Source organism: Cynocephalus volans, chromosome 15, assembly GCF_027409185.1.
Source record: "Cynocephalus volans isolate mCynVol1 chromosome 15, mCynVol1.pri, whole genome shotgun sequence".
Classification (NCBI taxonomy): Eukaryota; Metazoa; Chordata; class Mammalia; order Dermoptera; family Cynocephalidae; genus Cynocephalus; species Cynocephalus volans.
The window spans coordinates 37919288-37976136 of NC_084474.1; the positions used below are offsets into that span (position 1 = coordinate 37919288).

The 56849-nt window shown below is 40.1% G+C and overlaps 1 protein-coding gene across 2 annotated transcripts; it reads left to right on the plus strand.

Moving 5' to 3' along the window:
- The first annotated feature begins 224 nt into the window (after positions 1-224).
- CHMP4C (charged multivesicular body protein 4C) lies at positions 225-25022 on the plus strand. Of its 2 annotated transcripts, none has more exons than XM_063079887.1 (5): positions 225-567; positions 18386-18563; positions 20731-20845; positions 23763-23939; positions 24097-25022. In XM_063079887.1, the coding sequence occupies exons 1-5, from the start codon at positions 378-380 to the stop codon at positions 24142-24144; spliced, it is 708 nt and encodes a 235-aa protein (XP_062935957.1). In that variant the 5' UTR covers positions 225-377; the 3' UTR covers positions 24145-25022. The 2 variants fall into 2 exon arrangements, with proteins under 2 accessions (XP_062935957.1, XP_062935958.1); XM_063079888.1 differs by having other exon boundaries at positions 23763-23913.
- The last annotated feature ends 31827 nt before the right edge of the window (positions 25023-56849 follow it).

A 56849-nucleotide genomic window follows, 5' to 3' on the forward strand; every position in this document is an offset into this window, starting at 1 on the left:
CTTTTCCCTGAGCCATTCACAAACTCGTTCTTCATTCATCTCTGCGTGGTTGCCCCGCGAGGATAGAGCAGAAACTTTGTTGCAGTCTTCTCCGGTCTTTTCAACTTTGCTCTCCCTGCCTCCCAGAGGGCCGGGTGGCGCCAGCCGGCCACAACCGACTCCGGTGCCCTCCCCGCCCGGTAGCCGCGCGAGGGGCGGGGCCGAGCAGGCGGCCAGGAAATGCCCAGGAGTGTGTGTCACCTGCTCCCGAGGACTTGTTGATTCCCAGGAGCGCCGCCTTTTCGATCTGGGCCCCCGAGAAGACAATCTCCCCCAGGCGTGGCCCCGGGGAACTCCTGAGACACCCCCGGGATCTCTCGCCCTCCAACTCCACAGCCATGAGCAAGTTGGGCAAGTTCTTTAAAGGGGGAGGCTCTTCTAAGAGCCGAGCTGCTCCCAGCCCGCAGGAGGCCCTGGCTCGACTTCGGGAGACTGAGGAGATGCTTGGCAAGAAACAAGAGTACCTGGAAAATCGAATCCAGAGAGAACTCGCCCTGGCCAAGAAGCACGGCACGCAGAACAAGCGAGGTAGGCTAGGGGTCTGGCCCTCAGGTGTGAGCTCTCAGCCTCCTACCTCCAACCCTTCCCTTGGGGACAATTGGGCCCTCAGCACCGCGGTCCCCCAGGCGGCCAGTTTTGCTCCTACAGCTTTTCTAGGAACTGATACTGACCCCCGGGGCCAGATGGGAAAATGTAAGGGGCAGCCCAAAATCTCAGCAATCAAAATGAACAGTATTTTTATGCAATATTTAAAGGATTAAAAATCAATGCGAAAAATCTGTGATAAATAAAATGTCAAAATTTTAAATAAAGACAGGGTCAGTATTACTGATACTTTTCTTTTGCCTCTGGCTCTTATATTGTTCTGTATGGCACTTCTTTCTACTTTCTGTAGTGTGATATTTTGTTCATCATGGATTTTTTTGGTATTAATTTTGAGTTTTAAACATATTGCATCAAAATATTATTTATCTTGATTACTGAGTTTTCTGACACCCAGTTAAATTTTGCTCCTGGCTTATCTGTCCCTAGTCTCCAGCCCTGCTGACTGCAATACCAAACATGTACTTTTCTGTTGTATGTTTGTATACCGAATCACACATCTTATCTTGCATGTATATCTCCAGTAAAGCCTATCCTATAGTATGTTCGGGTTTATCTTGCTTCTCAGCTGTTGAAACCATTAGTTGGCTTTAGTGCAGTTGAGATCTTAAAAAAGAAAAAAGGAAAAGAAAAAAGGTCAGGAAATTAAATATTAAATTTTCTATCACTGGCTTTTGGCACACACAAGGGACTTTGAATCAGTAATAACTCTTGGTGCTGCTGCCGCACCTTGAACCCTGTTCTTTGCAAAAGTTAATTGGTTTCTTCAGTATACAGCTCTCTCTATAGGAATAAATCTAAATATGAGAGCACCCGTGGCATAAAAACCCAGTGAGAAGTTGAAGCAATTTGTTCTTGTAACACCAGGTCAATGGCAGACCCAGAAATAGAAGTGGCAATACAGGACTCTGCTCACCACCAAAACCCAAACATTTGCATCTTCAAGTCAAAGCTTCTTTAATCATTATGAAACCCTGGGAAGATTTAGCTCGCTTAAATGATGCTGCCATTGTTTAATGCAGGAAGAGTGATATTTCATGGAGCTGACCTTGAAATCTCTGCCTCTTCCCATGAGTGTGCCTGATACATTTATGACCACTTATTACCAACAATAAAAAGCTCCAGTTTCATTTTTCTCTGCTACTGCATATAACTTTTGCCCACATAATAGCCTGTTTTAGAGCAAAATACGGCTTCTATTTTTACTTTTTGTCTGAAAATATTTTGGGCAGTTATTAAATGGCACTTTCTAAAGAGAGACCATATCATTAGGGTTTGCTGAAAAGTCACTGGCTGTTCTGTTTCTCAGCCCTTCCTCTTGAGTTTGATATGCACTCTGACATTTGCTTAGTGTCTGTCAAGATTCCCCCCCCCCCCCCACCCTTTGTCATCCTTTTGGATCTGTAGATAGCTTTGTCTACTGTGGTTGGTTAGTAAATATTAGTTTAAAAAATCTGAAAAATTGAACATCTGCTTCTAAGAAGTGGTAATAATGTAGATTTTGTTTCAGAGACAAAACTCTGAAATAATATGGGTGTTATTGAATTTTTTCAGAAATATTCTCCAATTGGCAATGCACTGAAGTATATTACAACCTTACTTCATAAACACAAAATAATTAAAGACAATGCTAATTAAGAGCACCAATCTAACTTCCTTAAATCAGGGAAGTTACATGTGCAAGTATCTAGTACAAATAACCAATTGGTGTTAGAAAAGCCATTAATTCTTCGCCATTTATCTTTGGGAGCTTCACTGATGTTAGCTCAGGCCTGGTTGTATGGTAGTCCTGGGAATCAACAGAGGTTGTTTAGCATGAGGTCATCTGTAATCTAAACTATGGAAAATATTCAATCACAGGAACATGCATTGACAACATTGTTAATATTAGCATCCTCTAAATAAGCCAGAAAATTTCATATACACATACGCTCTTCTCTTAACCATTGAGAAACATTTTCATACACATAGTAAAATAAAGCCCAATACACTCAGTACTAAATGGTCCCTGTGCTATACAATGCCATTGCTAGAATAGCTTTAATTTACATTATAATTAGAGTGACATAATGTATGTGCAGTTTAAATTTTACTTTTAGAGATGGTTGGTTAGCTAACCTAATGTGCTGTCAAGGATACTAGCTGAATGGTCAGTTAGCATTATATCAGAACGGGCCACACTCCTGGCCACTACAAGTTCTTCAATGATCTATTTCTCTACAATAGAAGCTTTAACAGCATTATGAATGTCGAAATGGGTTTTATTGGTAAAATGAGTAACTTTTAAGTTAGCAAAATAAGTGTTAGAAATATGATCTCATTGTTGAAATTATAGATATTCTAACTATGTGGACTGGCTATAGTACTTTAGAGACACTTCCTTGCCCTCCATGTATGAATAGGTGATAAGAATTTACTAGGTGTATATCTAACTTAACACTAGGATGCTACCTAACGCTTGATCCCAAGACAGTGCAGTGTCCAGTCATTGGCTCAGGTAGATTTCTGAAGAGTGCACTTCCCAAGGGCACAGCACCTTGCCAGGGAATGTCACTGTCTGCCTCAGTGAGCCTTACATACAACGTGTATTGGAGCATCTCAAAATACCTAGAGTTGGGACTTCACTGAACTCATGGAATAGGTTGACGAACTGTTTTTGCCTGCTTGTCAGTGTTTGTTTCATGACGTAGATGCAGAATTTAGTCCAAAACTTGCTTTCATAGCAAGGTAATGCAGGGGTAGCTAATTCTCTTTCCTTCAAGCGTATTTGGGAGTTACCATCATCACCTACCAAAAAAGAACCTGAGAACACACGACCAGATTGGTTTTGCAATGGCTATGATATTGGAGGCCCTGTTGATCCAAAAGAATTACAGTTGGAGCAAGGTTTCTAATTTGGTTAAAAACTTTAGGAGACCACAGATTTTTTTCTAATGCATTTTTATTCAGATTACTATGATATAACTCCTGCTTTATAGGTAGGATTCTGCTTTGTGACAAAGCAAACTTTTTATTCACCACTTAATATTTTTTTTCTTCTTCTAAGCACTGTATATTAAAGTTACCTGGATGCCTGAGACTACCCTCACCCCCATAGATAATGACATAATCGGCTGAAGTAGGACTCAGGCATCATTTTTTTTTTTAAAGTGCTCACAGCTGATTCTGCCCTGTTGCCAGAGTTAAGGACCGGGAATCTAAATCAGTAGTAATGCCAATGAAGTAGAAAAACAAAGTCTCTCAGTCTCTCAGTGCTTCCTGACTTTTTGCCCATCATGGCAGCCACGGGCACTGAATATTTGTAGCACACTGAAAAGTCCCCTTGCTGCACTGGTTTGGCACCACAGCTTAGGGGTCACTGTTCTAACTTCCTTTATGAGGTCTTTTTTATAACATCACAAATAGATAGTCATAGGGATTTTGCTTAAGTAAAATATCCCAATTGAACTCTTACACACTTGATAGAAAATAATTTGGTGTTGTAGTTAAGAGCCTGGCTTTAAAGCAGACAGCCCTGGGTTTGATTGCCAGCCCTGCCACTTGGCAGCTCTGTGACCTTGGACCTGTTACTTGGCTTAATTCTTAATTTCTTCATCTTCGTAATGGTAGTGATAGCATAGATCCGTAGAGTTGTGAGGATATATGACATCATTGTTTAAAGCACTTAGTGCAGTAATCTACAAATATTAGCCCTTAATATATAATGACTGAATTTTTTTAAAGCTGAAATTGGCCCACTTTTTGGCCCAAATTTTGTCTTGTGGAATAACATCAGATAAATTGATTCCATCTGTCCCATGAAACCCTTTCACATATTTGAGGGCAGCAATCACTTCTCCAGGTCTCCCGTTCCTTGATCTCACCTTTTTCACTCGCTCAGCGACGTCTTACCATGCTGAAGTTTTCTCACCAGGGCCAGGTTTGGGATGAGGTGAACGAGATGCCTAGGACATTCTGTGTGACCCTCAGAGTGGGTGCCCCCTTACATTTTGCACCCTATGGGCCTCTTTCTCCTCTGACCTTAATCCTGGCTCTGTTGCTTACCTTGTCCTGGGCTAAGCAGCAGTTCCAAATATGTAATTAGGTGCAAAGGGGTGATCCAGTCTGGGGTTATTCAGTTGGATTCAGGCTGTTGGGCATCTGGCTGATAGAGATAAAAGGTTGAGACAGAGAGAAAGCAAATTTGGCCCACACTCCTATTCAGTATCATTACACATGATTCCAATGAAAATCTGGTGCTGAGGCCATTTGACCTCTTTGTCAGGTGTCTGGTGAAATGAATCTCCAAGGTAGAGAGTCCTCTACTTGAATAAGCTGCTGTTTCACTTTGAAGTCTGGGCTGTGTATTGGCAAAGATGAATTTCCTTTTAGATTCATCTAGAAGACACAGACTTGGTCTTCCCTGGGTTGGGGTCAGGGGGTGGTGTTTACAATTCCACTCTTAGCTCGGTGGTAGGAAACTCCTAGGACTCTTGATTTTGCTTTTCGTTATAGTTGTCATAGACCTGAATTATGCAGCACTCAGACATTGGGGACCAGAAGGACTTCTGTGTGAAAAGAAGCACACCAGACTCAGCTAAATGAATGCCAAACTAGTGAGGCAAAAGCGTGACTCAGGTAAAATGAGACAGCCACAGACTGGTGGAAGTTCCCTGGGAGATATAACTTTTCTGGTGACCTCCTTTCTTAAGGGAGTTTCTCAAAATGCGGTCCTCAGATACTTGCATCAGAATTCCGTCTGGATGCTTATTTAAATGTACACTCACAAGTACTACCTAAAGATTCTAAGTTAGTAGACTGAGTGTAGCATCTAGAAATCCACTTTGAACAAGTAACTCAGTGACTCTGTTCCTCGCTATACTTGGAGAACCTAAGATGTATTCTTCTACGAGCTATTAAGCTGGGAGGGACTCACCTGTTCCTATTGTATTTCTCCTCCTCCATCGTCACTCACATACCTGGATGAGTAACATCTATCCACCTGCCCCTCTGTTTACTTCTAAAGAAACATCTGAGGAGCTTCTGACAGGTCCTCAGCTGCCTGAATTAGGTATCTTTAGGGAACTTCACGTGGTTCATATGATACTACCCTGTGTAACATACTGGTTATGAAGGGTCTCAGACCTATCCAGTATTCAAATTACAACCAGGCATCATAATATAATGTTTGTCTGCCTTTAATTATCTGATTATTTTGTACCATACTCAGTGTTCTAGGCCATGGGGAAAAAACTGAGTTTTATCTTCGGAGCATTAACAACCAATACGTAGGCGAAGACTTATTCTCCAATCAATTGCTCCTCTGACTGCTAGAAAAGATAGATCGATGGTAATGTGATATTCTCCTCAACCTCCACCCCCAATCTCCCTCCTTCATCTCAGAAGCTCCACCTGGGCTTTCGCCCACAGTGGGAGAACCTAAAACATCTGCACTAGCCCTGAGAGCCCTTTTCTCGTAAGCTGTTGTTTTAAAATTTCTCTCTTTCCCACCACTTCCCCCTCCCCTCTGAGCCCTGACAAGGATCCTACATAGACTTACACAGCCTCAGTCACATACTTAGGTACTGACCAGCACAGACTGCCCAGGGTTTGTTGTCTCCTTTATTTTGTTAATGCAGCTGCAGTTTGTATACGCTTTCTCAGATGCCATATCACTTGCTTTTTCTCCACTGAATTTGGAAAAAGTTAAAACTCCTAGCTAGATATACCACCCTTATTTAAATCAATATATTTAGTATTTTACATTTATTTCTATTAAGTATTCTTATTTTCAGTCTAGAATCATCAAGATTTTTTAATTCCAATTTTATTGTCTTATATATGAGCTATTTCTTTTAGTTGAATCAGCCACAAAATTGATCAGCAGCCTTTTTGGTTGTTGTAGAAGTCTCTGTTAAAATATTGAATAAGACAGAACCAAGGACAGCGCCTTAAGGCATGCCACTAGATACTTTGATTCCAGGATGCTCTCTGCATGATAGCAGCAATATTTCACCTACGATTCAGCGAAAGCATGATTACCAATTTGACAGATCAACACCCAATGAGTTCAGTTATTCACCTAGCTACCAATACACTTGAAGCCTACACTTCTAGCCTATGCCATCTTATTTCTCCAACTTTTTCTCTTTTTTCCTCCAATAATGTACCAATATACCTTGGGAATCTTATCAGCCTATATTCACACAACTGGGGGTCACAAATGCTGGTTTATGAGCTTATAGTGTGTTAGCTTCATCAGATTCACTGGCGAGCTTTTAAAAATGCCATACCAAGAGATTCTGTTTCAAGAGATCTGGGATAAGGTTCAGGATTGTGGCACTCCAAGCTTTTTGGATGATTTTGAGGTGTGTAATGTTAGAAAGCCAGTGGGTGGCTATGGTTTTTCCTTGAGTCAGCGTCCAGTACCCCAAAGAAAGGAAGTTGGTGAAATTAGTTTGGTATTTTTCATCTTCGTGAATTCATATTGGCTTCCAGTCATCATCATCATCTTTTCCAACTCTTCAGAAACTGGAATGAAGAGTATTTGTTCTAAAATCATTCTTTTCAAGTATGTGTGGCACAAATTTTGACAGTTTGCTGATGTGTTGTGGCTACTTCTAGAAGAGCAACCGGCACTGTTTCTTATGTAAATTACATCTAGTTTCGTTTATTCTTCATGAATTTGGAGCAGTATTATAAATATTAAAACATTCATTATTATTCTTCATTTAAATTCCACAAGGTTGGAAGGAATCACATTTTGGGAAATATATACATTAAACAAACAATACAATTTTCCTTGATTTATACTATTTTGCAGTTTAACAAATCAGCCAAAATAAGGTAGAATAAGGTAGAAAGTTTATTACTAACACCATGGTTAGTCCAAACAAAATTAAAGGATTTATACACTTTCAAGAAACTATGGCAGGAGAGTACTATGAGCTTACCCACAGATATACTTAGTTTTGTTCTATGTTTCTCAGTATTTAAGACTACTTACTTTAGATGATTTTCAAGATAACAGAAAAGAAAAATGTATGATACTCTAACCAATGGGATATAAGACAAGGGATCTAATCATACTCAGGTTTTTAAAGTTTCTAATGCTTTGGGGGTCAAGTTTGGAATGGTTACAAATGATCTATTTTGGTATTCATTTTCTGTAATATGCTTAAGTACATGTGAATCTATTAGTACTTTTATGAGACAAAATTATCACAGATACTCAATATATACAGAAAATATTGAGTATTTATTTTTTAAAATCACATTCTCAATCTCTTGCCTTAGTAAACTAGTTTAGTATTTTTTATGCATATCTGTAATTCTAGTTTCTCCTACTTTTTCTATCACTTGATAGATATTCCAACAAACACACAATTGGCTTAAAAATTCACAGGAGAAGAAAACAAAACAGAAAGAGTCTGGATTAAATATTAAGCATATAGTAATTCATTTCCTGAATAATCAACTTTCCTGTACCAGAGATTTTGATTCCTCACCTGGAACAATCGGTACTAACAGAAATAGCACCAATTTCTTGTTAGAAATATTTAGGACCCTGTCCAAAGCATATAAATTCATGCTTTAAAGCAGTAAGAACTCCTAAGCCCAGACCAATGGCTCTTTCACACACTGCGAAGCCCTTTTCCCAGGTATTTCTAACTTGTAGGTATTTCCAGTGAGAGGATGCGGGAGAGCTAAATCTCCTGCTACCATCCCTCCATGCAACTTCCATCATCTCTTCCTCTGCCTAGCAATCTGGTGACTTAAAATACCAGCACTGTAATCACTACCCGCAAAACAAAACAAACTCCGGAAAGCAAGCAAACGAGAATGGTGTTTTAAAAATTACAGGAAAGTAGAACATTCTCTGCAAAAAGTTGGGAATCCTTGTGTTAGAAGTTAAATTCTTGATTTAGAAATTAAAATTTAATGTCAACCATCTAGCTTAAATGAAATAATGTTTACATGTTGATATTTCGTTTAAGAAGAAATTTAAAGCAATAAAATTATGCAATCAAATATTTGACAAGTACTCTGTCCATTTTATTCTCTACTTAAATATGAATTCCTAGTGACCTTTTGGCTCTTTCACATATTATTATATGCTACATAGTCATAATGTGTGTGTCTTATTTGCTGTAGCAGTAACATTGTTCAACAGGACTTGCTCAGTGAGCAGAGCTATTTACATTACCATTTCTTTCCATATATTTAATGCATACAAAGTGAAAGTAAATAGAATCTTGTGGAGTTTGAACAATGATATTATTGAAACTCAAAACTTCTACTGTGTTAACTGCAACAAAAATTTATGATTATGTTAAACTGATTTGTTCATATTTCACATCATATACAAGAGCCCATGCTTTATCATTTTGTAAGCAGTTTGAAAACTTTTATTTATAAAAACTATCTTGATTTGTTGGGTGTTACTTGTATTTTAAAAACTAAAGAATACTACAGTTCATTATCAATTTCAAGGTAAGCGTATTCCTAAATAATTTCAAATGCTAATAGTCACCTTGAGGAGCTATATATTTTTCAAGATTTGTTGCCCATAGTGTCTCCAGGAATAGTCTTAGACTCATAGATAGTGAGAACTGAAAGGGGCTGTAGGAATATAGTTTGTTGGTTCTTAAACTTCAGGTGGTGGAGAACCTGCAAGCCACAGGCACAGTACTAAGAAATGTTGCTGCATCATATGAACAAAGAATACTTTTTACAAATGGAAAAACAGAACCACATTAAATATATGTGTGTGTGTGTATATATATATATATATATACACACACACACATATAATGTTTATATATAACATATATATGTATAAGGAATTACATTTACAGGTACATGTCTACCCTATAAAATTAAGAATAAGTAGCTATTTTCGAGTTTTTCTGTTAATATTTGCTTGTTTCATATAATTACTGTTTTTCCTATATCCTAGGCAATAACAGGCCTGCAGAGGTCATTAATTTGTGAGGTTATGAATCATATAAGGGTACTTCAGAAAGCCTGTGGAAAAGTAGAACTAAAAGATAATACAAATCTTTCCAATCTTTTTGAAGACCCCTGATACTAGTAGCAAGTAAAAAACTCATTTATTCAATTAGCTATGTATCCTGGCTGGTGTCAAACATTAATTGGGTTTTTACAAAGAATATTAAGTAGATTTTAATTAATGTGTTGGTATGTTGGCCCAATAACAGGTTAATTCCACTTGCCTGGCAATTGACCTCTGAAAGAATTAATTATTACAAGATGAGAATTTCAGTGGGTATTTAAAATAAGTCTCTTAAGCGAGCATTTCTTCCTTTTTTGCCAGTGCCAGGCTGATCGTGAACTTTCTCTCTCAGATTTACCTCCTTTCATATTCTCTTGAATGATATCCTGGCAGTAAGAACTGCCTCATCTTCAAAAGCAACTTTGAGCTCTTTAGAATGAGGAAAGGAGCATCAACTCTCTTGGAAAATAACTTTAATTTCCTTTGTGCATTTGCTTCTCTCTGGAGACAGGAGAGGGCACTGATCAGCCTGTCTGTCTCCTCTTTCATGCTTTATGGTATTAATCAATCATTTTAAAACACAAAACTCAGTTCAAAGTTACTGGCTTGCTTATAGCAATATCCCACTGCCAAACGCCCTTTCCTCAGAATATCTCTTATTTGCTTTCTCCAATATCATTTCCTTTCACTGTTTTCTTAGGCATCTGCTTTGCCATTGTGTAATCCCATATATTATTGTTGTGTTCGTGTCTTCTTTTAACTTGCTATTTATTTACCCCCTTATGACTTTTAATGTTGGTGAGACCTCTGAAAATACGGAGGTTGCATATATGATCTAGCTGGTATGGCAGGCTGGTGTGGTTTGCTCTGTTTTTGAAGTTTATAGTTCCTAGTTTCTAATACATCTCAGACAGAAACTTCACACTGTTATGAGGTTTGCAGTAGGGGAGATTGTTGGGGGATGGAGGGAATCCTCTGTGTAATAGCTTTCATCCTTCATGTTCCTTTCGATCAGTATGTTGAGTATATGTGTAGACAGTCACCGGGCTCCATCAGCATTGCCTTCTCTGTGAAGCCTTCCCTTCCCTTCCAGAGAAAGCAAGCAAGCTTATATATTCCTCTTTGTGTCCACTGTACCTTGTTCATGGATCTTAGTATCCTCTGTCTCTTCCACTATTTGAGGTAAAGAATGTAAGTTACACATTAGTGTCCCTAGGCACAGTGCCCATAATATAGTAGGTACTTAATAAATGCTTGTTGAATGATGATTAAGTGATTGAGTGCCCATTTCATGTTTTGCATCACTAAGATTGTAGCCTTATTTCTTTGTCCCTCCAGTCCTAACACAGTGCTGGCCATGTGTATGTCCTCATTAAGTGATTGAAATGAATGAATAAAGGATTTTTTTTTAAAGTGAGAAAGTCCAGGGAAATTTATAATGGGATACCCCTGGTCAAATGAGTGTTAAAATTTTCTAGTATTTCCCCAGCTGTTTGCAATCTAATCTTTGACTTTGACCAGACGTATTTTGTTTTTATGCCATTTGTGAAATGCTTATGATGATGCTTATTCAGATTATGCTTTTTGAGAACTAAAACAATGTGCAGTAAGTAGAAGGTATTGCTTAATTAATGAGGTGACTTGTATGAGTAAGAACAGGGCTTCCCCTCAAGTTCCTTAAATAAAACATGATCACGAGACTTCCCATGTAAAAGCAAAAGATGACCTAACCAATTATGTGTGACATACGTCTCTTAAGCACTCTCATAACTGGGCTTACTCTTCAGAGCCTCATCTTTAAGCCATTCTCTAGAGATCGTCCTGGGTATGAGAAGAGCTGTCCTAATGCAGTTTCCTATTTCACAAACAGGTTTGTCTGTATTCACTGGATATAATTCCTAAAAGGTTCTTCCTGTTTGCTGACTAATGGATTAGCAATGCACACATTTACATATCCTCAATGAGTGAAGACAAACAGATTAATCTTTAAAACCAAGGTGCCCTATACATTATGAGCAATGAAACTTTTCTGCTGTTTTACATCATCAGGATAGATGACTGAAAGCCTTCCTCCTTTGGCAGCATGGTAGAGCTGCATAGTTTTAAGTTTATTTTTGTTCGAGTGGGTAATTCTTACGTTCCAGTCCTAATCCCCAGTGGGCTGCAGTATGGACTCTTCATGTCTCCCACTAACAGGAGTACATAAAGGATATTGTTCAGCTACTTCATTGCTGGAGGAACATCACTGTTATGCAAGGAGACAAAACCCCTGCCTGTTTCTCCACCTCAAAGGAATACAGTAGGTTCCTTTGTTTTAGAAATAATGTTGTCCAGATCTCACCAGCTGCTTAAAAGCACAAGCAGGAGTTTGGAAAATTGAATTGCACCTTCTACACAGGTTCAATTACATGGCTCTAAAAATGTCCTTCTTTGCCAAATCAGGAGCAATGCTTGATTTGCAGCATTTGTTGCATGCCTTTGACAAAATACAGCTGCTTCTTTTCTAAGTTGATTATTAGGAAACAAAGTCAAGGCCTGTCCAACTCATGATGTATAAGTGGCATCATCCTTTCATGTAGGAAACGACTCACAGACAGACTCACATATACTTCTTGGCTATTTGGAACACAAGTCTCTTGTTTTAACATTTGGGAGAAGCTTAACATTTCAGGCAGAAGTCAGGGTAAATATCAAGTGTCCTGAGGCCAGATCCAGCCATGCAGAAATCATTGGTTTCCCTCACACAGGGTTCTTCAAAGAATGTAAGTCAGCATTTAAAAATCAGGGGATTTTGCATGAAAATCCAGATTTCTTGCTTTTTTTTGAACATGTGAAAGGCTGGGCCGGCAGGGCTGCATGGCATGGACTAGAGCTGAGCAGTGCTGCTTTTGTTAGATCAGGCTTATGCTTCTAGGTCACTGGGGTGCCCGCTTCTGCCTCTTGACTCCCTGATACTGAGGTCAGTGTCCACTGACATTTTTATCATCACCCTTGCACTAATTTTTATTATTATAACAGAGAAACATTTCTCTCTCTCTTCGTCTCTCTCTCTCTCTCTGACAGAAGAGAAAACAAAGGGCTTTTGCTTGTCCTCTCTCTTCTCCACCTACCTTCATTACCTGCCTAACTCCTTCTGAGTTTGGGACTCTGGTGTGGGCTAATCTGTAGATTGTGGTATGGGAATTATAGTGTAAGTTGAGATCCTAACTCTTGGTGAGTTTTCACGTTTCTCCCAAACATTTTGAAAGACATAAACCATATGCTAACTCAGGCTTTTAAAATTATGTTCAAATCAGAACTTATTATCATTAATAACTAACATTTGCAAGTTCAGGCATACCATGTGGCTTCCACCATGTGGTTCTGACAACCTGCGAAGGACATGGTGATGATGATGAAGATCCCTAATATTTAGTAATCACTCACTATGTGCTAGGCACTGCACTAAACACTTTATATATGTTATTTCATTTAGTTCTCAACAATTGAATGAGTTATATCCCCATTTTCTAGTAAGCAACTTATGTAAAGCCACATAACTATGGGTACAGGCAGCCCAGATTTGAATGTAGGCAACTCCAGAGCAAATGTTCTATTGTCCTCTTTAGGTGTTGTTGTATTCAAATGAGGGAACATCACTTAAGAAGAGTTAAGGTCACACGTCAAGGTTATTTTTATACACAATTATTAAGTGGTAGAGGTAGAATTAAAATACAGGTCTAGAGACACCAAAACTTCAACCTTTATACCAAATGCATCTCTTGATTTTCAGACAGTGATCTAAAATTAATTTTTACTGGGAAACATGGCATATCTTTTAATGGAGAACTTAAATTTCTCAAAAGAAAGAAAGAAAGAAAGAAAAAATGCTTTTGGGTCAATGGGTACCAGTTAGGTTCCAAGTAAGTATAGACACTGAACCAGCCTGACAAGACAGGGAGGAGACACACTCAGAACATTCCACTCCTGGTTGTGTTAGGTGGAGATGTAGATTTGGAGTTTGTCTTCTTAGGGTACTGTGCTGAATAATATTGTTTGCTGTACCTATTGAAATGTGGAGATGTTTTGTAATACTGTTTCTGTTATGGTGAATTACGGTGAAAAAAGTGGATGATTCATTGCTCAGTGGTCTCAGAGATAAGATATGCAATCTCGATAATTAAGAATGTTATATAAATGGCTATTATTAATAATAACATTTAGTTGCTACATTCCTACTGTTCACAGCGACTGTGTAAGGTGTTTTCTGTAAATTATCACTAATTCTTATAATCACCTAGCCTGATATAATCCCCATTTCCAGAACAGCAAACTGAAATTTAAAGAGGGGAAGTGACTCGCACCTGTTATGTCAGAGAGGAGGGGTCACACTTTGATCTTGAAGGCCATATTCTTTCCCTCGTACCCTGCTGTCATTGTACTACGTACACAGAATTATCAAATTTATTCATTTAATATTCATTCATTTCATCTTCTGTAAAATGGCCAATAATAGTACCTGCTCTTGGGGTTTTGGGAGAGTTAAATGTCATAAATCACATAATACAAATAAAGCACTTAGCACCAGTTTGGCATATCACAAATGCTTAATAAATGTTAGTTTTTGTTATGTCTTTTGTTGGTCACATGCCAGGAACTGGACCAGGTGCTGAGAGAACAGATAAATAGGATGTTCTATCTTTCCTCAAAGGGATTATAATTAGGCATAGGAGAGGTGGGGTAGAATAATTATACAAATAATTATAATGTAGTGTGATAAATGCATAGTAGATATGGATTTACAGGCACAGAGATGGCACGGAGGGTCAGCTGGCCCTTCTCTTGGTGCGGTGGAGAAAACCCACACCCAGCTCCATTCATTAATGTGGTATCTTCTCTTGCGAGTGTGATATTGTAAAAAGGACTTTAAACCTGTTGACTTAAAAAAACTGTTGTAGTTCTTTCCTAAGGGTCAGGTTAAACAAATAAAAACTGTTCTGTAAATAAGTGTAAATGCTGTTCAGCAAAGACTTAAATTGTGGTGTTGCTCCTGGAGAGGGAAACAACAGAGCCCAAGGTCACCCCAGACGTCCACAGTGGGCAGGGAGGGGTGGGGAAGGAAAGTCACCACTTTAAAAATGTTCCGCACCCAAAGGAAAGCCTTTGTTTGGCAATTGTAGAAATCTCCAGCTTGTGGACTTGCTCTCTACCCATGAAAGGACGCCTGACTGCTGGCATGCCCACCCACTTCTCAAACAGAGCTATCAGCAGCCTTCCCTTTCAGGAGAGAGGCCTCCTGGGGAAACACTCCTACATTATGACAAGATGCACAGCTACTTATAATTATGCTAATCTTTCATTTATAAATATGAACCGATGTAATAGAATACCAGAAGAATTTTGAGGAAGGACAGTTGATTGAAAGAGAAGGATCAAGATAAATACAGTAAACAGCTGAGCCAAGAGAAGAGAGAGAATGTCAAAGAGATGTTAAAAATAAAACTTTATTAGTATCTTCAGGGAGATTCAAGAGGCTATTGCATCTATAAGGCAAGAATAGGCTGCCATAAAAATGAGCAACTAGAGAACAAGAAAAAGTTCTTAGAAATTAAAAACATAATTAAAAAAATAAAGGGTAGAAGAATGGAATGGATATAGCTGAGGACTAAATTAATGACCTGGAAATAAAGTCAAGAAATTCTCCTAGAACACAGATTAAAAAGACACAGAGAGAAATTAATAGGTTGGAGGGTACACAATGTCCATCTTATAGCGATTTCAAAGGAGAGAAAACAGAGAGACTATTTTTGAGAGAGTGAAATGGTATGGATTATTAAATAAAATAAATAGTGATTTCAGAAGAGAATAGACAGAAATAATGGAGGAGAAAGGAGTAATAAAAAAAATAATAGAATACAATTTCCCCAAGCTGAGAGAAGACTTGATTCTTCAGAATAAAAATACTCACTGAATGCTTAGTTGGAAAAACCAAAGTGCAAAATGGAATGTTTTCTTACCATACATCCCCTCCCTAACAAAGGCAGCCTACCAGATTAGATAGCTTGGATTCATTCTCTACCTCTCCTTTCTTGCATTTCTCATGGAAGTAGTCATTAAACACTATCAATTCTGCCTGAGAAATGTTTCTTAAATCTGTACTCTTAGATTTCTCTGGTTATCGTCCCCCCTCCCCCCACTAAAACTCACTTTCTTGCCTAAGATCTTCCACCGGGTCCCCATTATTTTCAAAATTCCTTAGCTTACCCAATAAAGCTTTTCACAATCTGGCCTCAATCCTTCTGTCCAGCCTCAGCAATAACCTATTCCCCACTGATTCCCTGTCTCCAACTATTTCCTGAATATGCTTTCCGGCTCTTTAACATGCCTTTCCTTTTCCCTAGAATGTCATGCCTAGGCCTCCAATCATGAAATTTTATAACTCCATGTGAAAAAGTAAAAATTTCCAGGGGGAAAAAAAAGAAAACAGACTATCTACAAAGGGATGAGTATAATGTTATTATCAAACTTTTGGGCCATTGGGTGCCCAAAGACAGTGGAAGAGTGCTCTAAAATTTTTGAAATGTTTTGAAACTGGAATTCTGTAAAAATCCAAACTATCATTCAAGTTTGAAACAAAATGAAGACATTTTCAGATCTATAGACTATTCAGAGAATTTATATCTATGCATCTTTTCTGAAAAAAAAAGAATACTGTTAAGACTCAGTCCAGTAAAATACAAAAAAGCCATCCAAGAAAGAGGATACAGGAAGCAATAGTAAGAAAATAAGTCAGTAAACACTATCATTTGGTATAAATAATTATTCAAATTGTGTTTATGAAGCTTAATGCAATTGGCAAGAAAGATTTTCTTAAAAACTGAACGGATAACAAAATAATTGGTAATTATCTGGAACTAATAAAATTGCAGATTATTTCAATCAGACATTTTGGGAGTTAGGGTGAGGAGAGAATTTTGTTTGGTAAATTATAGAAACTGATTAATATTTAACATGGATAGAAAACTTGTCTAATTATGTATGTATATTTTAAATACAAGAGTATTCATTAGGAAAATAAATTTATTATATATAGGTGTCCAACAATTGAAGGAAAAAATGAACAAAGAAAACTTGATTAATCTATATAAAGGCAAGAAAGCAAAATAGAGAACAAAAAAGATAACAAATGGAAAACAAAAAATAACATCAATTATTACAATAAATGAGATTAAATTAAAATCTTACATTAAAAGATAGAGACTGTCTAAATAGGTTAAAAACAATGACACCATCTAAACATCCAAGTACATGCTGTTTGTAATAGGCATACCAGAAAAAAGCACATATAAAACGATTTTGAAATAGAGGTTTCCATGAAAATTATTACAGGCAAATAGTAACCAAAAAGAAAGCCAAAATATTAATTTAATATGAAGCAAAATGGAATTTAAGGCAAAAAGGATAAAATGAGACGGAGTAATATTTTATACTGATTACTAATAAAATCCACCAACAAAGTAAAATGGCTGTGAGTCTTTGTGTAGCAAAGTGAAAGCACTGGAATAAATAAACCAAATCTGTTGAAATTATAAGGAATTGACCAAAATAGAGTTAGAAGAGGGGCTTCTGTCAGAAATCTCTGTTGTGATAATTTACCTGCTTTACTCTGAAACCACAAAAGTATTTGAGTTCTTTTGCCAATTCTATTTTATTATCTCTTATTTTTATATTAACATTTTCTGCTGCTCTTTCCCTGCACTCTCCCTAAATGCCTTATAAAAATGAACATTTTAGGGCCCTTTTTTTAGGGTGTCTTCCAAGGTGCCACTGTCAGAAGGACGCTTTTAGTTTTGTGGTTTCAGGGTGAAGCAGGTAAGGTTATCTAGCTAACGTGCTAATGGGACGAGTATTTGGATATCATTTCTCTGAAGGCAATGCTCTTTTCTCTAACCAGTATGCCATCTAATCCTTGAGTATGACTCTAGCAGTGTTGATTTCATAGACACCCATGGTTAGATGTAACTTTAATGGCCATCTCATAATTATTTCAGACCAAGACATGCAGCTCTGTACTCTAGGTTCTGGTTCCAGCTGCACTATCTACCTTTAAGCAAATTGCTTATCTTCTCTGAAGTCTCAATTAACTTGTCTTTAAAGAAATGGGGCTTAAATCAACAATCAGTAAGGTTCTTTCCTCCTCTCAAGGTTTATTTTTCTTTTGCATAATTTTTACTAGTGTTTTTGTCTATCCTTTTTAAAAAATATTGACAGTTGGGCTGGCCCCATGGCGCACTCGGGTGAGTGCGGCGCTTGGGAGTGTAGCAGCGCTCCCGCTGTGGGTTCGGATCCTATATAGGAATGGCCGGTGCGTTCACTGGCTGAGCGGGGTGCGGATGACACCAAGCCAAGGGTTGCAATCCCCTTACCGGTCACAAAAAGACAATAAAATAAAATAAAATAAATTTAAAAGATAAAAAATATTGACAGAAACATTTCCATCGCATATTTTATGGAATATGAAAATTGACCTTGCAGCCTATCGCACTTTCCAGATTTTTGGAAAAAAAGAATAGCAAAATGTTCGAGAGAGTGGTAGTTGGTGTAGGTGATTGAGGGGACAAATGTTTCCCTTCAGTTTCTCAGGTTTATTTGGTACACTCTTTGTCTCTAGGTATCAGCAATTCTGAGTCCATGGTTGGTGCTGAGCAAATGTCTCTTGTGTAAGTGTCTCGGTTCTTCCCCTGTAAATGTGGCTTCTCTCTTATTTAGCTGCATTACAGGCACTAAAGAGAAAGAAGAGGTTTGAGAAACAGCTCACTCAGATTGATGGCACACTTTCCACCATTGAGTTCCAGAGAGAAGCCCTGGAAAACTCACACACCAACACCGAGGTGTTAAGGAACATGGGCTTTGCAGCAAAAGCGATGAAAGCAGTTCATGAAAACATGTGAGTGACTTTGGTCTCCTCCTCATTATAAATCCCTCAAGGTTGTGAAGAGCCTTTGGAACTATATGATGATTTTGGCAGGAATGAGCTTACTCATTTGAGATTCTTTGATGTATTGAATAGAATGTTCTCTCGAAGAAAAATTAGAGGGTATAATGACAAAAAAAAAAAAAAAAGACTATGAAAAAAGAAGAGATGTCATTTTTGCCTTTAATGTTTCCTAAGTCCTTCATGATTGCCTAAAACTCCACCTGTAAATACTTTAATTCTGTAATTTTAAAAAGATTTACTGTGGACATCTGTAAAGGTGTGAGAACTGTAGAACAGTGGTTGTCAAACTTTGGTGGGAATCAGAATCACCTGGAGAGCTAATAACAAGAACACAGATGCCCAGGCTCCTTGAACTAGAGTAGGGTTTGGGCCTTTTTGCTTTTAACCAGGATCCCCAGATCCTGATACTGACTAATGTTTGAGAACCACTGACACAGAATAATAGTTGTGAACATGAATTTGGGGGTCAAATTTTCTGAATTACAATCTCAGCTGACTATCTCTTGGGCAAATTACTTTGCCTCTCCCTGATTCAGTTTGCTTGTCTGTAAACTGGAAGTAATAACAGTACTCACCCCATGTGGATATTGAGAGATTCAATGGGATACTAGATATAATGCGCTCAACATGGTTCATGGCACAAAGTATGCAGTCACTAGTCAACATTTGTAGTGATCGTGGGGCTGGTGGCAATGTGCTTTTCATTCACACTGAGAGGTAAGTGCCTGGGACCTGACCCTTTCCTGATCCTGGGCATATAGTGGAGTCTGGACCAAGGAAGAGCAAGAGCAATGAGTGCCTGAGGGAGGTAGACAGATTTCCATAGGATGGGGACAGATGGAAAAGGTGGAGGCAGAGGGCAGTGAGGACAACCTTGCTGACATTTTCTTACCTTGATAATTCATTAGCAATCAGCTGCCATTTTGACAGCTTCAGAGAAATCATTAGATTCATTATCAGATTCAAAATCCTCTATGGTTGCTGTAAGCTGGGTGCTAAAATGTGTTACAAAATCAGCCTTACTCTCCAGGTAGCTTAGCAGTATCATTCCACTGTGTTCCTTTTGAGAAAAATTCATTCCCAGGCCCAAACTTTAGCCATACATTTCTCATACTCCTTTTTATAAATATTCAGTATATGTATATTTAGTATGAACATAATAATAAAGGGTGGTAGGAGGGTGGTGAAAGTATTCTTTTTGATTACAGCATGAAAATGTGTTGAAATAGTCAGCTTTTATAGTACGGAGAGTCTGGGAAACTCACAAAAAGTTAATACCACTGGGAATCAAACTTTCAGTGTTTAGGTTACTTAATAATGAAGGACATTGTCGCTTTTCTTGTATCCAATCAGTTTGGCCTAGTTTCAGAGATGAAGGAATGATTCAGAGACAGTACTAAGGAAACAACTCAGAATCTGCCATTCAGACACAGCTCAGGCTGGTGGTTAAGGGCCAGTAGAGCTTAGGTGCTAAAAACTGTCTTTGAAGCGGCTGTTCTGCTCCACCTGAGCCTGTGGCTGCCTGGATTCCTTTCCTGCAGTTTCTGATTATTCTGACAACTTCATAGGCCTCATCCTGCTCTTTTTAGTAACCTCCCATGGCATCACTGCTATGGGAAAGCTTTCAAGGGGTCAGGATCTCAGAGCTACCAGGTAATATAGAAAACATGTTTCTAGTCCCAGAGTTTAGCTTCTACACAGGGCTGCTGTCAGGTAGGGGCTACTGAGAGCAGCCGTAGCTTATGTTAGTCATGGTGGTTCTTGGTGGTCCGTGGCACTATTTCCTGCAGAGATGATACACAACAGTGTATATTTAAATTTTATATTAAAATTTCAAAATAGGTCTACAAATATTTTTAATTACAAAACAATTTGACTCCCAAATGTAATGGCTATTTATTAAATATTTAAAAACTATGTGCATACACAAGTTTATTAAGTTTTTTTGAAATGCAAATTATTTTTAAGTTTGATAAATTCACCAGAAATTTTTATTATTCTACTGAAATAACTAAGACCTTATAAAACTTTGACTCATTTTTCATATGGGATTATATCTAGATTCATAATTGTAAGTTAAAACTCTAAAATATTTCAATGAAATTTTATTTCCCAGGGATCTAAACAAAATAGATGATTTGATGCAGGAGATCACAGAGCAACAGGATATTGCCCAAGAAATCTCAGAAGCATTTTCTCAACGGGTTGGATTTGGAGATGGCTTTGATGAGGTGGGTGACACAATGTAGAGAAGGCAGTGTCATGGCTGCTAAAAGGGTTGCGTCCTGTCATACACAGGCAGGCAGGTTACTTTATTACCTGAAGAAGACAGTCGGCTCTCCATATCTGCAGATTCCACGTCCTTGGATTCAACCAACAGCAGATGGAAAATATTTGGAAAAAATAACAATACGACAATAAAAATAATACAAATAAAATATAGTACAACAACTTTACATAGCATTTACATTGTATTAGGTATTATAAGTAATCTAGAGATGATGTAAAGTGTATGGGAGGATGTGCATAGGTTATGTGCAAATACTGCACCATTTTATATCAGGGGGGTGAGCATCCATGGATTTTGGTATTGGGGGGGGTCCTAAAACCAATCCCCCCTGGATACCGAGGGAGGACTGTAAATGACATTTGTTAGAAATGTTACTTCTCTTAAGAGCAAATGAAGTGTTAGTAGCTTTGATTTAAATAAAAGATTAATATAGTTTGGCAAACTGCATCGTAATCAAGTTTTCAGCTCTTAAGGAAAAAGCAGCATGTGATTATGTAAAGTTAGTGACTTTTAATGGTTGAAGCCTAAATAGCCCCATTACGAGGAATCGAGTGCTCACACATCTGGGCAAAACAAAGCAGACTTTGTCACTCTGCAAGGACAGAGGTATCATGCTCTGTAGCTGTTAAATTAGAGGTTAGTCTGCCTCTGTATATTACTCAGACTATGAAACAAAATAAATGTGGAGTGGCATTATTAACACACACATTCCATTTAGATTAATCAGTCCAATAATAAAGACAGACTATAATTATAATAGTGGTGTCTGCACTGTGAATTTCCATTGCTGTACTCTAAGCACCCACAGGTAAGACTAGTACACATTTAGAAACATTTCCAAATCTTAGATTAGCATGGCAAAGAATGCAATTTCCTACCTCTATGTGATGTTAACAATAATACATCTAATAAGTAAGATGTGGTTTCATGAAATCCTAGAAAGTGAGAATTGGGTAGCAACAACTTCTAAAAATGGTGTTGACCAGGGGTCAGCAAAATATGGCTTGCAGGCCAAATCCTTCCCCTGGCCTGTTTTTGTATGGCCTGTGAGCTCAGGGTGGTTCTCACAATGTTAAAGTGTTGTAGAAAACAACTGCTACAAGGGAGACTATTTGACAGAGGAAGATATGCCACCTGCAGAGCCTGAAATATTACCCTTTACAGAAAAACTTTGCCAACCCCTGGTATAGAATAATAAGCATCTAAGGAGTGCATTATGACGTGATGGAAAGGGCTCTGGGCTTGTGAGGACATCTGGGTTCTAGCATTTATTAAAAATTTTGTGTAAGTCCCTTTACTTTTCCGATCCTCAGTTTTCTCACCTATGGAATGAAATTATTAGATCACTGGATTATCTGTAAAATTTCTTGAGTCCTAAAATTCTTTTATCAGTGATCAAATAACCATTTGGTACCTAAAGGCTGAAAATGATGAAGGAGATGATTACTCTGTTATCATTATATTTGCTAAAGAAAACATCAATATCTTTCTGGTGCTGTTGATAACTATCAAGCACTACTGGCAATTCTGGGCATGCATTCAGCGTAGGAGAGCTTGTTCTGCCATTACTATACTCACTGTATTTATTCCTAACTGTTTTGTGAGCAGAGATAGGACATCAGAGTATGGCCACAGATTCTGATGTCATTGTATTCATAGAACCACAAAGCACTCAACTACACTGACCATGTTATTTCACATGGCCCGATGCTATACACCTTCATATTTTATTTCCGTTTCATTAAGTAGATTTAATGGAGGTCAGACAATTTTTCAGCTGGCTGCAAATCCAATACTCACTGTTTGATCAAATATTGTGGTCGGCTTAACTATCTCCTTTCTTGCCCCATAGTGTTATTACTCTCACTTTAATATGGGGTAATTATTTATGTGACTTTCTCCCACATTCAAGCATAAGCTCCTTGAATGTAGGGAATGTTGATTCAGCTTTGCATCCCAGCAGCGAGTTTAACACCTGTCCAGGAGTGAGCTCTCAATAGATTTGTCAGATGATAAGTGAATGAATAAATGAAGAATCTACTTAGTTGAATATAGCCAATATTGAGGTTACATACCCCAGGTCATTTCTAATCATGATAACCTCAGAATTCCAACAATGACAAATTTAGTATTGTTAGTTTAGGTTGGACTCCACGTGAGGACTTGTAGACTATCTGAGGTCATCTTAGACTTGGCATAAGGTAACTTATACCCTTAAGGTCTCAAACTAGTCTCCCCCTTTAAGGTTTTCAGGATAGAGAATAATTTAAAAATAAACCAGACTCTCTGAAACTATTGTTTAAAGAAAGAAATATAGTATATCTGTGTTGAATTGAAGTTTTCTTAACCTCAACACACAGCATGATTTATGCTGGTTGTGGTGATTTGACAAAGGAACCATAGTATCTTTGATTCTTTTTACTTTCTGTGCATTATGGTTTTGCTATACCTGTTGTTTTATTTTCCATAGCATTAGTTCAAATAAAAATATTTATTTCCTCCAATTAAAGTTTCACAGATTCTCAACAGGAGAAAAGAAAAGAACACATTGGAAAAATGACAGGCAAGGTGTAAATTTCCCAGAACCTGTGGGGGTTATATATTCAGCTAGCACAAATTATTTGAATGGCTGCTTACTGAAGTATTATAAGATTAACTACAACAAATTTGCACAACCCAAAATATTCATTTTTAAATCATCGCTCAGTGTTGCAAAACAGACTTAGTTTTAAAATAAGTATTCCGTTTCACTGGGTTCTCACATATCAATTAGGTAGCAGATGTTCTTGTTATTGTGTTTGTGGAAGCCCACATCTTGAAACATTAACTCCATAATTCTTCCTTTCTCCTATGTTCAGGATGAGTTGATGGCAGAACTTGAAGAACTGGAGCAGGAGGAATTAAATAAGAAGATGACAAACATTAGACTTCCAAATGTGCCTTCTTCTCTCCCAGCACAGCCAGACAGAAAACCAAGCATGCCCTCTGTCGCACGTCGATCCCGAGCAGGTCTGTCACCAGCTCAACTATCTGAGGTCAGATACTTGCCTCAAATAGTAGCCCAGCCCCTCCCTTTTACACTTAATTTTGATTTTATAAATAAACACATCTTTATATGTAATTCGTACCTGCTTTCTATGCTGAATGTGTGAATGTCACCAATTACTAATTTTCATCCATTTTATGTTGCAGCATCTTCCAGGAAGGCAGAAGAAGAGGATGATGATATCAAACAATTGACAGCTTGGGCTACTTAAACTAAACTGGAGTATTTTGACACCTAAATTAATGAGCTATACATAAAACATAAAAAAGTTTTTGTCAAGTTCAGAAGTTAACAAAGACCCTGTTTTATATTTACCCTGGATGAATAACTGTGTTTTAAGCCTCTTAGGGAAGAGTTAAAAAGGAGTCACGAGTAGACATAGAATCAGGGATGGGAAGGGCTTCCTGGCAGCATCTTAGAGTGTCTCTCCACATGCATGGGGTGAGGCATCCCTGTCTACCTTGTTTACTATCCTATTTCTAGTCCTGGTACATAGTTGGTGCTCTCTATACATCTGTTGAAAGAAAACTGAAATCTACAGACATATAAGACATGCAACAGTTTATAAGCCATTTAAGAGTGATACATTTAGGATGGCTGGGAAAATAACTTCCTTTTCTATGCAAATCCAGTTTATTGTGTGTATCCTTATTAATTTGCTGTGTGTATTTCCATGTAGCCCATGGTAAATATAAATACGCTATATCTCTTTTAGGAGAGACTTCTTAATACACAAGTCTTGTAAGAGTCTATACATAGTTTCACTCAAATTGTACGGTTTAAAATCTTAAAGGAGCTTTAATTGACATTTATTATGCCAATTAAGCTTGGAATGGGGCAATAGATGCATTTCCCAAACTGTCTGAAAGCACTAACAGCTTACCCTGCTGAGCGAGAATCTCCTGGGTGTAATTTAGCCACTTAGAGAGCTGTGTTAACACTCCCAGACCCTTATGATGCTGTTATGGCTTCAGCGTGTTAAATGTGTATGTTCATTTTTTTTTTCTGTTTTGTGCTCTCTTGTACATTTACTTACACTTTACAGCATATTCCTTGTAAATACACAAAAATATTGGCAATTAAAAATATATCTTGAATAAAATTTTGGCCACAATTATTTTTAAGTGAAAATAAATTACAAAATTATGTGTTGCCCATGATGTATCACAGACCATAAAATAACAAACATCATTATATAATATGTTCTAGTATTCTCTACATTTGCTTAGCAATATAGTGGAATGGAAAGAGCGTTAGACCTGAGGGTAGGAGTCCTGGATTTCTGTCTCTGCTGGGCCACTCACACATGTCATGGGCTCTCTGAGCCTTTGTTTCTTCATTGGAAAATCTAAGGGTTGCACTTGACCCTAATGGCTCCATCCTACCCCAGGCCTTTTGAATATGTTGTTCTTCTTGGCAGTTTTCTTACACTGCTCAACATAGGTACCAAATCGTACTTATTGCTTAAATCTTAGTTAAAGATGTTCCTTGTCTTGAGAAACTTTCTTTGATATACCAGACTAAGTCAGATCTCCCCATTATATGCCTTCACAGCCCCCAGCTTTCTCTTCCACTCATCATGGTTTACATTACACGTTTACTTGAACGATTACTTAATTATTGCTGTTCTTGCCTGATGGGCTGTGGTAACCATAAGGGTAGGGAATGTACTTCTTTTAGTTCAATACTCTATCCCCAGCATTCTGCACAACTTCTCATACACAGTAGGCATCCAATCAATATTTACTAAATGAATGGCAGTTAAATCTTTATATCTTTTGGGCCATGATAGAATAACAGGAACTAGATTTGCCTTCCACCCTTAAACAATTAGAAAACTGGACAAAATATATGAAACAACACTTTTTAGACATTGGACAACAGGCAGCACTGGATGGTGATTCCTGAGAAAAGAGAAACCAATAATAGGAGAAATTCCAGTGCCCCGGCTCACTGTCCTCAACGGGAAGGGGAACCCAGACAGAGCCTGTGGTCTTCCTGAGTGGAGGAAATTCATGGGGAAGAGTCCTGGAAAGAAGTTGCTGCAAGAGGCTTCTGGTCAAGATGGCAGAGTAGACAGTCTCCAGCATTACTCTCTCTCACAAGTCAACCAGTTTACAACTATAAAAAAGCAACAACAGCCAAGCTGGAGCCACTAGAGCTCAGGGGAAGAGAAGGAGTGACCTACGGAGTGCATGAAGGCAGGAGAAGCCACCATGAGAGAAAGAAAAAACAGCTTCGTCCATTTCAAGCCCCAGCTGCATCCAGGAGCAGCACGGAGCAGGAGCTGGCAAAAGCCTTAGCCGTGCCCTTTGCATGAAGTTGCTTAGAGGCTGCAGGGGAGAGAGGGCTTTGGTGGCTCCCAGGCCATCAAGACCAGTAATAGGGTTCCTGTGGACTCACATAGGAGTGAGAAGCAACAATAACTGAAAAAAAGGAACCACTCAGAGGCCAGTGAGTCGTCACAAGGGACCAGTGTGTGGCTGTCCCATGGGAAGTGTTTGGAGAATGGGTGGTGGGGGAGAGAACACTGGGGCACAGCAAGGACAGCTGAGCTGCCCCCCAATCAGCATAGGACCATTCAGAGGAGACTGGTCAGGAATATAAAATTGCATGGGGTGCAGTTTGATGAAAAGACTCAGGCCAGGACCAGAGTTTCTATACACAATGCAGGTGTACCAGATCTCTTGAGAGCCATAAGTACCTATAAAGTCAACTATAAAAACCTGAGCTGCACAAAAAGCCTTCCCTAGGGAATCAGCAGCAAAGCAGAAATTTAGCTCAACCACAGAGCTCAGGCACTGGTCCCCACAGGAAGTTCCCCCATTTTAGAAGTAAGCAAAGGACAACAAATTAATTCCAGCACAGAGTTTAAGTGGTGGAAATGGCAAGTAATCCAACACAGAACTGAAAGAAAAAACAAAGTACACACAACCAGAGACAAGGCTTGATATCAGCTAGTAAAGGTCTTATTTCACCAAACAATTATAACACCTAGAAGGACCGGAAGGCCCCTGGGCTACCAAGCCATTTCGCCCAACACCTGCAACCAGCCCCAAGAGTGGGAACCTCAGGCCTCAGCCACATGCCCCCAGCATGGGCAACCATCCCAAGGGTGACCACTGAGCCACCACAGGAAGCACCCCAGGCTCTCCTGAGCCCAGTCAGTAGGGGGCCAAGGGTCTTAGCCACGCCCCCCCAACACCCACAACCAGCCCAGCAATGACCACTGAGCCACTGCAGGAAGGCCCCAGGTTCCCAAGCTGGGGTAGTGGGGAGTGAGGGCTTTTGTCACACCCCCTTGACATTTGCACCCAGCCTGACAATGACCAAGCCACCACCAGAAGCCCCCTGTTCTCCTCTGTGAGAATGTGGGGGGTTCCACAGGCCTCAATCCCACCCCTCCTTCTTCCCCCTTCTTCCATCCCATTTCTTCCCCTTTCCCCTCTCCCCCTCCTTCCCACCTGCTCTGCAACAACATAGTAGAATGTAAAAAAAATAATATTAATATATATAAAAAAAGAAGATTGCTGCAGAGAGAGAGAGAACAAGAAAGAGGGAGAGGGAGAAGGAGAGGAGGAGAGAGAGAGAGAGAGAGAGAGCTGCAAGCAGTTGGTCTGAATATTGTGTACTCCCAAATTTCATATGTTGAAATTCTAATCTCCAAGATGATATTATTAGGAGCTGGGGCCTTCTGGAAGGTGATTAAATTATGAAGATGAAACCCTCATGAATGGGATTAATGCCCTTATAACATAGGCCCAAAGAAGTTCATTTGTAATCTCTAACCATATAGGGACACAGTGAGAAGGCACCATCTATGAACCAGGGACTGAGTCCTCATCAGACACCAAATCTTCTGGCACTTTGATCTTGGACTTCTCAGTCTCCAGAACTGTGAGAAATACATTTCTGTTGTTTCTAAGCTATCAAATCTGTGGTGTTTTGTTATGGCAGCTCCTGTGGACTAAGACAGAGAAAGAGAGAGAGAGAGAGAAAGGAGGAGGTTGGGTAGAGAAGGACAGGACTCTGGAGATCAGTAGAGAGGTCCCTTCAGGTCTTTGGCTGAGACTGGCCTGCATACATGTGTAAGAAAACTACTGAGGCCAAGAAGAACTACTGGAAAGATGTAGGCAGATTAATCCCCAAAGTTCAAGCAGCGCCAGGGATAATTTGTGTTCCCACTAACCAGAATGGAAGGACCTCCTAATACAGGGGGCATCAGGTTGAGTCCTCAGAAGGGCACCGCTTCAGTAGTGGGGTCAAATTACACCCAGACTAAAGGTTATTCTGGGTCAACACTACCAAGCTTAAAAAGCAGCCTCAGAATGATCAAATGGTTCCAAGTGACTAAACTGCATCCCAGAACAAAGCCCCCAGATACTTAAGGGAATATTAAAACTAACAAGTGCTAATAACAAAATAACTAAAACAGAACCTGACACACAATAGCATAAAACGGCTATTATAAATATACTCCACATGTTCATTAAAACAGCTGTAATAAATATGTTCAAGAAAGGAGAGGAAAGCATGATTATGATGAAGAGGAAAATGGAAGGTATGAAAAAAGACCAAACTTGAAATTCTAGAGATGAAAAATACGTTATCTGAGATGAAAAATACAGAACACAATGGATGATATTAACAGTTGATTAGACACTGTAGAAAAACATATGAGTGAATCTGAAGACATAGCAACAGAAACTATCCTAAATAAAACAGAAACAAACAAAAGACCGAAAAAAAAGCAAAAAAAGAACAGAGTGAGCTGTGGGAACATGTTATGCCACCTAAACATGCAGGTAATTGGAGTCCAGGAATAGTGGTGGTGGGCTGGGTGGGTAGACTGGGGAGGAGCTGGGGGAGGAAACGGGACAGAAAAAATAAAACCTTTAAAGAAATAATGGCCCCAAATTTCCAAATTTGAAGAAAACTGTAAACTCACGGTTCAATAAAACTCAATGTACCTTAAGCAGAAATCCTTGTATCCCTCAATAACAAAAGTTTTTGTAGAATGTTAGAATGTCAAAAGCTCACATGTGAAGTCTGAGAGGTGTTTGAACATCTCTCTTCACCCTAGTTAAACACACATGCCTAGCCCTTCAGCTAGACCTGGAAGGTCTAAAAAGTATCCATTAGTCACATAAAATCAGCACTCGAAATGTGGCTAGCACAATTGATGAAGTGAATTTTTCATTTCATTTAATTTTAGCTAAAATTTAAATTTAAAAACTGGTACTCAATTCATGAAAACTTTACATATGTTTGGAACAAGTGAATCTACTTTTCCAACTATAAAATTTATAAAGTCTATCTACAGACAAAGTATTTCTAATGGAAATTTGCATCTGATATGATATGTGCTCTAAGTGCAAAAATATACATTGGATTTCAAAGGCAGTTTATAAAAAAAGAATGGAAAATATCTCATTAATAATTTTATAGTGATTATGTATTAAAATATTATTTTAGTTGTATTGGATTAAATAAAATACATTATTAAAATCATTTCACCTGTTTCTTTTTATTTTTTCTAAATGTGGCTACTGAGAAATTAAAAATTTCCTGTGTGGCTCCCATTATATTTCTACTGGTTGGTTCTGGACAAGACCAACTCCTTGCTATGAAGGAGTGTATTGATAATGCATGATTTGAAGTGCTAAAATGCTGAAGAATTAAAAATAAAAACATTTTATAAAAGGTGATATTTTACCCAGAAAAGAAAGAAAAATACTTTGAAATAACTCATAATGCTGCACCTCTGTTGGCAAGAAAGAAGGCGTAAAAAACACATGAGATAACATTTGTAAAAGAAGATTATCTTTAGTTTAAAGGTATTCAAAAGAATAAAAAGTATTAATCAGACATCTAACAGTGTTTACAGCAAAGCATCCTTAGAATGGGAAAACTCTTGTTTGGAACTCTAAATTCTGAAATATTTGCTAAAAATTGCTTCCACTACTTTGCAGGAGCTCCTCAAAGATGGGCCTCAGTTTAGGCAGTGCTGGATAGAGCTAGTCTGTGGGTGATCTGTATTTTTTAATAAGTTTTTTCCAATATATCAGTTAGGTTTTTTCTTTCTTTTTTGGTTGTAAGAAACACATTCAAGATTTCAACATAACTTAAGAGATAAACTTGGGTTTACTCAAAGTGGTTTAGATAGTTCCAGAATTTAAGAAATGCTTAAAATGCAAATCTGTGGAAGGTCAGAAACCAGGGAGGTTCTGAAACTCAGGGTAGCCAGATCTTAAAGACTCCTTTTTCTGAGTAGAGAGCTGTAGGGAAAAGCAAGCTACCACCATGCCAAGCAAGCTGTTTTGCTCAAGAGTCAAATTTTAGAGCCCAAACATTTGATTGACCAAGCTCGGCTCATGTAACCAACTCTGGAGTCAGCCATCTGGACCCTCCCTCATAAACTGAGAAGCAGAAAGGGTTTGCTCAAGGCGATCCTACTGGAAGAAGGCGGAATGAATATTGGCCACCTAATCCCTAAAAATACTACCTAAAACAATAGATGTCCACTCAACAATTGAGAATAATTACATCTGAACTGCAGCATTTTCTCATTCTTGACAAATATAGTCTGAGCACTGACTTATTTAATAGAAATTGGAATAGCAAATAGATTATACACCACAATGGTGTGTGTCTTACTAAAACATAAATTGGACAATGTGTTAAAGTTAGCAAGCCTAGCAAGAAGAAAGAAAAAAATTATCCAAAGAAGCTAGGACTAATAAAGATATCTTAGTACCATTACATAACAGCCCTAGGGAATAATTGATGAAATGTTAGTCATTTTCTCTCCCATCTTTCCACTTCCTTTCTCCTATATCCTTAATTTAAGACAGACATTAATGTTTTCAGAGGAGAAAGTGGTTTATAAAATAGCTAAAATCCTCCTCTAACTTCAAATTCACTTTGCATCATTTGTTTCTTGGCTTACCAGAAGTTTTATTGCACTATGTACAAGACACTTGAGCTATTTTTCAGAAGAAAAATAGTTAGTATACATTAGAGGAATACAGGGCAAAGCAGTAAAGTTGTTATTGAGAAGAGAGATGTACAAACACTGAACAAGTAGCAATGCTTCTGACTGTGAATGATTCTCCTGAACATTTCTAATATTCACAGCCTATTGAAGGCAATATATACACTATTTATTTATGATATTAGGAGGATTGGGTGTTTCCTTTCAGCAGCCAGAAAATACTCCAGCTTCTCTATAGAGTGCTAAAAGGATGATGTGTGTGGTTGATTATTTCTGTTTTATATATATATAATATATATAATATATATATATGCATATTATATATAATATGTAATGTGTATATGTAATCTATATATGCTTAATACATATTCTATATACTTTGTCTATTAATACAATATGTGTGTCCTACACTCTTTTGAAAGTCTGCTTCTCCTTGTCCTCCATTACTTCCTTTATTTCCTTAATCATAACTCTTGCTTTTCTTCATCTTGTCTCATAAATGTGACTCTTTGCCACATTTTACATGATTTAGTTATTTGCTGTCTCTCCCTTCTATACTCTCTGTAGATCTTATTTTAAATTATAGCTTCAACTCTCATTTCTATAGGAATGCTTTAGCATTCATATGTAAGTTTATTCATGCAGTCAATCAATATTAAATACCTATTAAACCCTGAAATCTGAGCTAAGTATAAGGATTAAAGTTTAATAAAACATGGTTTTTGTCATGTGTATTTATAGCCATGACCTCTATCCCAAGCTCCAGTCAACTAGAAGTTAGAGGTTTCCTCTAGTTTTCCTCCTATCTCTTCAGTATCAATACCTTTGTCTTATAGTCTATTTTATCTAATATTGGTATAGCTGCTCAAGCTCTCTTTTGATTGAAGTTTGCATGGAATATCTTTTTCCATCTTTTTACTCTCAACCTATATCTGGGCCTAGATCTAAATCTCACAGACAGCATATAACTGGATCGTGCCTTTTTATCAATTCACCAATCTCTGCCTTTTAATTGGAAGCTCGATTCACTTACATGGAATGTAATTACTGTATCTGCCATTTTACTTTTTGTTTTCTATATGTTTGCTATAGTTTGAATTTTGTGTCCATCCAAATTGATGCTGAAACTTAATCCCCATTCTGGGGGTATTAAAAAATGGGACTTTTCTGCTTCATAGACTAGATAAGCTTAATTGTCCTATCTTCAAGTGCACTGATTCTTTCTCTGCTTGCTCAAATCTGCTGTTGAATTCCTCTAGGGAATTCTTCATTTCAGTTATTATATTTTTCAACTTTAGAATTTCTATTTAGTTCCTTTCTAGAGTTTCTTTTTATTAATGTTTTTTATTTGCTGAGAAATTGTCCTCATGCTTCCCTGTAGTTTTTTATAAATTATATGTTTTGGCTCTTTAAACAAATTTAAAATAGCTGATTTAAAGTCTTTGTCTAGTAAGTCCAACATTTGGTCTTCTACAAGTGCAATAAGTCCAACATTTGGTCTTCTACAAGTGCAATAAGTCCAACATTTGGTCTTCTACAAGTGCAATTTCTATTGATTGCTCCCCCCCATATGTATGGACCATACTTTCTTGTTTCTTTGTGTGTCTCATAACCTTTTGTTGAAAACAGGACATTTTGAATATTATATACTTGAATTTTATAACCCATCCTTTAGTGTTTGTTGTTGTCTCTTCTTGTTGTAATTTGTTTGTTTAGTGACTTCTATGAACTAATTTTGTAATGTCTGCACTATTTGTTGTGTGCCCCAGAATCTTTGTCCCATTCATGTCCAGCTAATAATTGAACAGAGACTTACTTAAGCACCTGGAACTAAAATATATTGTATAAAACAAAATATTATGTATAAAGTGGTGCATAATACTCTCCGCAATTTTTATGAATCACTAATAACAATATACATGATTCCTTAAAATTTCAGTAAGAGTCTTGTTGCCTTGAATGTGACATGTGCATAGTCTGCAGTACATGAGAAATGAGGCTTATATTTGGTTTATGCATTTCTCAGTTCATTAATTTGTTCATGTATCCATTCACCAAAGACTACTTGATGATAGTTGTTGTATTTAAGCATGACAGAGATCCTGTTCTTAGGTAGATCACAATCTAGCTGTATGACTCTGGAAAAATTACTTAACCTTCCTATGAGGCTTCAATTCTTTAATGGTATAGTAGAAATATTGTCAATCTCATTTGACTTTCAGAGTTTTCAGATGAGTGGTTATGGAAAATGTGGTACATCTACACAATGGAATACTACTCTGCTATAAAAAAGAATGAAATACTGCCATTTGCAACAACATGGATGGACCTAGAGAAAATTATATTAAGTAAAACTAGTCAGGCACAGAAAAAGAAATATCACATGTTCTCACTTATTTGTGGGAGCTAAAAATAAACAAATAAATACATGAATACACTGGGGGGAAGAGAAGAAGACACAACAATCACAATTCCTTGAAGTTGTTATGACAAATGAACAGATATGAGGTTGGGCGGGGAGAGGGAGGGGGGAGGGAGGTTTCGGTAATGGGCCACAATAATAAACCAAATTGTATATTGATAAAAAAAATAAAATTTAAAAATATATATTATTCTCAATCTCATTTGACTTTCATGAGAATTAAATGTGAATATGTATATAAAGTTAGTGCAATACAAAGTTAATGCTTAATAAATGCTTTATTTCTGCCCTTGTCTATTCTCAAGAAACAGAGGCACATTAAAGAACAACTATCACCATCTGTCATGTGCTATCTATATGCCAGCTGAGTGCAAAGGGTCTCATTCAATACTTTGTTTACTTTATAAAACATGGCTATGAAGTAGGTATTAATATAGTAGGTATTAATGAATTAATATAAGTAGCCATTAAAAATACAGACAATCCCTGACCTATAATGTTTCAACTTATGATTTTGATTTTATGATGGTGTGAAACTGTTGCAATTTCATGTACTTCGAATTTAGAACTTTGATCTTTTCTGTGCTAGCAATAGATGGTACATGGGATATTTAACACTTCATTATATAATAGGATTTGTGTTAGATGATTTAGCCCAACTCTAGGCTAATGTAAGTGTTCTGGCATGTTTAAGGTATGCTAGGCTGAGTTACGATGTTCAGTAGATTAAGTATATTAAATGCATTTTCGATTTGTAATATTTTCAACTTGTGATGAAGGGTTTATCAAGATGTAACTTCAAAGTAAGTCAAGGAGCACTGTGCAGTTGAAATTGGCTCACAGAGATAAAGCAACTTCCTGAGGCCACATAATTGCTAAATTAAGATTATGAATTTGAATTCTTTGAGTCCAATACCTATATCTTTAACCTCTTCCTTGCATCTCTGTTGGTACAAAATAACACAGGCATGACATCCGTAAGAAAACAATAGTTCCAGAGCAGTAGAACCCAAGAAAGGACATTTTCTTGTCTTTGGCTGTCGTGGACAACAGAGAGTCAGTAGGCCCAGCACAACAGAGGGATGGAATGTGAAAAGAGTAGGTGCTTTATACTGTAAAATTTAATTCTACCCTCTCTACTAGCATTTCTCCTAGAAGAAGGTTATTTTAATCTGGACAATGCAAAATTACATAGGCTTAAAACTGTGTAATGAGCTGCTGGGAAACTGGGCCAGATGGACAAAACTTTAAAAATTTTAATGAATTAATTATTTTTCTTCTGACAGTTTTTTAAAGAACATCCCTCCCTTTTGCAAGGACAAAAAGCAAACTCCAACCAAAATGATTATGTCAATAACTCCGAACACTGGTAACGAATGCTCCTCTCAGCATCTATTTGAAAAGTTAGGTGTTTTGTAGCTTAGCTTCTAATCAAGATCAAAGAGTTCAAGACCATATTTTAAATCTAAGGGTTTAAAAGAATTTGAACGGTTATTACTCTATTTGTCATTGTTGTTGTTTCCCTGAAGAGATTTGCTGGCCAGGTCTAGAGCACTCTAGCCAAAGGCTTCAGATGGCTGCAATGCTTGAAGTCACCCAGTCAGGGAACTAAAACTTGTGACACAAACACCCCTAGAAGACCCAGGACCATGAGATGCTTGTGAGCTCCTTCTTTCTTCTTCTCTTGAAATGTTTTGGTTTTGGATTATTTTAAAGGTATTTAGCAAAATAACAAAAATAAGATGTGGGTCAGGCTTGGGTGTAAGGAGAAGGAATATCATTGCTGAAACTTTGGGTTTCTAAAAGTATCGATACATAGATCAAAGTCCAAACTTAGAGCATGTTTACATACAGTTTGACGTAAGATTGACTAGATCCTAAAACCATGAACCTTGCCATGTAATTTGCCTGCCTGTTCATGGGCATCAGTTCTCAGAAATAAGCACAACAGTTCCCGCCCTCAAGAAGTCTAGCTGGAGGAAGAACAGGCACATAAAAAGAAAATCGTGGTGCAATGTGGTAAGTCTTGCGGTGCTGCTTGGAAGCCTTAGGCCGTCCTCCTGGGTGACCTGTCGCCTGAGTGGAGTCCCGAAGGAACCAGCCGGAGGAAGTAGGGGCTAAGGCAGGGAGGTGTGAAAGGGAATGCTGGTGTCCACCATGGCTGGAACGTGGGCTGCTAAGATGACACGTGGGGAGACACGAGGCTGGGGAGGTGCTAGGAGACAGATGGGGAAGGTCTTGACCATCCTCGTGTAGGAGTTTGGTTTATACTGAAGGTATTGAGTCCATGAGGGATTTTTAAGTGGTGACCAATTTACATTTCACCAAGTCCAATGTATCACAAACATAGAGAATAGAATAGAGAGGAGGCAAACGGAATAGCGGGAGACTCACTGAGAGGCTGTAGTGGTCATCGTGGCAGAAGATGACGAAAGGGTGACTTGAGAGCGAGGTAATGGGATTTCAGGAAGTCAAAGGGGAGGGAGTAGTTATAGCCACCCTCCAATTTCTGGTTTGGGCGGCTTAGCAGATGGTGGTGTCGTTCTCTATGAGGTGAGGGATTTTAGGAGGAACAGACCTGGGTGGCAGGAAGAAGATCAGTTTAGTTTGAACACAGAAGTTGAGGTGTATAGTGCAGGTTTATCACTACAGGGCTGGAGCGCAGAGGATAATCTATAGAAGGTCCGGAGTCTGCAGTCAGCGAAATACTTCTGTAGAGAGAATGGAGTGCAAGAGGGCTGGCTAGCGTCCAGTTAGTGGAGATTGCAACCGAGGAAGAGGAGGGGTTGGGTAAATAGCGGAAAATCCAGGAGGTTTTCTAGTTTCTATGATGTGCTTTGACAATATGCAAAAGTGTCCCATTTTCAGCTAGTCAAGTAGTAGCTTTCCATCTTCAAAATTCTTTGAACAAAGCGACTTTGCTCAGAATATCAAACTCCCCCTCCAAGGGAAGATATAGAATAAATACAAGGAATTTAATTTTTTCAAAATAAGGTGACAAAAAATTGTCAAATATAGCACTTAGAAAACTAACTGAAGTAAAAAAAAAATGAAGTAAAGAATAAGGCAAGTTTTTATAAGGGAATAGAGAATGTGGGATAATAAAAAGGGTAATACGGGGAGGAGTTCTGGTAAAGAATTATTAGACACATTTATTAGAAACAGACATATTTCAATGTTGCACATCTGGCTTCCTAGTGAAAAACAGATAAAATAATAGAAATGAATAAATTGAAAGTTTATTAAAATTCATCAATAGTTGACAATCTCTTTTAGAATTTTAGATATAAAAATAGCTAGGGCAAGGGTCAATTTCATGTTTCTACTCTATGAAGATAAGGGGAGAAATTCACCAAAATATCCTACGGTAAATGAAATACACTCCTATTTAGGTTATTTGAGATCTAGCTGTGATGAATACCCTGATTCAGCTTCAAAACTTTCTTAGATGAGGTTGTCACTTAAGATAAACCTCACTGGGGTATATCTCATTTAGGTCAGGAACCGGGCCCCTGGGATTTTCAATTTGTGGCATTCCTAACATCTCCCCTGGTGGTTTTTTCCTCTACAGAGCATGTTGTCAAGTGCTACCTCCCACCGTCGCCACTAGGCGGCGCTCTAAGCTCATAGACCGCGCGCCAACTCAACCCGGCTGTAGACATCTCCGTTTGTGCGAAATGGATGTTTGGATTTTATTAACTGAAACTTTAGAATTGAAAATGATTGTTTCCAAACGAGGCAACAAGACAGGCCATATCGTTTCACTGGGTCTAAGAGGTCTTTGGGAACCTCGCTTTTGCTTCGTTTCACTCTCCGGTTCATCATGGGGACCAGTAAGGCTAAGCTACCGGGTGACAATAATAACAAGGTTGCAGTGACACTTTAGAGGGTCCCCTCTTCCCCGCGTACAGGTGGCTGGGACTGTGGTAACTGGGAGATGCTTTGGTCTGCTGGGAGGTCTGCTTCTCGAAGATTTGCTAAGCCCCAACAGCTGTGCCCAGCCGAGCGCGCGAGAGCAGAGGGGACCTCCGTGACGCGCCGCCCCCGCAGGACGGGCTCCCACTCCCGCCCCCGTCCCGTGACGTCCGGGAGCAGCGCTCCCCGCTGCTGAGGTTGCAGGCGCTGTACTGAGGGCTCCACTGTCTCCACCGCATGTCACACTCACAGGGGGCCTCCCAGGTAAGCTTCTGTTGTCTTTGCTTTTATACATGAGGAAAGGAAAGTCCGGGCAGTGGCTAGAGATCGGGCTGTGTATTCGTTTTCTATTGCGGTATGACCAATTACCGCAAATGACACCAGTTTATTATCTTACGTTTTTGTAGGTGAGAAATTCAACACTGGTCTCATGGGGCTGAAATCAGCGAGCATGCTGGCAGCGCTGCATTCCCGAGGGAGAGTCTGTTGCTGGCCTGCATCAGATCTACAGGCCACCCACATTCGTTGGCTCATGGCCCCTTCCTCCATCTCCAAAGCCAGCCACGTGGCAGCTCTCCGACCCTTCTTATATGGGCATTATCACTCTATGACCATGGCCAGGAAATGTTCTCTGCTTTTAGGGACCTATAGGATTAAGTGGGGCCCACCCAGATAATCCAGGATAATCTCCCCATTTTAAGGCCCTTAACTTCATCACGGCTGGAGAGTCCCTTTTGCCCTGTAAGGCTACATATTCACAGGGTCTGGGGATTAGGACCTGGACACCTTTGGGGGACCATTATTCATTTTGTCATAAGCAATGAAGTTTGAATAGACACTTGTAGTCTATTTTCAAGAGTGGTGGTCAGTTCATGATGGTAAGACTCTGTTCAGTATTTAAATTTTACATTAATGTGGAGATTAGATGTAAGACTTAATTTTTGTTAATCATTAAAATATCTAAGCAATCTGTACAGTAACTTCTAGAAGCCTAGCTAAACATGATCATGCAAAATTTATTTATGAAACTCCTACTGTTTCTCAGGCATCATATTAGGTGATGACCATGCAATGGTAAAAGGATAAGGTCTTTTCCTTTAATACAGTTGAATAAAAAGAGTTGTGTAATTAAATAAGTGTAATGAAAAAGTAGTGGTGTTATGAGAGAAACTTACACTAAAGAAAGTTACACTGAGGGAGAGTTTAAAAATAATATTCAATTCTACAAATTCTAAACCAACCATCGAACCACTGAGCTTACTTGACACTTGCAGCTCCTGTGAAGGAGGACTAAATCTTCCCTAGAATGTAGTATGTCTACATCGAACGATCTTAACCTTTGGCTGCTCTTTTCTGTTCTGAAGGTTGGGAGTCCGTCTTGCCTGCAGACTGATAAGAGGGTGGAGGAGAGGGTTCATCTCGTTTGTCAACCCTGGGAAAGGGAAACAGCTCCTAGGTCAAGATTTATTCACTAACATGAGTCATGATCTACCCATGGTGTGCATCCCTGCGTTTGTACCTGTTGGGTCCTTGTTATTCACCTGAGGCTACTGCATGGCCATGGCGACCCACCTGCATTAGCTAGTTCAATCCTCTCCCAAGTTCTAGCACAGAGATGATGAGGAACACTTGGCTCACTCTCTACTGCTGAACCTGAAAAGCAGGGGCCACAGTCCTTCTTCTGGAACCTGTACTGGAAGTAGATGTGGATTCTGGGGACAAAAGTAAGTGGAGAGCTGGAAGGAGACAGACCTTTTTAAAGGGCTATGACTTCTTCAAGGGAGGATGTAAGATTTTATTTTATTCCACCTTCTCTCTATGTCTGATGGAGTTTCCAAACTAAATAGACATTTTATTCTGCTGACTTACCCTCTAACTCCGGACTTACTTCATCCTGTCCCCGGGTTTGGGGTGTAGCCGTAACACTTAAGGACATAGAGCTTGTTCCAGTGGGAACAGGGTGATTGTCCATTCAGAGGCGGTGGGGCCACTGCACGCATGAGTGACACTGGAGTGGGCAGCAGTGTTTTCTTCAGGGAGGTGCGTATGATGCCTGCAGCTACCTCAGGCTGGAGGTTGTTGAGTCTCGATGGATGGTATTAAAATGTCACTTGTGACCCTTCTTCACCAGTCTCCATCAACCTAAGTCCAAGAGGTAGAACTGGAACCTAGAATCAGGGACAAGACTGAGAGCTTTCCCTCCACTGTCTGTGGTGAAAACGTAATGCACAGTTAATGTTTGTGATCCATCATCCGGGAAAACTTTAAGTACACAACCAAACGCAGGAGAGATTTGTGTGAAATAAAGAAGGCTTAGGCTGAAAGCCAAAGAGACTCTTTTCCATAATGCTCTGTCACTCACTGTGCTCATGTTACATTTCTGGTTTGAAGTTTTGTCATAAAATGAGGGGTTTGGAGCAAAAGACATGGCAGTCTCCTTCAGGCATAGACATTCTGGGATTTGAATCTAGTGAGGTAGAGTCTGTTTGCAAACTGCTACCCTCCAACCACTGCAGGAGAACTTTACGAATCACAGTCGCTTCTGTGGGGATGGCAGTTCTGCTATGGAGGGGATTTGTGCCCTGAGGGTCAGAGTGGACCAGCTACTTTCCAAAGTACTTCTAGTTATGAGAGCACCAAGGTCTCTATTATTTGTGAGTAGATTATGAAGTATTAATTGACTGGGATCTAAGGGACCCAAATACCCTATTTTTAAATGTTATTTCTAAGATTGGTCACAATCTGGTCCTATGCAACAAATATGTATTGAACCCCTGCCATGTGTAAACCAGCACTGGGGCGTGATAAACAGTGAAGGGGTGCTTAGGGTCTGCTTTGGTGAATGGACTGAAGACTAAAGAGTACAACCTAGTGTGGTAAGTGTTCTGTGACAGGAAGGCACAAGTCGCTATGGTTCTAACTTCTTGGGCATTCTGGTGGGAACAGCAGAGCTGGAACATACCATGTCCTGATCTTAGGGCTCATAGTGGGGATTGATTGGAAGAGATTGGAGAAGTAGCTGGGTCATAAAAGGTTCATTGCAGCAAATTATTATCATGTAGCTGAAAATAAAAGACAGTTCTAAATGTCTTTTATTTATGTCTTCCAGCACATACAGTCCAAGTCTTATTTTGAACAAAAGTTGTTTACATTTAATAAAAATAATTTTTCCAAGACCCTACTCAATAAATTGTTGATCAAGTATTTGAAGGACAGAGGTCTGATGCATACCAAACTGTAAAGCTCCCAGACTGAGTGCCCTCCTGCTTTTGTCTGGCTCATCAGCTTTATCGGCCATATTCAACTAACTGACTGTCTTTTCTCTCAGATCCTTGAGTCCATGTGCTGTTGTAACTTTTTTCTTCTACCATGTCTGCTTTAATTAATTCAACTGAAGGCAAATTCTTCCCTCTTCCTCTGTTTTCTAACTCCTGTCCAGCTACCGCAGGAAAATTTTCATTATATTTTAAGCAAAAGCACAGCCCTTATTTTGATAAATGAGCATAAAATTAAGGCTAGTGATTGATAGACTTATGCCAAACAAACAAACAAACAAACAAACAAAAACCCCAAAATGCAGTGCCACCTTTTTGTAAACCCTTGTGTGGCAGATCATGATATAAGATGACATGCCCTCATACGGCAGTAGGTGGGCCCTTTAGGGCTGATATGTCTTCAGCTTAATGATGCAGAAGTCAGGGAAGGAGCCTGTGGTTTCTTTGCTCCCATGACCTGATACACTCATTGCCCCAGGCGCACTGTGTGAACTGCCGAACCTGAGGTCAGCCTCGGTGAGGAACCAAGGAGGATTTGGGAAGCTCTCTCCTCCCTTACGTAAATCTTTCGCCCTGTATATTGACCTGTTTAGTTAAGGGGGTCAGAGTTGTCAATTTTCAGCATTCTTTAAACTTGTATCAGCTCTTTGTGTTTGGCTTAGCTTACTCTGCAATCTCCCATTAGATTCTTTACAAAAGTCTCCAATTACCTTTCATCTCTAATTCAATGCTTCCCCTCAAGCCCTATGTGTCCAGATAATATCTGTTATTTCATTATTCTTGTTTAATTACTAGTTCAAAGCCATTTTGTTCTATTGCAGTCATTACACAAATTTCTAGTATTTTATGGATTAAAAGGACATTTTAAGTTTAGTTTGATAAACCACTATTTATCAAATATGTCACTTGGAAATGCAGTTAGAACAAAAGCCATTTGTAAGCTGGATAGACCCTATTCTAGCTTTCTGTAAAATTAAAATGCAGCATGAATGACTGGAATAACATGATCAGGTCATGCATGACATTAGGTCTGTATACCAACGTCAGTTTAATAAAGTATTTCTACTGTATTTTAGGTTTACAGATAAACTCTTGTGAGTGGCCAATGATGATTGTATTTAGTGCAGAGTTTATGTGTCACATTTTACCCATTCAGAGTGCCTACTAGGTGGACAGACTGGGTGTATTTGTCCATTTTCTGTAGCATATAACAGAATACCTGAAACTGAGTAATGTAGAAAGAAATGAAATTTTTTTCTTACAGCTTGGAGTCTGGGGAGTCCAAGGCCCAGCGAACACATGTGGTGGGAGCCTTCTTTTTGGTGGTGACTCTACAGCAATGCAGGGTATTATATGATGAAGATGACACGAGTCACAGAGAGCTGACCTCTTCACTCGCTCTCCTTATAAAGCCATCAGAACCGCGCCCATGACAACCATCAACCCATTACTCCACAATGAATCAATCCATTCACTGAAGGACAAGGGCACAGTCCTTGAGATCCAGTCGCCTCTTAAAGGTCCCACGTTCCACCACCATATTGGGCGTTAAGTTCCAACAAGAGCTTGGGAGGACATTCAGACCACAGCACTGGGCTTAGCGTTTTCATACTTCATTTAGGCCACAATGATGCTATAGTTTATGTGGCATTATCTCTCTTTTACAGGAGACAGACATATGAGGAATTTGCATATAGTAGATGGTGGGGTTATATTTATATATATATATATATTTATTAGTTTAAAATAGTTTTTAAAAATTACAAAGTAATACATGCTTATTGTAGGAAATTGAGAGAATACAGGAGGTTCATGAAAAGAAGACGATAAAATTCCTTCATAATTCCAAGTACAGATATGTAGAGATAACCACAGTTATTATTTTTATTGTATTTCTTCTTTTTCTATACAAATGCATAAATGCATACCTTTTCACTTATAGAAGTGAAATCATACTATTCTGTAACTTGCTTCTTTCAATTAGTGGTATATCATTAACATCTTTAATATTCTTCTGCAACATCACTGAGTATAAAAGAGTCCATTTTGTTATAAACCATAAAATTATTAACAAATCCTTTAAATACTGGAAACTTTAGTTGAAGTATTTGTGATAAATGTGATACATATCTTTTGAGCTAAATATTTACACCTCACATATATGTCACTAATTTAAGTTCATAGGCATGTAATTGCTGGGTTGAAGGCTATGAATATTTTTAATTATTCTTCAGTCAGGATGACTAATATCCAAAATACTGAGAATGATAAGTGCTGAAGAGGTTGCAGAGAAAAAGGAACTCTCATACACTGTTGGTGGGACTACAAAATGGTGCAGCCTTTATGGAAAATAGTATGGAGGTTCCTCAGATAATTACAGATAGATCTATCATATGACCCAGATATTCCACTGCTAGGAATATACCCAGATGAATGGAAATCATCATTCCGAAGGGATACCTGTACTCCAATGGTTATTTCAGCACTATTTACAATAGCTAAGAGTTGGAACCAACCCAAATGTCCATTGTCAGATGAGTGGATACGGAAACTATGGTATATCTACATAATGGAATACTACTCTGCTATAAAAAAGAATGAAATACTACCATTCACAGCAACATGGATGGACTTAGAGAAAATTATATTAAGTGGAAACAAGTCAGGCACAGAAAGAGAAATACCACACGTTCTCACTTATTTGTGGGAGCTAAAAATAAATAAATAAATAAATAAACACACAAACAAATAAAGGGTGGAGGGGAGAAGACACAACAACCACAACAATTCCTTGAACTTTTTAAGACAAGTGAACAGATATGATGTAGGGGGGGGGAGAGTGAGGGGGGAAGAGGAATGGGTAAAGGGTCATGAAAATCAACTACAATGTATATTGAGAAGTTAAAATTTAAAAAAATTCTTAATTATTCTGTTGTGAGCATCATGTATTGCACACGAGTATTGATGTTTAACTCTGTGCCCCACAGATAGGTATAATCAACTTTGTTACAATAAAAACAAATACATAAATAAAAAATGATTTTGCTATATGTTGCTAAATCAGCTCTAGAAATATTATTATTCTTACGTCAATTCACACTCCTACCAGCAGTGTTCATTTCCAAAAACTCTAGTGAAAAGTTTTTTTAAAAAAATCTTGCCCATATATTGCCTTCTGATAGTTGCAATTGTATTTCTTTGATTAGAAGTAGGATCAAACTTTTTTTCATTTTATTGTCTCTTTGAAGTTCTTAAACTTTGCTTTAAATATTAAATATTATTAAAATAAGGAAAGAACAAAGATGGAACTTTGTGATATTATGCTATTGTTGTGTATTTCTTCAAAAGGAAAAAAAAAATAAAACCTTCTGTGAAAAATTACTTATGGAATGAAAAACAGATTAACCGGATGAGACACCTGGGCCCATCAGGCATAACTACAACATTTGTCACCATGGAGTCATGCATTTCTGGTCTTCTTTATTTTAGTACTGCTAAAATATGAGTCCCTAGTATCTTCTAGACCACTGTACTATGGGCGAGCGATATGAAGAAGAGGGGTAATACTTCCTAATTAATCTGACTTCAGTTCTGTAAAGCAGTCTCCTCCCCTGAATTTTTGACTATTGTATCTAACTGTCCACTGGAGAGCTCCACCCAGATTGTCCATATTATTTCAAATCCAGCATGTTCTAAACTGAATCTACCTGTACCTGAATCTACCCTCTGTCTTCCTGAACCTCCTCCTCTCTCTGTAAGTCTCTTCCTCAGTTAGTAGCATGATAACCTACCCATTAAGTATCAAGTATCGATCCCCAAGACTTAACTGTTCTTTCCCCCCCTTTTTTTTTTTTGCTATTGTACTCTATTTTCTCTAAAACTTCCTCAATTTAGGCTTTTATAATCTTAATTATTCAATAATGATTTTGGGGCATTCACTATGTGCCAGATCCTCTTCTAAGCAGAGGGGGAAGGAGGGATTAAAGGAAAATAAACAAATCCCTGCCTTTTGAGGGAAGGTCTGGGGAGGCGAGCAGGTGAAACAAATAATAATAAAGTAAATAAGAAATCTGATATTGAGTAATGGTTTTGAAGACTATTTTAGCTTGTCTGAAGAGGAGAAATTTAACCTAAGACTTGAAGAGAAGGAGCCAGCCAGTGAGGAGTCTGGGAATAGCATTCTAGACAGGGAATATGGCGAGGCTGGGAGGCAGGAGAGCCCGACAGACTCAAGGAGCAGAAAGGCAGCCACAGGGGCTGGCATTAGAAGGGAGAAGTTGGCAGAGGGGAGACCACGTTTGGAGGCCATGTAAAGAAATCTGAATTTCATAATATCTTAAGTGCAATGGGAAATCTTTGAAAGTTTTTAGGTAGAGAAAAAACATGATGCAATTTAGGTTCTTCAAAAAGAACACTGTGGATACTGTAAGAAAATGGATTATAGTAGGGACAAAGGTGGAGGCAGAGATATCAGTTGAACGACTATTGTAGTGGTTCATTTGGGATATTTCGTAGATTTGGACCAGGGTAGTGGCAGTGGAGATGAGAACTGCAAAGACTCAAGCTATGAGGTAAATCGTCCCCACAACCCCAACCCTGGCATACATACTGTGAAGGTTAATTCTAGATGTCAACTTGATTAGATTAAGGAATGCCCAAAAACCTGGTAAAGCTATCTTTTTAGGTGTGTCTGTGAGGGTGTTTCCAGCCGAGGTTAGCAAAAGAGTCTGAGTGGACTGGGTGGGAAAGACCTGAACTCAATGGGAGCGGGAACCATCCAATCCACTGACGGCCTAGAGAGAACAAAAACCAGAGAAAAAAGGTGACTCTCTCTTTTTCTGCTGGAGCTGGGATACACTCTTCTCCCTTGTCCGTGGACATCAGATCTTGAGACTTTTCAGCTTTTGGTTTCTAAGACTTAACACCAAGGATACCATCAGCTTCCCTGGGTTTGAGGCCTTCGGAGTTGGACTGAGCCATGCTTCCAGCATCCAGTTTGCAGATGGCCTATCATGAGATTTTTCTTCAAAATTGTTTGAGCTAATTCCCCTAATAAATCCCCCTCATATGTTTATAACATATCTTATTGATTCTGTCTTTCTGGAAAACCCTAATATACATACCTAATTGACCTGACAAAGTTTTCCATCTTCTCTATAAAATATGCTGGCTGACACTCATGGTGTCAAATGACCTAGTTTTCTCTAGAAATTATATTTTGCACTTCTATTTTATTGATTCATATACTGTTAATAAACATATTTAGAATTTAATTTTGAAAACAGCTAGTACACACAAATTTGGAAACAAAACTAATTATAGGCAAGATAGCAGTACAAAACTGGAAAAAAAAAAAAAAAAACACAAAAAAACCCCAGTAAAAATTGAACTTTCTGTTACAGATTCTTTCACATGTGTCTCGAGTTTTCATTCTACAGAACCAAAGCTGATAATCAGAAAATGCATTAAGGGTATGACTTACCAAAAGAGATAACCAGAAACTCTCATTGGTGAAACTGTTCTTAAAGAATGACCTGCAACCTCTATCAGAATATTGGCAAATGAATATACACTTATGTACATTAAGTTAAAATGTTTAAGGTTTATATCATGGTTTGTGTGTTCCTCTTTGACCCATCACACCAGGTATGTGGGCTTCTACCGAATTTTGGAGGTAGAATTGATGTGCCAGATGAGGAAAAGGAATTATAATAATGACAGTTGTCACTTGTGTAGCTAAAGCTGATCCTTCTGCTTGGTGTGCCCTACTTCTACTCCACTTCTAAGAGGCAGCTGAAGAGTGCTAGACTTCTACCTCTTGACAGTCTGAGTCCTCCTTTCCGGCCCTCACATCCCCACAATTCACCACAAATACCTCTATGGCCACATTTACCACAATACTGCACAGTCACTTACATGGTTTGCTGAAAGGAGTCTCAGAAGTTAAGTCAGCTTTGATATGTCTAACAGACGTTTCTCTCCCCTTTCAGCTTTCAAAAGAGAAACAACTTTTTTCCTTTTTCTTTGCTAGCAAAATGTAAACTATTGTCCCAGACAGATGCCTCTTCTTTCATACAGATCAGTCTGTATAAAATGCCCTAACACACTGAACCCTATGAAAGAATTGTATGTTTCTTAATATAGTTGCCTCTCCCGATCTGTGGGCTTCACATCCACAATTTCAACTAACTGCAGATGGAAAATATTTGTTTAAAAAATCCAATAAAAAATAATAGAAATAAAAAATGCAGTATAGCAACTAGTCACAAGGTATTTACATTGTCTTAGGTATTAAAGCTATGAGACTAAATGACACCAAAGTCAGAGGTAGGGTCTGGCTGGGGTGGGGGGAGGCCCCGATAGTCATCCTCTACCCGCCCAGTCATCTTATCAGGTTCTTGACTCCACCACAGGAAAGAATTCAAGAGCAGATTCATGGTAGAAAGTGAGAACTAGTTTAATAGAACAGAGAGGAAATACAAGTTCCATAGAGACAGTGTGGCCTAGGTCCAGAGACTGAGCCGGGCCCACACCAACTGTAACACAAAAGTCAGTTCAGTGCAGACATCAAGTCGAACTCAAAAGCAAGAGATGCATCAGTTCGGTACAGAGCGCAGGCTGGCTCAAGAGAGTGAGCAGCTGTTGGGTGGCAGCTACCTTCCTGGCACAGATGGTTGCTACACCTAATGGCGACTGCTTGTTCCCTTCTTTGTTCTTCACGCATGTTCAGGATGGCGCCTGGAGGATGTAAAGGGGAGTGACTATGGTGTTGGGTAAAACCTCACCCCATTTATGGGGCTTAGCATCATTGGTGCAAAGAGCCTTCCAGGCTCGTGGACACTTCATGATCTTTACTATAAACACAGGCAGGAGCCATGCATGCACGCATGACCTACAGGGTGATGGGCTTTTTAGCTGGAGACCCCCACCAGAATCCCCCGCCCATTTAGCCCATTTATGCATAAATATGTAGGCTTTGAGTTGAATAAATGGAACTGCTTGACAGAACCCCCACTGCGTCTGAGTGTTCCTTTGCAAGCCGGGTTGGGGCCAGTGGCTGCACTTACCTATCTCCTGAGCTCTCCCGCCCCACTCCCTCTTGCACGGGGAGGAGGAGGCAGGGAGTAATCTTCGGCCTCGTTCCCTTGAGCCGAGCGTGGTTTAGCTACTTGTCGGAGCACCGGCCCGGACGCCGACTCCCCCCCCACCCCGACAAGCGGCCACCTGCTGAAGGTAAGTTCCATACAAAGTAAAGCCCACACCCCTCAGCCAGGGAAGCGCAGGCTGCCTCAAGGAGAGGAAGCAATGACCCTGCCTTCATTCGGGATTCGGCGTCTATGGTTTCTTTACCTAAGGAATATTCAGTCAAAGGGGTGGCTCCCAGTGATGGAACATTAGTCTTGGACATGCTGAGTCTGTCTCTTCCCAGAGCGTGTTCATTGGTCAGACCCTATGGCATGCACAAAGCACATTCAAGAATGTCCTGTGCTCTCTCCTGAGCATGCCCAGCCACTGGATTTGTTTAAGCCAGTACCTTGTCATCTCATTTTCCCCATGTTGGTGCTAAAAATAAGTCTAACTGGCAACTGTTACTTTCCTCCAGGGAGGAACCCAGAGGAGGGGGCCTGAGACTTCAGGGAGTGGCTGGAAAGCCAGAGGCGTGTCCTGAAACCCAAACCCAGGGAAACTGAACACCTCCTGTGTCAACATCATCAAATGGTGACTGTGAATGTAAAAGAGAAGTCCCAGGACAGAAACCAGACGAAAGAAGGTGAGTAGGGATTCCTACAGCGGAGTGACATCTGAGTTGGATCTTCAAGATTGGGTAGAATTTGATCAGTAAGTGATGAAAGATGACGTGTTAGAAGAACAAAAAAGCAGAACACAGGCGTGAGTGCAGTTGGGTGGGGTCTGGGCCCGTGGGTGCAGTTAGGTGTGGGATGGGCCTGTGGATACATTCTCGTGGGGGTGGGCCCTTGGGTGCAGTTGGGTGATGGCTGGGCACTTGTGTGCATTTGTATTGGGGCTGGGCCCACTGGCGCATGTTTCTGGGGGCAGGGCCCTTGGGTGCAGTTCGGGGGCCTGGGCCTGTTTGTACACTTGGTGGGGCCTGGGTTGGTGGGTGCACTGTGTTGGGTCTGGGCCTGTGGTTGAACTTAGGTTTGGCCTGGGCCCGTGGTTGCAGCCAGTGGCAAGGTGGGCCCAGGGCTGTAGTTGGGTTGGGGATGGGCATGTGTGTGCACTTTGGTGGGGGCTGAACCTGTGGCTAATTTGTGGGGGCTGGGTTTGTGCATGCAGTTGGGCGGGGGTTGGGCCTGTGGGCGCATTTGGGTGGTGCTGGACACTTGGGTGCAGTTGATGGGCCTGGGCCAGTGGATACGGTTTGGTGGGGGCTGGGCCCATGGATGCACTTTTCTGAGGGCTGGGCTAGTAGCTGTAGTTGGGTGGGGATGGGCCAGTGGTAGTACTTTGGTGGGGGTGGGCCCATGGTAGTGCTTTGGGGGGTGCAGGGCCCGTGTGTGTGCTTTGAGGAGAGCTGTGCATGTAGTTGAGTGGGGGCTGGGCCTGTGGGTGCAGTTGGGTGGGGGCTGTGCCCATGGTTGCACTTTTGTGAAGGCTAGGCCGGTGGTAGTGTTTTGGTGGGGGCTGGGGCCATGGCAGGGCTTTGGGGGAGGGCAGAGCCTGTGTGTGTTCTTGGAGGGCAGCTGGACATGTGGGTACAGTTGGGGGAGCTGGATCCATGGGTGCAGTTGTGGGGGATTGGACCCACAGGTGTATGTTTGTGGGGGCTGGCACGTGGGTACAGTTGGGTGGGAACTGGCCCCCTGCCCGCACTGTGGGGGTGTTTTGTGGGGCACTGGCCCCGTGGATGCCGATGGGTTGGGCTGTGCCCTTGCATGCTTTTGAGTAGGGCCTGGACCTGTTGGTGCAGTTGGGTGAGGGATGGGCCCGTGGTTATACTTTTGTGGGCCTTGGTTCCTGGGTGTACTTTTAGGGGTTGGGTCTGTGGGGGTCGTTGGTCAGGGGCTGGGCCCATGGGTGCTTTTGGGGGAGAGATGTGCCAGAGTGTTGCTTTGATCCTCATGGATTTGTCACCCCACTTCCCCTGGGTGACGGAGATGCAAAGGATTATTCAAAGCCCATCTCTTCTGAGCAGTGAGAGACCCCAAAGTGGTCAATCTCCCGCTGGAACCCTCAAGTGAGAGGCATCCCTTCCTTGGGAACTTAACCCCAAATTGGGGTTCTCTTCCTGCATTTATTTTCCAGACCAGGAAGTTCCAGGAAGAGAACATAGGTGGGGTTATAGGTTAACAATACAGACTGGTAACTTTCAGTGAAACAAGTCAGATGACATTCCATTAGACAATTAAGTGATCCACCAACAAAGGCTTGATCTTAGCAAACATTCCTTCTTATAGCAATTTCTCAGTATCTTTACGTAACAATCAGTAATTACTCTGTCCTTGAGCCAGCAACCTAGCTGTGCCACAAATCTTTATCTTACACCAGAGACTTTATAGCCTGAGGAAAATTTCCAGTCCTCCGCAAGGTCAGTATTTGAAACTGCAAGGCTTTGGAAAACCAGGCCCTGTGACGTACATATGCTTTAAGAATATTCCATACCAGAGGGTTCCGTGCCCTTGGGGGCAGTTGGGACTGTTGGCCTGTTAGTGCAGTTGGGTGGGAGCTGGGCCCATGGGTGCACTTTTGTGGGGCTCGGACCATGGGTGCAGGTGGGGCGATTGTGCTCAGGGCTGTAGCTAGGGGAGCCTGTGCCCGTGGGTGCAGGTTTGGGGGAGCTGGGCCTGTGGGTGCAGCTGGGGGTGTCCTGGGCCCGTGTGTGTACTTGGGTGGGGGCAGGGCACGTGGGTGTGCTTGGGGGGGCTGGCCTCGTGGGTGCTGTTGGGTGGTTGCTGGGCCCATGGGTGCACTTTTTGGGGTGCTGGGTCCATGGCTGCACTTCTGTGGGGCCTTCGCCCGTGAGTGAAGTTGTGGGGGGTGCTGCCCATGGGTGCAGTTGTGAAGGGGCAGAGCCCTGGGGTGTACTTTGGGGAGGTTGTGTCCTTGGGGGTACTTTGAGGGAGGCTTGGCCTGTGGGGTTACTTTGGTGGGGATTGGGCCTGTGGGTGCAGTTGGAGGTGGTCTGGGCCTGAAGGTGCAGTTGGGTAGGGGCTGTTCCTATGGGTGTAGTTTTTGGTGGGACTGGTCCCATGGGGTAATTCAGGAGGCGCTGGGCCCATTGGGGTACTTTGGTAGGGATTGGCCCTGTGGGTGCAGTTCGATGGGGGCTGGGCCTGTGGTGCACTTTAGCAATACAGAAAAGATTTAAAGTATGAAGGAACTTCAAATGGTTTGTGGAAAAATAGTAATAAAAAATAAAATTTTATTTCTCAACATAAGCTTAATAAAGTTTAAGACACTTTTGGAGTTCCAGTCAAGATGGTGGAATAGATGGTCCCCAGCATCATTCTCTCCCACAAATCAACCAATTTTACAACTATAATAATGTAACATTAGCCAAGCTGGGTCTGCTGGAGCTCAGGAGAAGAGGAGGAGAGAACTACAGAGTTCATGAAGGTGGGAGAAACCACGGTGAGAGAAAGAAAAAACTGCTCTGAGCGTTTCAGGACGCAGTCACTTTAAGGCTGGAGCTGATGAGCACATGGAGCAGGAGCTGGCAGAAGCTGCAGCTGTGACCTTCAGATGGAGTTACTTGGAGGTGGCAGGGGAGAAGAGGGTTTTGGCAGCCCCCAGGACAGCAAGACCACTAATAGGGTTCCCATGGGCCCACGCAAGAGCGAGGAGCCAGAACAACTAAAAAAAGGGAGCCATTCAGAGGCCAATGAGTCATCACAAGGGACCGGTAGAGGGCCTGTTCCATGGGAAGTGTTTGGAGCACAGGTGGTGGAGGAGAGAGGCCCACTGGGAGAACACTGGGACACAGCAAGGACAGCTGATCCACTGCCCAATCAGAACAGGACCACTCAGAATAGACTGGTTGGGAATGCAAAATTGCATGGGGTGCAGTTTGATGAAGAAACTCAGGCCCAGACTAGAGATTCTACACAACACAGATCCACCAGGTCTCTGGAGAACCGGAAGTACCTATAAGGTCAACCATTAAATCCTGAGCTGCATGAAAGGCCTTCCCCAGGAAAACAGCATCAAAGCAGCAATTTAGCTCAACCACACAGCTCATGTTCTGGTTCCCACAGGAAGTTCCCGTTTTAGAAGAAAGCAAAGGACAAAAAATTAGTTCTGGCCCAGGCATAACACCAGCACCTTGGGGCCTGCCTGGGAACTGGAGGCTTGAAGCCGGGGACCGGACCCCACTCCCACATCCAGGCCCACCACACCAGCGCCTTGGGGTCTGCCCGGGTACCTGAGTCCTGGAGAAAGGGACCAGACCCCCCCTCCCACAACCAGGCACACCATGCCAGCACCTCAGGGCCTGCCTGGGAACCCGAGGCATGGAGAAGAGGACTGGACACCTCTCCTACAACCAGGCGCACTGTGTCAGCGCCTCAGGCCCTGCCTGGGGACACAAGGTGCAGATCTGGGAACTGTACTCCCCTCCCACAACGAGGCACAACGTGCCAGCACCATGGGTCTTGACTGGGGACCCGAGGCATAGAGAAGGGGACTGGACCCTCCTCCCACAACCAGGCACACCACGCCAGTGCCTCAGGGTCTACTCGGGGCCCCAAGGCATGGAGAAGGGGACTGGACACCTCTCCCACAACCGGGCACACCATGCCACTGCCTTGGGGTCCACCTAGGGACCCGAGCGATGGAGAAGGGGACCAGACCCCCCTCCCACAACCAGGCACACTGCACCAGCACCTTGGGGCCCACCTGTGGACCTGAGGTATGGAGCCGGAGACTGGACACTCCCCACAACCAGGCACACTGACAGCTCTAAGGAGCATGCCAAAAACACCACCTCCATGTGGGTGGCCCACCACACCCACCGCAATAACCATGGTTGCTGCGAAAGTGGCTAGACGCCACAACCACCACGCAGACGGTCCACCAGCCACTGGATTGCACTGACATAAGGAGAGTCACCAGCAAAGATAAAGAAAAGAAGAGGATGTCTGTCTCCACAAAGCCATTCAGAGTGACAGAAGAAGCATTTGCTCTATGATAATATTGGGGGACCTAATCACACCTCTCAGCATTGCACAGATCATCTAGGCAACAAATCAACAGAGTAACCATTATTCTTTCAGAAGGAGAGAAGAAATCTAGGGTAATTGTGGGGGGAGGGGGAGGAAAAGGGATGGGGAGAGATTGGACAAGGGGCATAAAGAATAATTACCATTTGTAACAATATGTATGTTAGTAATATTGATCAACATATCTCAATGTTGAACCCCCAAAATATGTGTAGTCAATTTTGATTCAATAAATAAAATAAATTAAAAAAAAAAGTTTAAGACACTTTTGTAAGTGATGATAACAGTCAGTCCATCCATAAAGAACTGAGGGTCCTGGGAATTTAACCAGGTCTTTGTAGACTTTTTACATTATTAGCTAAAGAAAAATGGGTGCTCTTTAAAGATTTTTCAAGAATAGAAAGCAAAAAGAAGTCGGAAGGAGCCAAATCAGGACTGTAAGGTGGGTGCCTAATGATTTCCCATCAAAACTCTTACAAAATTGCCCATTTGATGAGAGGAATGAGCAGAAGCATTATTGTGGTGGAGAGGAACTCTCTGGTGAACCTTCCTGGGTGTTTTTCTGCTAAAGCTTTGGCTATATTTCTCCAAACACAATCATCGCAGGCAGATGTTATTTGCTTTTGACCATCCAGAAAGTCTACAAGAAAAATGTCTTGGGTATCCCAAAAAACTGTTTGCTATGACCTTTGTTCTTGACCAGTCTGCTTTTGCTCTGACTGGACCACTTCTACCTCTCGGCAGCCACGGCTTTGATTGTGCTTTGTCTTTAGGATCATACTGATAAAGCCATATTTCATCTCCTGTTACAGCTCTTTGAAGAAATACTTCAGGATCTTGATCCCACTTTAAAATGCTCATTGAAAGCTCTGCTCTTGTCTGCAGCTGATCTGGGCACAACAGTTTCAGCCATGGAGCAGAACTGTTCATGGAGAGCTCAATTGTAACTTTTCAGTCAGAATTGTGTCAGCAGAACCGACTGAGATGTCTGTGGTATTGGCTACTGTTTCTGCTGTTGATCATTGGTCCTCTTCAACTAGGGCAAGAACAAGATTAATTATTTTCTTACAAATTGGTGTGGATGGTCTGCTGCTGGGGCCTCATCTTCAACATCGTCTTGTCCCTTCTTAAAATGAATTATCTATATGTAAACTGACTTCTTTGAGGTATTGTCCCCATAAATTTTTCATAAAGCATAAACAATTTCACCATTCTTCCATTCATGCTTCACCATAAATGTTTGTTCTTGCTTCAGTTTTAGAGGAATTCATGTTGCTCTGATAGGGGCTCTGTCCTGTTCAGACATGTTATAACAAGTTAGTATGAGTTTATTGTGGTGCAAAAAAAAAAAAAAAAAAAAAAAATTAAAACGCATGCAGTTTTTTCATAGTGTGCATTTTCCATAAATTTTTTGAAGACCCCTCATAGACGCAAGGATATGCATAGGTTATATGCAAATATTATGCCATTTTATATAAAGGACTTGAGCTTCCATGGATTTTGGTATCCTCAGGGGTACTGAAACCCATCCACGATGGATACTGACGGAGGACTGTAATTTTTATAACCCAGTGGCGTCACATAATAGATGATCAATGTTTGTTGCATGAACAAGTGAAAGAATAGCCTATCTAATCTTTTGAACTGAGAAATATCTTTGTAAATATTTAATGATGTTATATCCATACTGTACTTATATGGACTGAATGTTTATGTCCCCTCCAAATTCGTATGTTGAAGCTCTAACCCTCAGTGTGGCTGTATTTGGAGTTGGGGGCTCTAAGAAAGTAATTAAGGTTAAATAAGGTCATAAGGGTGGGGCCCTCATCTGATAGGGTTGGTCTCCTTATAAGAAGACACATCAGAATGTTCACTCAAAGCTCATGCACTCAAAGAGGGGCTTATTTGAACCCATAGTGAGATGGCAGCTGCCCATAAGCCAGGAGAAGAGGACTCAGAATAAAACCTACCTTGCCAGCACCTTGATCTTGGACTTCCTAGCCTCCAAAACTATTTGAAAATAAATTCCTGTCCTTTAACCCATCCAGTCTGTGGCATTTTGTTATAGCAGTATGAGCAGAAAAATATATACAATCATGTGCCGCTTAACAATGGGGATATGTTCTGAAAAAAGCATTGTTAAGCAATTTCATAATTGTACAAACATCATAGAGTGTACTTACACAAACCTGGATGTACACCATACTACTCACCTAAGATGTATCATATAGCCATTATAATCTTATGGAACCATAGTTGTATATGCTGTTCATGGTTGACCCAAATATTATGTGTTTCATAATGTATATGTAGAACATTGTTTTCTGTTTCATACATATTTCGTTAGCCAAAAAAGGAAGTGAAGGACCTTTGATATGTCTAATAGCTGTTCTCTCCCCTTTAGTTTTCAAGAAAACAAATTTTTTTCTTTTAACTTTTTCTTTGCTAACAAAATATACAGTGTCATCACAGACAGAAAAGCTTTTTTTCTTTTTTCTTAAGCTTACAATCTATAATCCACATTTTAAGATAGCTTTATCTTAGTACAATTAGTGAAAACCCACAATTTATAGTGGCTTAACAAGTGGCCAGATTCTTTGAGATACTCCTACCTTTTCCACATGCTTGTTACATCTTATGTTTGCAAGATAGTTGCTAGATTGCCTCCAAAAATCATCTGAGATCAAAACAAGTGGAAGTGGGAGAGGCTGTATTAGCAGTACACTTGCCTTCTTACAGGAAAAGATTTCACAGAAGCTACCAGTAGACTTCTGTTTATCTCACTGGCCATAATCATAACACAAGCTTAAACCTAGCTGCAAGGGGAGCTGAGTAAACAAGTTTTTAATTTTTCCAATTCCTATCTTGGAGGTGGCAAAACAGAAGAGATATCCAGATATCCATTGGGTTAGCCAATGAAGAGTATCTGCTATCCAAAGAAACTGGAAGCTTGGACTGACAGATCAGTTCATCTAGAGAAAGAACCCTCCAGATTTATAGGCTTAATAACCCCAAGGTGGGGTTTTACATTTCACATTTTAGAAAAGGACTTCAGCCACTATTTGAGTAATGTCAATATCTCATTGATTACAATTAATTGGGCTGCAAACATACCTTTTGTTTATTGCATACACAATTGACTACATTGTTTTTAGTTGTTTGTTTTGCATGGAGATGATGACACTGATCTACTTTTCTGTAAATGACAAACATAAGAAATTGGCAAGGCATTTTTTAAAGGGAATAATAATTTAGCTTTTTGTAATCACTGGCATCATTTACTGGTGGTGGTTAGCACAAGCTAGGACAATTACCTAAATGTAGTCTAACATGTCACTCAAGTCTGAGACTTTATCAGAACAAAAATACAAATATATATATTTTTTAATTTTATCAATATACATATTGTTGATTATTGAAGCCCATTACCAAAACTTCCCTCCCTCCTCCCTCTCCCCCTTCCCTCCTAACAACCTCATATCTGTTCACTTGTCATATCAACTTCAAGGAATTGCAATTGTTGTGTCTTCTTCCCCCACCCCCGTTTATTTGTGTATTTATTTATTTTTAGCTCCCACAAATAAGTGAGAACATGTGATATTTCTCTTTCTGTGCCTGACTCGTTTCACTTAATATAATTCTCTCTAGGTCCATCCATGTTGTTGCAAATGGTAGTATTTCATTCTTTTTTATAGCAGAGTAGTGTTCCATTGTGTAGATATACCACATTTTCCATATCCACTCATCTGATGATGGACATTTGGGCTGGTTCCAACTCTTAGCTATTGCAAATAGTGCGGCAGTGAACATTGGAGAACAGGTATACCTTTGGCATGATGATTTCCATTCCTCTGGGTATATTCCCAGCAGTGGGATAGCTGGGTCATATGGTAGATCCATCTGTAGTTGTCTGAGGAATCTCCATACCATTTTTCATAGAGGCTGCACCATTTTGCAGTTCCACCAACAATGTATGAGAGTTCCTTTCTCCACAACCTCGCCAGCATTTATTATTCAGTCTTTTGGATATTAGCCATCCTAACTGGGGTGAGATGGTAGCTCAGTGTGGTTTTGATTTGCATTTCCCGAATGCTGAGTGATGTTGAGCATTTTT

Bases quoted from the DNA above. Each gene is read 5' to 3' on its own strand.
- CHMP4C (XM_063079887.1), top strand. From the start codon at position 378: ATGAGCAAGTTGGGCAAGTTCTTTAAAGGGGGAGGCTCTTCTAAGAGC. The intron at 20,846-23,762 runs GTGGGTGACACA...TCCTATGTTCAG, and splicing joins TTGGAGATGGCTTTGATGAG to GATGAGTTGATGGCAGAACT. The intron at 23,940-24,096 runs GTCAGATACTTG...TTTATGTTGCAG, and splicing joins CACCAGCTCAACTATCTGAG to CATCTTCCAGGAAGGCAGAA.